Source organism: Macrobrachium nipponense, chromosome 2 (genome assembly GCF_015104395.2).
Source record: "Macrobrachium nipponense isolate FS-2020 chromosome 2, ASM1510439v2, whole genome shotgun sequence".
Classification (NCBI taxonomy): Eukaryota; Metazoa; Arthropoda; class Malacostraca; order Decapoda; family Palaemonidae; genus Macrobrachium; species Macrobrachium nipponense.
Window position 1 is genome coordinate 57,556,330 of NC_087201.1, and position 72,089 is coordinate 57,628,418.

The 72,089-nt window shown below is 38.7% G+C and overlaps 3 protein-coding genes across 8 annotated transcripts in view; 2 read left to right on the forward strand and 1 right to left on the reverse strand.

Annotated features, from left to right (window-relative positions):
• LOC135221428 (crustacean calcium-binding protein 23-like) overlaps window positions 1-4,747 on the forward strand; it is a 23,628-nt gene extending 18,881 nt beyond the window's left edge. For both annotated transcript variants that reach the window (XM_064259199.1, XM_064259200.1), the window contains exons 4-5: window positions 2,553-2,762; window positions 4,420-4,747. In XM_064259199.1, the coding sequence (XP_064115269.1) occupies window positions 2,553-2,762; window positions 4,420-4,521 (312 nt within the window). In that variant the 3' untranslated portion in view covers window positions 4,522-4,747. The remainder of the gene's footprint in view (window positions 1-2,552; window positions 2,763-4,419) is intronic.
• Window positions 4,748-21,099: 16,352 nt separating this feature from the next.
• Window positions 21,100-45,078, forward strand: LOC135220606 (crustacean calcium-binding protein 23-like). Of its 2 annotated transcripts, none has more exons than XM_064257898.1 (5): window positions 21,100-21,257; window positions 38,342-38,467; window positions 41,070-41,247; window positions 42,314-42,523; window positions 43,203-45,078. In XM_064257898.1, exons 2-5 carry the CDS (start codon window positions 38,343-38,345, stop codon window positions 43,302-43,304), a joined length of 615 nt encoding a protein of 204 aa, XP_064113968.1. In that variant the 5' UTR covers window positions 21,100-21,257; window position 38,342; the 3' UTR covers window positions 43,305-45,078. The 2 variants fall into 2 exon arrangements, with proteins under 2 accessions (XP_064113968.1, XP_064113967.1); XM_064257897.1 differs by lacking the exon at window positions 21,100-21,257 and adding an exon at window positions 30,784-30,842.
• A 26,782-nt stretch (window positions 45,079-71,860) lies between these two features.
• LOC135220607 (putative ankyrin repeat protein RF_0381) overlaps window positions 71,861-72,089 on the reverse strand; it is a 37,631-nt gene continuing 37,402 nt past the window's right edge. For all 4 annotated transcript variants that reach the window (XM_064257903.1, XM_064257902.1, XM_064257900.1 and 1 more), the window contains one exon: window positions 71,861-72,089. This exon is cut by the window's right edge and continues 2,126 nt beyond it. The gene's annotated coding sequence lies outside the window, so the exon portion shown is untranslated.

Below are 72,089 nucleotides of genomic sequence, written 5' to 3' on the forward strand. Positions count from 1 at the left end.
CTGATGATTTACTAGAACGGTACCTGGCAATGTATTTTTTCCTTCCTCTTCAGGGCTAGTCCCTAGTTGAGTTTCTTCTGGGTATCATGATTATATAAAAAAATATATCTTAGTTTTACCAGACCTAGGGCTGGCCCGAAGGATTAGATATTCTTAATTGGCTAGGAACCAATTGGTCACCTAGTAACGAGTCCTGCAGCTTATTGTGGGATCCGAACCACTTTATATCGAGAAATGAATTTCTATCAGCAGAAATAAATTCCTCAGATTCTGCATTGGCCGAACTTCGGACTACCAGATTGGTAACCGAGCGCGAAAACCACTCGTCCAACGAGGAACTCGTGATGTTATAAAACCAGACCTCCTCGAGTAGGGTGCTACTGAGAAATTCTCAACTATTTGATCTTTGCAATATTGCAGTTAGCATTGCATCCCAGAAGTGAACATAGATTTGCGAAGATACATTGCCTTTGTTATAATAAGCTTCACTATTTGAAATCAACAGTGTTTAATGGAGCTGACCCCTGATTTACGAAAGTGATAGTTGATCCTCTTAGGCTGACCTCTTCTCGGTTCGACAACTTTTCTTATCACCAAATTTAATGTAGTTTAATACAGAATAATATAGAAAATGTATCATAAATACAAGCATTGAATCAATATCACACAGTAGAAATTAAAGGCACGAAGACTTGAAAAATATTGATGAGATCATTTAAAAGAAACGACGTTCTTTGAAGATATAGAAAACGAAGCCAGTTCAAAACGCCACCGTATGATAGGAATATAAGACAATATTTGTAATTCTTTACTAGAAGTGATTATTTCCCCGCTACAGCCACTTGCGTAGCATGAAAATGAGAGGTGTGCTTTACGGCAGTGAAACACCGTGGAAGGCAAGATATGTTTAAAAAACATGGGATTGGAACATCATTTCAAACCAATATGTGTTATTTCAAATGCTGTATTCGTTGGCGATCCTATTGAACCCTCAGTGGGGCGATCCTCCTTCTTAGGCAGATAATCCGGGCGGAATGACACCCAATACAAGAAAGATTTCCGAGAACGTGGCCTTGGTATTATACACATTTCTTTTTCCCTTTTTCGGTTGCGACAAGGATGACTTTTCTTATGGTGGTCTGTCACGCTCGACCTTCGATCCATCACGTAGTCTGTCTGTCTGTTGCCGAATGTAAACAGTCTTCATTTTGACAGATGTCACCTTGATGACAGTCCTTGACTACACTCGGGGGAACTTCGACCATTCACGATCTTTAAGAAGCTCGAACCGCCAATAAAGTGCTACATTCCTAACCTCTCAGAAACTGGTACCTTCTCAGGAATGAGGTGATATATCCTTTATATTTATGATGTTAGGCCTCGACTAAGAATATTGTATTCTTGGTATTCTATAATACTGAGACCCCCATGAGAGCAGTCTTGTTTTCAGAGAAAAAGAATATCTATCGCTATCGCATGATTTTTTCATATCTTAGAATCTGGAACATACCGTTACATATTTTCCAATCCCGTAGGCGGGTAGTGTCGTCAGTGCACTTCACGGGGTGCACTGTAGGCATTACTAAATGTCCTTTGCACCGTTCCTTCGGCCCCTAATTTCAACCTCTTTCATTCTTTTGATATTATCTCTGTTCATTCATATTCTCTTTCTTCCATCTTACTTTCCACCCTCTCCCAACAATATGACCTCATAGGTCCCAGCGCTTGGCTTTTGGCCTAAACTCTATATTCCATTCCATATTTTCCAATCAGTAAGAAACTGTATCGCACGAGGATTTATTACTCTTGCTTTTAAAGAAGCCGACATTAAAAATGAAATATTCTTGATTTCATAAAGTACCAGAGCCTTCCTATTGACATTACTCTTTCTGTCCTTTAAGAAATAAAAGTTTAAAGTCCCCTCAAGAATATTACAGAATGTCCTTTAAAAGGATTATAATAACAAATGTTATCATAATCCTTTTAAAGCGTATTTTGTAATATTCTTGAGGGGACTTTGATTTCATAAAGGACAGAAAGAGTAATGTTTATAGGGCGGTTCTGGTACTTTTATGAAATCAAGAATATTTCATTTTTAAAGAAGGTTTTGGCTTCTTAAAAAGGAAGAGTAATAAATTCTCGTGTGACTGTCATGAACCGTGAGCCTCTTCAAGACTCTAATATTAGTGGTCGTGTAGAAAATTATTAATTCACCTTGGAATACCACATTATCTATGTTATAAAATTCAGTTCTAAACCTTTGGTAGCTTAAAAATGAGAACACATATACATGTTGCGGTTTACATCTTTATGGTCTTAACATTCTTTAAGAGTCATACCTATTGAAGGTGAACATCTTTGTAGATGTGGTTTGTGATAAAGTGAAGCCATGACTTGGATACAAATGAATATTCCTTTACGCAGTATCTCAAACTTTTTAATGTAAAACTGCATTAAGATAAAAGCCGTTCATGCACTATATATAACTTTTTATTTTAAGTCTAAAACAATTCCAAGACCGCAATTGTTTGAAAATTTCGTCTTCCAAACAGCCAGAAATGTCTGATGCCAGGAAACACGTCGTGGAAGAGGCCTTCAGTAAGCTGGCTGATTCTGAAGATGGTGTCATTAGTGTCGAAGACATGAAGAACAAATTCGACGCATCTCGTCACCCCAAGGTCCTGTCGAAAGAGGCAACGGAACACGATACTCTGATGAATTTCATCACAAACTTTGAGGGAGGCGTTCATGATGATGGCAAGGTTTGTGCCTTTCTTTGAGTAGATCTTGTACAGTGTAGTCATGTTCTCAGTATTTTGTTTATTTTTTATTTTTTTTAGAGCAATGTGGTTAATCCCAATCATTTCTTTAAACTGGTTGTTACCTATCAGGATCAAATGTTGGTCTCGTTGGTGAAGCAAGACGCTAATCACTAAACTACGAGACCAAGACCAAGCGTATAATATCTATATATATATATATTTATATGTACTATAGTATGTATGTATGTATGTATAAAGATATATGCCACGAAGGAAAAATAAACAAAGGAGGATCTGCGAGACCTTTCGACGTTAAACGTCCTTTACTAAGCAGAAACTGCTTAGTAAAGGACGTTTAACGTCGAAAGGTCTCGCAGATCCTCCTTCGTTTATTTTTCCTTCGTGGTATATATCTTTATTTATGGATTTATCACGTTCCTAACTTCGTGATTCAGTTATACGTAGTATGTATATGTATGTATATGTATGTATGTATGTATACATATATATATATATATATATTATATATATATATATATAAATATATATATATATATATATATATATATATACATACACACACACACAAACACACACACACAGGTATTCCCTGGCTTATGCTGGTCTCGGTTTATGACGTTTCGACTTTATGGAGCTTGGCTCACGGCGTCATTAACCTGATTTTACAGAGCTGTAAATGGTTTTTATGGCACTGTAAGCTCTATTTACTCCCATTATTATTATAATGTTCCAGTTTACAGTGGTTTTTGGGTTTTATCTTGCGTCATCAGTAACAGAACCCCCCCCCCCCCCCCCCCCCCATAAACCAGAGACTGCCTGTGCACACAAATATCAATGTATCTCCAAATGACACGAGGTTATTTTAGAAAACATTGTTTTGATATTATCAGAACTGAGGCCATCAACATCATTTGCCTGGGTGTAAGTGAGATTTAGTGTTTTATATCGACGTTTACATGTGCATGTTAACCAGTCCATGTAGTTATAGCTTGGGAATCTCGTAAACATCAATAGAAGAACAAAGAGATACAACATAAGGTACACATAAGGCCAAAGAGAAATATACTGCAATAGACCAACCATGAGACAGAAGAGTGTGGGTATGGCCAAGAAAGCATTGTACTTGGGCCTATATTTTGTGAAAACTTGTGCATTGGCATTTGGCATAGAGAAGTGCCACGTCTATTTAAGCATCATATAATGAGCCAAGAGCATACAATAATTCCCTTTTATATTGCATAAGTTTGATGAGCACGAACACATAAATCAATGAAGATAGCATGGGTGAGGCTTTTGACAGAGTCTTAGATTATTCACTTCCTTTGAAAATAGAGCAAGGAGTGCCTTGGGGCGACGTGGAGAAGAGAAGGAGAAAGAAATGTAGAGGGCGGGGCTTTCACCTTCCCTATAATGAGCTTTCATCATTTCCTTTCAATTGATGAGTTTTGTTCTGCAAGCTTGAATTTAGATTAGACCTAGACAGTGTCTGAATGTGCAATTCCACTAGTAAATGTTTCTAAGAAACCAAGATATAAATGGAGGGTTATACATGACTTTCTAAAGAACGGTACGTATATTTCACTCACAGATAATAATGTAAACCATGCATCCTAGTAATCTTACCGTCCGTTGCCAGGTGTCAAAGGAGGAGTTCATGGAGTACTACTCGGGAGTGAGCAAGTCCATTGGCGATGACGATTACTTCACAACAGTCGTCCAGAACAAATGGATTCTCTAAATGAAGAACAGCGAAGAATCGGAAGTGGAAGAAGGGCTTTTAAGAAACTCCATTTCACAGAAGAGAAATCAAGCACAACAACTCATTCGTATCTTCATTGGCCACTTTTGTGGTTGCTAAATTACTCATAAGTAATGATTTCCAAAATTGCCCGGCAAATCTGTACAAATAAAATTACGATTAGGTTTAGGTGTAAATAAAGCAAATAAATTAGCAATTGGCAAAATTTGTGTATGTATTAATCATTGCTTTCAATATGAACTGTTCTCCCAGAAAATGTTCTTAACAGATGAAATTTTAATAGTGACTGATTTCTATGTAGTTTTGGTCGAATTCATTGATTCCTTAAGAGAAATGTACTTTTTTGTTCACAGCGTACGTCAAAAGTAAGTTCATATTTCACCATCTAATAAAGTTCCTTACGGAAAAAACAAGGAAATCTTTCGTTAAAAAATTACATTATAGTAGAATAGTGTTAAGTTTGTTTGAGCTACAAATGTACAGACTTATACAGTATACAACACAAAGCACAGATAATTATTATTCTTAATCGCGTGGCTGTTTTGCGGTGTTTTCATTTTGACCTCTCGATAAGGTCAATGAGGCTTTTTACTGGTCTAACTTTTCCACTAATCTTTGAGGAATGTGGTCAACTCATATCTACCATCTAAATCGAATATCCCTAGTTCCTGTTCAATAGTATAACGAAATTGTGAGTCACCATCTACCTATCCATGCTTTTTAAATGGCTTCATTGCACTCACACATATAGCAACTCATAGCACATTTAAATTTGTTTAAAATGATGACCCAATAAATGTGAGTTGTAAGGGTAGTCTCCGGGTTACAGCTGCTCCAACTTACAGCATAAATCAGGTAACTGATTTATGGATCTGCAGCCACCGGGAGGATTCACTGCACTGTACTATAAGGTGGTAAGAAAAGGTACTACACCGTTTCCCGACTTTCGTTAAGCTGCTCGAATGGAACCCCCGCCGTAATCCAGGCTGTAACTCAGGAATGCCTGTGTTGGCATTGTTGTCATTCAGCTGCCTCGTTTTATGAACTGGATTAGGAAAAGCAAGAGGCATACAATTCTGTTACTTAGGAAAACAGAGTATTCTGATTTCGAAACATTTGTTCTTTCGATATTTCGGTTGTTTGTCTCTGAGTGCGAAAACTAGCAGCTGTTAACTCCAGGAACAGAATTGACCATATTTCATTTCTTAGAAGCACATTCAGAAAATGCATTGGCAGATTGCTTTGAAGACTTCCCAAAAGTGTGAGCAGAACTGAAATTTTAGGAGGCAGCATTGACGTTGGCCCTGTTTTGAATCTTTTAAAGACTTTTGGTTTTTATAATAATATTTTATTATTTTATATAGAAGGCTTTTTATTTAATTTTATTCATGGCATTTATAATTCCATTAGAAATTAAACCTCTTCGTTTTTGCTTCTTTAACATGGACCTTTAGAATGTCTATTATAAACTCCTTATTTCTATCATTTCCATTTTCATTCATTCTCATCATAGTGCTGGATAACCCTATGGGTCCCATTGCTTGGCTTTATGCCTAAATCACATATTCCCAGACCTTGTTACATTCAAAATTGTAGAAGACAATTCGTTTAGAATTTACCACCGGTCCCTAATGACTAGTTACTCCCTGTGTACAGTAAATACAACAACGACCACTGTAATTATTAATAGTAATAATAGTTGGGAAGTAGACTTTCTTTTAAACAACTTCTGCTGAAAATAATGTCTGATTCAGCTGCGTTTATTTTATACGAGACTTGAGAATGTCCTTATAAAATTAACGCAGCTGAATCGGCCATTATTTTCAGCAGAGATGATAATAATAATAATAATAATAATAATAATAATAATAATAATAATAAAATAATACAATAATAATAATCATAATATACTAATATACATAATAATATAATAATAATAATAATAATAATAATAATAATAATAATAATAATAATAAAAGGGTCAGGAGATTGTATTGCCATTGCTCTGTATTAATAGTCATCCAATTTGATGGTCCTAAGAAGCATTTTATTATTGAATAAGATTTAATAAGTCTAAACAGTTGGAGCGAGGTTCCAAATTGGTTCTCTGTGTCTTTCAAATGCCAGGATTATCCTAAATTTAGCATGTTTCGTCCTTCTTTTTGTCTTGACATTTTTCCAGACGAATGGAAATTGTTATACAAGCACTTGTTGCAAATGACTGAACGTATGCTGCTTGCAATAATTACGGGCCAAACTTCCATTACTCCAGTGCTTTATGTGGCGGCTTAAAATGAATTCAATCATAATACGAATACACTAAACCTAGAAGCTGGTTTCCTGTCACTTAGTTTGCATAAAGAAAACAGTGAAGTACTTTTGATTTCCTTTCAGACCTAACGATTTGCACCTAGGACAACGAATGAGTATGCACTCGATGAAACTGATTCTAGGGCTGATTTTGACTTGGTTAACAATGAATGGCCGTGTTCTTGAGCTCATTCACAGCTTTTCAAGAGGCTATTAATAAAGAATTATTGCTAACTCATATTTGATCTGGAGTTCCACAGGTTAGTGAAATTGGAATTTTTTCACAATAAAGTTTCTGATATCGTCAAGAAATGCAGTTAGACTGTGAAGACTACGTTAATTAGGTGACCTCGTGCTGTGCTTTCTATACTTGGCTTCAACGCTGTACTCAGTAATTCTGTATACATTCGACTATATGTGTAATTACCTTCTACTTAGAACTGTCTTTTTCCTCAGAGCACCTATGGGATATGCTATTTTAAAGGTCCTTGAGGCTTTTCCATATGCACAGCATGGATATAATTAAAATAAATGATGAAATTCACCATAATTTTCTTGTCTAGACACAGAGCTTTCCAGAGATTAGGATCGGGAAGGCTCTGTATAAAATTCAGTTTTTTATTTTTTATTTTTTTCATTTTAACGTATGCGTGTGGCCTTGAGAACCCAAATACGTAAAGGAAAACATTAGAAGGGAAAATGCAGAATATCTTGATTCTAACTTACCTTGAAAGGATTGATTTGGTTATGTTTACTCTATAATAGGTCGCCAGGAAACTCTGCTAATTAATTTACATTATTTATTTACATGAGGCCGTTGAATGGCCTGGGAAAAGTAACTGCAGCTTGTCCACACGTGCACCAATCCTATTTCTCACAATAAGGGGAAGCTGGCCCTAAACAGATTAACGTCAATGCTGGTTTCCAAAATTACTCATAGTTCTTGCGTTAAGGAAGCACTTGCGAGCGCGGAGACATGGACATGTGACTCGGCACAGATCTGGAATAGTTCCCAGATTAGACACACAATAAAATAGACTTCTTGCTCAAGTTACAGTTATTCAGTTTTATCTAACACACTGGGGGAGGAACTCTAGTGGTTAAATGAAATATTCAATGAAGACTTAAGCTTTAACAGGTCACAGGGAGAGCACATGCCCCGATGAGGACAAAGGTATTTCAATATAGAAGTGATACAAGGGAGATTTGAAAATTAAATTGGCAAGAGTCGTCTTGGAGAAACAGAGCTGGTTGGATTTTGCACTTTCTAGACGTACCTTAACTCCTTTGAGGCTTGAACATGTGTCGTGATGTATGAGGGTGGTCCAACCAGCGTGGGACGACAAAGGGCTGACTTCCAGTCAGAGGAGGAGGCACTTCTGAACTCCTATAGTTACTAGCGTGGACTGAGACAGAAGCTGGATGTTTTTGAATCGCCTGGATTTCACTCACAGCCTCCGGCATTGTCTGAAAGATGCGAAAAACACAACCAGCGAATTTGGAAGGAAAAGAGGTCTTATGTTAGGAATCCCTAACGCCCACATCGAGGCCTAGCTAATCCTGTGGCCTGCCTTTCTTACTCTAAGCTCGAGCCTAAACGGAAATTCCTTTCTGCCTGCGTTTCTCCCTCCTAAAATCAGCTGATGTTAGGGGAAAATGGCTGCTCTTCTAGAACTGACTAAAATTAATAAATGCTGGGTAGACGAGATGGGCAATAAACGTAATATAATCTATAGTGATTTTATTCTTCTGCTCAATGGTCAGGGAATTTGAGAGTTTGGAATCATCCTCACCATCAATGGGAATGATGATAATTATCATAAAAATTCTGCAGTCTTTAGTATCTGGCAGTCAAATGCTCTAGTCATGAAAAGGACGAATTTTAAGCTTCCAAACTATTTTCTTTTAGGGAACGTATCTAGTACAGACTTCAACCCTGAAGGAGAAATGCCTCTAGAGAGATTTTGACGGTTGGGTAAATCCAGGAAAAGAGAAACTCGGGAAGAGAGCTTTGAGTAATGAATTTTCTCTCTCTTAACTACTAAGTAGATTCACATAACCCGTGCATCTAATGTCTAGGCCCATCCCTTACGAGGCTCCTGATTGGCTGTTGATAAGCCAGTCACAGGGCTGGAAACTCTCAGTCTCTCTCGAAAGTTTACATAGGCAAGATGTATGTTCCACTGCTCCTGAGGGATACGTCTTTCAAAGGTATCCCTCAGGAGAGGTGGAATATACATCCTGCCTATGTGAACTCTCGAGAGACTGAGAGTTTCCAGCCCTGTGATTGGCTTATCAACAGCCAATCAGGAGCGTCGTAAGGGACAGGCTTAGACATCAAATGCATGGTTTATGTGAATCTACTATAGTATGAAATCATTGACGATATATTAACATTTGTTTATAAACTAACTAAGACACCAACTGTCCTCGAAAAAAGTGTGATGCATATACTCCCAATTTACATTGTGCACTGTAGGCATTACATAAGGTTCATTGCCGTGTCCCTTCGGTTTCTAATCGCTACTTCTCGTTGCTGGATAACCACTGGTTCCATACAACGTAAAAACACCATACAAGCAAGCAAACCTAACTGCTAATCCCTTTCATTCCTTTTACTGCACCTCCATTCATATTCTCTTTCTTCCTTTCTTGCTAACCAACCTCTCTTAACATTTGTTTCATAATGCATCTGCGACCTTTTCCTCCTTTTACACCTTTCAAACCTTTCTATTCCCAACTTCCGTTTCAGCGCTGAATAACCTTATACGTCCCAGCGCTTGGCCTTTGGCTGATTTTATATTCTATTCCCAATTTACCTAAATTCAAAATTCACCTTTATGATTCCGCCATAAAGTCCTTCAGTCTTGCAACGTCTAAATTAGAACTGGCATGACTGTTTCTGGGAGTGGTGACCACATGAACACGAACAGTGGGAGCAAATGGTGCACCTGGATATCTAGAAAGCTCTTTCTCAGGAGCAGATACTCACCGAATTGATATATGAAAGAGGGGAATAATTTTCGTTTTCTGCTAAAGAAAACTATTGAGAAGGCTATTTGTCTACAAGTCCGCTCGCACATTTTTTTTTAAGAAACTGGTATGTTGATCATGCACCCTCCCAACATGTAACATACCAAATTGCAGCCCTCTAGCCTCAGTAGTTTTAATTTTATTTAAGGTTAAAATTAGCCATAATCGAGCGTCTAGCACCGCTATAGGTGCCAAAAATACAGGCCACCACCAGGCCGCGCTCCGTAGTTTAACGTTTCATGGGCAGTGGCTTAGTTTCATACAGCATTATACGCTGTATAGAAAACTCGATTGCGCGAAGAAACTTCCTCGCATTTTTTACATTTTTTATTTACATCATCTTTGCTACCTGAAATAATTGTAATGCCAATGGCGGTTTTTTTTTAATTTAAAATCACGACTAATTATCAGTAAGATCAGTTTTCATGTGATAGACATTTTGACTAACAGTGTCAGTATCTGCAATAACTGAATATTTCAGAGCGTCTCTGTCCCATATATTGGGCAAATCGTCTCTCCAGGAGTATGACGCCTCTTGTAATCACTTTTCTATCTGTAAGATGCCAATAATATCATTCAGTCCAGTGCGTCTGTGCTCAACACCTGTCATCCTTTATCGGTCTCGATTCTTCCTCGCATTTTGGAAGAATGTCCGAATGAGCCCATGATTTATATAGTCAGGTCCAGTACCTTCAAGGTACAATTTCCTGTGTGTTATACGTTTTCTAATTATTGTATTCTGTAGCTAATATTATGGATATATGTATAGTACCGCCGATTATAATTGGTATTGATTAGAGTATGGATCGTGACCCAACATTTTACATGTATGTAAAGGAAAAAAAACCCTGCAAACAGTGAGAACAAACGTAAATCACGTACAGTATCTGGATAAAATTTCTGACCGCATCCTTGTATCTAAAAGAGGAAATGTAATAACAGTGTATTGGAGTAACTAATTTCATTGTACTATAGTAGACTCACACCAGTTGTGCATTTGTTGTCTAGGTCAGTCCCTTATGCCGCTCTTGGTTGGCCGTTGATAAGCCAATCACAGGGCTGGAAACTCTCAGTCTCTCTCGAGAGTTCACATAGGTAGGATGTATGTTCCATCGCTTCTGAGGCATACGTCTTTCAAATGTATACCTCAGGAGAGGTGGAACATATATCCCGACCATGTGAACTCTCTCGAGAGACTGAGAGTTTCCAGCCCTGTTATTGGGTTATCAACAGCCAATCAGGAGCGTCGTAAGGGACAGGCCTAGACATCAAATGCACGGTTGATGTGAATCTACTATGGCAGAGGTCTTTCCAGTTGCCGGTTAGTCGTTCTAGGAACTGGCCGTTTCATTATCATGGAGACTTCCGTCTCAACAGAGGAGTCCGACAACTTCAAACAACAAGGGTCGAGGATACGTGATCTGGTGAGAGATCGATGTCTGTATGAAAGAAAGGAAAGCTTTTACACGGGAAAACTCACGATACACAGGATTTCAAAACTGGTAGAAAGAAAAACATTAAATAGACAATCAGAATCTGAAGTGAATAAACTTGAACCTAGACAAACGGGTGGAAAATGCGTCGAAGCTTCTTGGGCACATAATAATTTTCGGTTAAACATATATTAATGCTTTATGATACTCAAAGCCCCGACCCATGAAACTCAGTCGCGACACGTGAAACTTGCAGCCACAGCCCAGTGGTGGCATGTATTGTTGGCAGACGCATGATCAGGGCTAACTTTAACATTAAATAAAATAAAAACTACTGAGGCTAGAGAGCTGCAATTTGGTATGCTTGATGATTGGAGGGGGGGTGATCAACATACCAATTTGCAGCCTTCTAGCCTCAGTAGTTCTCAAGATCTTAGGACGGACAGAAATAATCTGGCCGGACATACCAATAGCCATCTCAATAGTTTTCTGTTACAGAAAACTAATAACCAGCAGAACTCTTATTATTAGAAATAAAAAATTCGAATTGTACAACGTGCATAAGTTCATCAGTGCTGAGCGAAATCTGAAGGAACAGGCTGCTTGGAAACAGGTAAACATAATAAAATTAACATGTTCACAAAGCAAAACTACGTCTGGATTGTTCCCTCCTGCCTGCAACAATAAAAAAATAAATAAATGCGTAATTAGGAAAGCAAATGGGAAGGAATGCTTTAAGCTTTAGTTTATAACGTTCTCTTAGCATAAGCCAAGCTGACATTCCACTGAAAAGCGTGAGAGTAAACCAAGTTCCCGAACAAGAATGTGCCTTCCACGACAGTAATTATCGTCACGCGAATGGAATGTGGCAGGTAAAAGGCCTCGCTGCTTCAAGCGTTGAGAGCAGTTACTGTTTTTATGTTAAAATAAAATGTTCAAGGACTACCTTACACGCCACAATCACCTTTACTCCGTACGGGGTTTGTGCCGTCGGTACACCTCATACGGTATACTGTAGGTATTATTGAAGGTTCTATGCAGTGTCCCCTCGGCCCAAGCTTCAACTTCTTTCATTACTTTTACTGCACCTTCACTCATATTCTTTCTTCCATCTTACTTTCCACCCTTTCCTAACAGTTGATTCAGAGAGCAACTAGGAGGTTTTCCTCCTGTTACACCTTTCAAACCATTTTACTCCCAATTTCATTCTCAACGCTGAATGCCCTCATAGGTACCAGCGCTTGGCCATTGGTGTCAACTCCATATATTCAGTAATCAGCTTTATATGAAAATTCTGGGAAAGAAAGAAAACTCCTTTTCTTTTAGCAAGAGCAACAACAACAGCAACAGCAATGATGCTGCCATTGTGAATCACCCAATAAATCACCTTTATCTGATTCCACCTCAGGTCAAATAACATTGACCATTCAAGCCTTTAATCACCTAACAAATGGAGCCATTCATACTCATCATTTTACCGAATAGCTTTCATGTCCTTCGTGGTCAATGTGCACACTATAAAACCTACACTTTGGCGTCATAAATTTTGCGATGGCCGAAAAATATCACTTTTAAAAAATGTTAAAAACACTTTCCTTCTATCCTTTGCCGCCACAGAATGAAAAAAATATTAGAGCGTGCGGAAGTGGTCAGCGAGTTGATGAAACTGTCGAAATAATAATCTTTGAATATATTTTTATTGCAATAGATTTCTATAACTATGAGGGCAAAACACATAAATTTAATTATCTGTCATCAGTAAAGCAATTCGACTCTTTCGGTCTGTGTTGTTGTTGTTGTTATTATTATTATTATTATTATTATTATTATTATTATTATTATTATTATTATTATTATTATTATTATTATAGCAAACTTCTATGAAGTAGAATACCCATGAATAGGAAACGAGACACATGGTAAATACAGGAAAATAACCATAAAATAGGAAAAGTAAGCATACACATATTCACATGAATACAAGAAGTTACACAAGTTCAAGAGAAAACAACCAACTAATAAACAGCTTCCCTTCGCCAAGACCCCCAACAGGAATTCAAAACAGTGGAAGACCTCGTGACCCAGAGCTTTGAACTGAAGGTCAGACTCATTGAACGTGAGGTCAAACTTTAATTTAAATATTTTGTAGTTATTGTAATCATTTTTTAATATAGAAATGACAACAGAAATAATTTAAGCTGCCAAAAATCTGACCATGACTTTGACGTTTTAGGGTTAGACTCAGGAAGCTAAACTATTGGGATATTACATGATGATTATCAGTATGGAAGGAATACCACAAGTGTGACTGACCTTTTAGTTTTCTGTAAAAGAAAATTATTGAGATGGTTATGTCTGTCCGTCCGCACTCTTCCTGTCCACCCTTAGATCTTATAAACAACTGAGGCTAGAGGGCTGCAAAATGGTATGTTGATCATCCGCCCTCCAATCATGAACCATACCAAATTACAGCCCTCTAGCCCCAGTCATTTTTTTTTCATTTATGGTTAAAGTTAGCCATGATCGTGCCTCTTTATGTGCCAACAGCACAGGCCACCACCGTGTTTACAAGTTTTATGGACCGCTGCTGAGAGTTTCATGGGTCATGTTGATAGTTAAATATAGCATTATACGCTGTATAGAAAACTCGATTGCATTGAAGAAACTTAGACGCATGTTTTTACATGTTTATTTTTATGAATTTTGAAAGGACAGCTCGAACATGCAACTGCATTTGGGATATTTAAATGTCCAAAGCCCCTCCCTCACCTTGAACTTTGATCTTTAAGGATTAAACTGGGTTACGTCAATATTAGGGAATTGCTGTTGTAATTTTTTCTTTGTTAGTAGCAGTTATGAAGTATTCAAACCAATGCTAAAATTGAAATTAATCAATCTAGAAGTACCAGAAATATACCCCGAAAAAGTAGCGTTTGTACCTTCCAGAAAGCTGTGATCTGGACTGTTAACCGTGAAGGATCAAACATGGCTATAATTACTATGGAATTACCATAATGGCATGAAGAAAGAAGTCAACAAATATGCAGGTGGCTAGAACGCATATAAAGCAGTTGAAGTGTTGGCTTTCGACCTTTGACATATAAGAGTCTAACTTGGAAGTTACTTTTATGAATTTCAACTTGGTATATATATATATATATATATATATATATATATATATATATCTATATATATACAAACACGGGAGAAATCTTGATACTAATCTGTTGCCTGTCATTTTCCTATAGTATTCGCTTATAGAATGAAGTTACGTGTATTTACTGCTATTTTTAACCATGTATATATATATATGTACACACACACACACACACACATATATATATATATATACATATATATATATATATATATATATATATATATATAAATGAATTCTCTAGACTTATATGACGTTTACTGATAAAGACTCATGAAGCTATCTGACAAGTGAGGATAAGTGGGGATACTTATATCCAATATGATTACGTAGAAGAGCAACGGTGTTTTACTGATTTTTTTTGGATTTATTAGATTGATTTTATTACATTTTCATGTTAGTTATATTGAGGAAATAAAGATTATATTTTTGTATAGCGAGAGTTTGAATTCGCCTAAGATTTAATGACTGATTTTCAGTTAGCTACAGGGATGGCAGGCGATGTGAACAAAAGAAGGTAGGTCACGTTAACATAGCCAGGATTCCTCTCCTTTTAGTTAAATGGGTAATTTTGACACCCATAACACACACATATATATACATATAAAAATATGATATATATATATATATATATATATATATATATATATATATATATAATATATATTGTATGTATATATATGTATATTTATATATATATATATATATATATATATATATATATATATATATATATATATATATATTGCTAACGAAGCAGGGTAAGGAAGAGAAGAAGATGGATTGACGAGGTAAGAAAATTTGCGAGTATAGAATGGCATAGAAAGACCATAAACAGAAGGGGGTGGAAGGACATGTCCGAGGCCTTTGTCCTGCAGTGGACTAGAGACTGCTGATGATTATGATAATATATATGTATATATATATATATATATATATATGTATATATATATATGTATGTATATATATGTATATATCTATATATATATGAATGTATGTATACATACATATACTATATACACATATGTATATATATACATATATATATCTGACTAAAAAGCACATATTTTTTCAGAAAAAGTTAATCATCTGAAGATTTAGAATAAATAAATTTACAATATTGCTAACGTTAATGCAAGCTGATTGGGGGACAGCTAATGAAATAGATAGACTGAATAACGGAACCAGGAACATTATCCTTTTAGCAAAATGATGGATATCCTACAAGACATTGATACCCCGCTGAGTCTGTTGTTAGTATGACCAGTTTTTTTTTTTATTTCTTTATTAAAGAAGTAAAAATGCGCCGAAGTTTCTTCTGCGCAATAGAGTTTTCTGTATAAAACTATCAGCTAGCACTTCTTTGATCTGTTTCCCAGATGTGGTAGAGTGAGGTTGTGTCCCACGCCTCCGGAGAGCGCTGCCTGATGAACGATCCATGGCTAATTTCAAACTTAGATAAAATCAAACCTACTGAGTCTAGAGAGTTGTAATTTGGTATGTTTGATGATTGAAGGATGGATGATCAACATTCCAATTTGGAGCTCCCTAGCCGTTGTAGTTTTTAAAATCTGATGGCGGACAAAGCCAGCATGATAGCTTTCTTTTACGAAAACCAAAAGATTAAAATGTGTTTTTATAGCCTCATTTTAACTGATATTGCTATTTTGAATAATGACATTCCCCTGGAAAAAGGAAGATACCTTACCATCGTTAAAGGCATCGCAGTACGAAATTAAAGTACCGATTAAAGAATAATAAAGTATTCAGGATGCCTAATGTTATCGGAGAAGAAAGAGAATAATTCACTTGTTACACCGGGAAATTGATAATGCAAGTATCAGCAGACCTCTTTTTTGGTGTCTTTATTCGCTGCCTTTTACGTTCTTCTCTGTCATTATGTGGAAAATATTCATTGGCGTGTGGCAGTAATGATTTTCACGCTCACGAAAACTTGCCTAGACCCTAAAACCGAACACTGAATTGGATATCTGAAGAGTGAGCGTATTTAAGCGCTAATATGAATTTTGGCAACAAGAATGCTTCATGACCGCCTATAGTAGAGTCACATCAACCGTGCATTGACGCTCTATGGTGATTACCAAAACAATCGTAAGCAGAACAGCCGTTTACCATCTCAGGTCTAGCAAAGTCAAAAGGCTACGTTAATGACTTCGAACAACTGGTTTCGTATCCATTCCAAAGGTAATATCGGATGGAATGAAGCTAAAGGTATCACAATGGCATTACTGTCTCCTGGAAGCTAGCTGATGGCCATGGACTGAAACGACCTTGACTTCCAGCTCAGAAAACCTGGAATATTGCTAAGGAACAGTCTTAGCTATTGTTTTCTAGAATGGCAACGCACACCACTGTTGTACTACTGTAGTAGATTCACACCAACCGTGCATTTGATGTCTAGGCCAGTCCATTACGACGCTCCTGATTGGCTGTTGATAAGCCAATCACAGGGCTGGAAACTCTCAGTCTCTCGAGAGAATTCACATAGGCAGGATGTACGTTCCACCATTCCTGAGGGATACTTTTGAAAGACGTATCCCTCAGGAGAGGTGGAACATAGATCCTGCCCAAGTGAACTCTCGAGAGAGACTGAGAGTTTCCAGCCCGGTGATTGGCTTATCAACAGCCAATCAGGAGCGTCGTAATGGACTGGCCTAGACATCAAATGCACGGTTGGTGTGAATCTACTACAGTAGTACAACAGTGGTGTGCGTTGCCATTCTAGAAAACAATAGCTAAGACTGTTCCTTAGCAATATTCCAGGTTTTCTGAGCTGGAAGTCAAGGTCGTTTCAGTCCATGGCCATCAGCTAGCTTCCAGGAGACAGTAATGCCATTGTGATACCTTTAGCTTCATTCCATCCGAAATTACCTTTGGAATGGATACGAGACCAGTTGTTAAAAGTCATTAACGTAGCCTTTTGACTTTGCTAGACCTGAGATGGTAAACGGCTGTTCTGCTTACGATTTTTTTGGTAATCACCATAGAGCGTCAATCACTGGAGTGGCGATCTCCCTGCCGAGAGTGTGACTTCGGGCGGCCATATTGAAAGGTCTCGGTCCAGCTGATAGCACCATACTTTATTACTATTATTATTATTATTTTTACTATATTTTGATCGCTTTTACTATTATTATTATTATTATTATTAGTGTGCAGATATTATTATTACTGCTGGACCCAATTTCACAGAGAAAAAATACCTTACCTTACAAAAACAGGTTGGCCTAAGCCCTCCAACCATTGTGTTAAGCATCTGCTCTTGGATCTAAGCACTGTCAAGCATAATTGGTTCCTGTAAATTACAAGATTTTCTTTGCATACAGTCACTAAGAACTAACTAACATTCACAATGCACTTACATTCACTAAACACTCACACTTACACTCACTAAATACACATACTTAACATTCACTCACACTCAATAACACTAAGCACTCACTGAATACCCATTACTCACTAGGCACTCACTATACACTAAACGCTCACTAAACACTCATAAAACACTAAACTCACCAAATACTCACTGTACCTCAAACACCCGGTAAACATTCACCAAACACTCACTTAATCCTATACATTAATTAAATAACTAAACATTCACTAAGTATTCTCTGTACACTTAATACTCACTAAGCATTCACTAAGCACTCACTGTACACTTAACACTCATAAACACTAAATACTCACTAAACTCTAAATCCTCATTAAACCCCTAAACACTCATTAAGCACTAAACAGTAAATGACCATCTACTCATTAAACACTCAATTAACACTGACACACTAAACATTCACTAAACAATAACATTTTCAAGACATTCATTAAATGCTCAATAAACACACACTAAACATTCATTAAACACTAACTTTCACAAAACATTCACTAAACACACACTACACACAAACATTCACAAAACATTAACAAAACCTAAACACTCACTGAATACTTACGCACGAAATATTAACAGAATACTCACATACTAAACGTTTACTAAATATTAACATTCACTTACCCTTAAACACTCACTAAACATTCACTAAATGCTCACTAAACATTAAATGAATGCATATGCACTAAACATTTGCTAAACTAACCCTAAACCTTGACTAAACATTCACTGAGTACTTACACAGTAAAAATTCACTTAATACTTACACACTAAACATTCACTAAACACTAACATGCACTAAACCCAAATCACTCACACACACTAAACATTCACTAAACCCTAAACGCTCACTGAATGCTTACACACTAAGCATTCACTAAACACCAACATTCACAAGACATTCACTAAACACTCACTGAGTTTTCACACACTATACATTCACTAACATTCACAAAACATTTACTAAAACCCTGAACACTCACTAAACATTCACTGAATACTTACACAATTAACATTCAATAGCATTCACAAAACCCTAAACACTGTAAACATTCACTGAATACTTGCACACTAAACATTCACTAAACCCTAAACTTAGTCATAAACATTAAACTCTTACCCACCAAACCCTGAAAATTCACTAAACGCTTACTCATTAAACATTAACGATAAAAAAAATCTCATTCGCACCAATCCCCTGTTCTATTTGAGGGTTACCAGACCTTTAAAAATGACCAAAAGGCTTTGCAGCGCCGCCCTGGTGGAGGACCACCAAATTACATAGTACTGGTATAGAGATCGCAACTCCAGTAGGTATATACCCTCTATGGTAATCACAGTAGACAGAAAAAGTAAGAGGTGACAAAGTTGGATGAACCTCATCAGTTGGGTTTGTAGCTGTTGCCTTCATTAATTACTTCTGTTCAACAGGTGATTTTCGAGGTTGTAGTTGTAAACTTAAGGTGCTAATTAATTAGCTTTGGAAGTGAGGCGACCTGAGACTGAGAGCTGCTTGCGGTGTGGTCCAGTGTCCGTCTTTTGCCTCAGACATTCCATTGAGGTTGTACTTAACGCGTAGATTGTAAATTGATTGAAATTAATTGAAAGAAATGAATACACAAGTCATAAAATCTCAAGGAATGCACGAGTCATAAAATCTTGCAGAGCGGAACTTCTTCAGTTATATAACATTTGAGGATTGAATCATTACGTGGGTACTACTCACGAAGCTTGCTGTGCACTGGCAGTATTACTTGAGGTGAAATGTTTATAGCATCTGCAAATTTTCTCTTAGGTAAGGTTATTGCTATCATATTTTCAGTGCAACAAATCCCGTCAAAAGGAAAAGTAAATACAAAAAATCCATAGTACCTATGGATTACTGAACATAATAGGTCTAGGCTCAAAATTCACCAGTGACCCCACCCCAACTCTTTATTGCTGGTGGCTTGGGAAGCTAAGGAGGGCACTGAGTACATAAACTTCAGCACCCTAGATACGAATGTTATGCACAAGAACCTTACATGCAACCAAGTCTGAAGGCAGCGTCAATTCATTAGAACGCCTGGTCACGTATTCATTTGAGAGGGTTATGGGGATGGAATGATATGCGAAAGCAAGGCATCGCAATGACGTCACTGACTCATAAATGCCCGCTGACAGCCATGTAACTGAAGTGACTAGATTGCCATTTCAGAAAACTAGAATATTAGTAAAGAATGGCCTCAGCCTATTTCCTCCAAGCGCTTGGACATCCGCGATTGTTCTTACGTGTTTATGAAGCACGCATGTGCTCACAATTCGGATTAGCGCTTACATAATTGGGTTCTCTTCACTGTCTTCCCATTCAGTGTTCGGTTTTATTGTTGAGGCAAGTTTTCGTGACGGTGAAAATCATTATCGTCACAAGACACTGAATATCTTCCGCATTATGAGAGTAAGAACGCAAGGTGTTGAGGAAAAAAAAATGTCCAAGAAGACGTATACTGATACTAGCAATATCAGTTTCCCAGTATATCAAAGGATTAATCTCCTAAATTCCCGATAACATTACGCCTGAATAAAGGCTAAAAATAATGTTTCAAATCATAGCTCTGTATCACTGGTGATGAGTTTAATTACCAGATTAAGTTGAGTTACAAAAGAGCTATTATTACACCCAACCGTTCCCCGAATCATAACATTTAACAGAGCTTTTAATCGGTAATTCCGTTTCGTAAGTGGAATGAAATTCATTTTTTAAAGGAAATATGACAAAACAAAATTGAAATGTCAGTTATTAAAGCCTTCATACTAACCAAACACTCGGCGAAATATCGATATTCTTAAAAGGTATTAATCATTATAGGTGCTTTCAAAGGATTCACAATATACAGGCGCTTTTTCAAGAGCCACCATTTGCAAACAGGATTGAACGGTTCTGTGTTAGGGCATTCTGAAATGGTTTTCAAGTGTTACCTTAGAAATTAGGTTTCAATAACTTCCCGAAATTCACGTAGGTAAAGTACAAAAAAGGTGAAAAGATGTAAAAATTGTCTATTTTTCACGTCATTTTTAAACACATGGGCATTAACACTGTCAACTCAAGCAAGGCCTAACGTTCCCGTTTGGCCTCTACGTATTTATTTTTCTTTTCCTGCCAACGCTGTCAAGGAATAGTCATTAAAGAAATACCTGACCCCACCAGCGCCCCCTTCAGGGCTTCACCCATTATTCTCGCCTTAACCCCTCCCCTAAAAGCTGCACGAAAGTGAATCAATCCATCGACGTGGTCACTCTCAGTGAGTGTCAGAGCTTATCCGGCAGCCTTCCAGGTAGTGTCTCGTCGCCTTTCCTCCTCCGTTCACCTCATTCAACCGTAACAAGCAATGTAAGTATACCCTCGTTTGTGCTCTTCCTTGTTTTGGGGATTCCCGGTCATGATTGAAGCGTTTTCTGGCTGAGCATTAGTATAAGCTTTAGATGAGATTTTGCTTCTGAAAGCGGTGTGTTCATTGAGCTGTGAAAGTTTCGGTATGTGTGGCTGTGCCTTAGAGAATTCACCTCGTGGCAGTTTGTTTACATTCAGCTGAGGCTTTTGTTGCCAGTGTGTTGTCCTGCCGCTGGACAATTTCGTTAGGTTATGACGTTGTTGACATGACGACAGACGGTGGCTCTTGTTTATCCACCTGGTCTGGGTTAAAACCTTTTAAATTTTTTGTTTCATATATATATATATATATATATATATATATATATATCTATATATATATTATATATATATATATAATTATATATATGTATATGTGTATATATATATATATATATATAGATATATTATATATATATATATATTATATATATATATATATATAAGCTTCTTGTAAGTAAAATTGTTCAAGATGCAGAGTTGAATCAAATAAATCAAGAAGACCAGAGTTATAAACTGTAGCACATAATCAGAGATTAAATACCAAAATGTAGTCTTAACATATCCACTACTTTTGCATTTGCAATTTCTACGAATTTGAACATCCAGTATGTTTGCCATATCACAGCAATGCAGGAAACAATATAATTTAATTCATCTCAATGTCTAGGTTACTTTTTCTCTCACTTAAGGAAATTTTGCGAAGAAGTACTGGTAATTCTTCTTAGAATGAAGAATTACGCAGTTTTAATCAATGCGTTGTGATGGAAATCGTAGTAGGCTCCTCAAGACTATAAAAGTTCCTGCATCGTTGCACCCGACAACGTTTTTCGACTAAAACGAGAATATAACAGCTTAAACGAGCTGCCACTATTATTAACCGTTTTTCGAAAGTAGATTTCAGTTGATTCAGCTGTTTTGAGCGGAGTATTTTGACAGGCAGGAAGGTGGTATAAACTTAGTCAAAGTTAAAAATGACCAGAGAGAGAGAGAGAGAGAGAGACGCATATCTGTTGTTTGGTATTTCGAATTTTTAAGGCCTGTCCACACCAAGAAACAAAGTTTGCAAACTGTTTGCAAACAATGTTTCCTCCCCAGACCTCAGTTGTCGTCAGGATGCTTGGTGCTGTGGCCTCTGTATTTTACTTGGCAGTTTTAATGCACTCGAGGAGGAAAAAAATAAATAAATAAAAATTAAATAAGATGTTTGAGAAAGGCTTTAGAAAAAAGAGCGTGTCACACACATAATATGCATGCATATCTACATATGAAAATATGAATATGTACATATACTCGTACATATGTTTAAGTACTTATGTAAGCATATTTATGTATGTATATGTATTTATATATACATACATATATACACTACATATATGTAATACATTCTACATGTGTATATATACATATACACACAGACACACTCAATTGTTTTCAATTCTGGATAGGAAACAATTATACAGTAAGCGTTTGCAAACAGTTTGCAAACTTTGTTTCCAAACAATGTTTCCAATGGGCTGAAAAGGTGATCAGCGAAGAGAAGAAACAGAAAGAAGCATCGGATCTTTCCAAGAGAGTTTTAGGGGTCGTTATGTAGGACTAATATTTCTTGGGGGTCATTATTTTTATGATATTTGCAGCCTTTTGTTTATGTTTTTACGGTCATCCCCAACGGGCTCGTACTCAAGACGCCGCGAAATTGGTGGATACATATCGGGTTGAAGCGCCTCAGTGGCGTAGTTGGTATGGTATTTGCTTCCACCTCGGTGGTCGCGGGTTCGATTCTCGGCCATTCCATTGAGGAGTGAGAGATGTGTATTTCTGGTGATAGAAGTTCACTCTCGACGTGGTTCGGAAGTCACGTAAAGCCGTTGGTCCCGTTGCTGAATAACCACTGGTTCCATGCAACATAAAAACACCATACAAACAAACAAACAAACATATCGGGTTGAAACCCTTTGGGGTCGCTATCTAGGAAAGATACGAAGCATCAGCTGATGTCAAGGGCGATAGGGTTCACCACCTGCTCACTGGGGTTCCAGTTTCGGAATTTAGGTTTCTCGATCTGGTAATCAATTGTTGATATGAGCAGTTTTCTTCCGGAAAAATTCTCATGAAATAAACGGTTTCATGGGTTCTTTCATGACAATGCAATCAATGAATAACGATGGAAAAATCAATCCCAAAATCATAAGACAATGTACGCCTGAGTGGCGTGCCACCTCGGTAGCCGCGAGTTCGATTCTCGGGCATTCCACTGAGGTGTTAGAGATGTGTATTTCTGGTGATAGAAATTCACTCTCGACGTGGTTCGGAAGTCACGAAAGCCGTTGGTCTTGTTGCTGAATAACCACTGGTTCCATGCAACGTAAAAACACCATACAAACAAACAAACTCTTTCCCAGGATTCCATCCATTGCACTCTTTCCCAGGATTCCTTTACACTGCATTTACCTGAAACGCGGTCTTTGAGAGGATCTTGTCTCCTGGTAATTTCCATAAAATTTCCTCTAGAGCATCTTCTTACATCCATAAAACATACTATATTGCACTCTTTCCCAGGATTCCTTTACCCTGCATCTACCTAAAACGCAGTTTTTGACAGGATTGTGCCTCCTGTTATTATTAATTTCCATAACATTTCGTCTAGAGAATCTTCTTACATCCATAAAACATACCAAAGCCTCTTTTCTCATTACATGTTCCCTATTTATTCCTTGTTTTAGATGTTCAGAACGGACTGTCATATCCAATTGTTGATTAGCTGCTGTGTCTGATTGTAGTCCCATTACTTCTAGCTTCCTGAAACACCATCACTTCCGTTTTGGTTTTATTCTCTTCAAGGTCACTGAAGGTTTAGACAGAAAGTGATTTTTTCTTTACTTTCTTGTCATACTTGAAATCTCCCATGTACTTCTCCCTCTGGCTTTGCTGTTATGGCCAAAATATATACTCAAGAAAGCTCCCATAACCCTTTCACTCTGACACTCACTAAGAACTTGACCTGTCCTGTCAATGAGGAAAGGTCTCGGTGATGTTCAGATCCACCCACGTCAGACCACTCAATATTCGATTCTTGTATATTCCCATTTAGAATCTAACCGACCCGGGGGTACTGCCGGCCCCCCCCCCCCCCTCTCTCTCTCTCTCTCTCTCTCTCCTCGATATACGACTTCCTTTGAAACTGCCAGATTCCTTCAAGTACACGAATCCTTACCTTTTGTGAAAGCAAACTTTAAATTTCCACCCAAATTATCTCTCTCTCTCTCTCTCTCTCTCTCTCTCTCTCTCGCTTGGGATCCTCTCTCAAACTTTCATCAATTGCTGAGTTATCTTGAAGCCGCTCTGCTTCAAACATTTCGAAAATATATCACTGTTCCCCCCTCTTCCTATAAGACTAGTCTGTCCGTATTTTAAGTCGTATTCTCAAGACAGCGTAATAGATCTACCATGCAATGGTACCTCATTGCCAAAAGATCTCAAGAAATTGAAAGAAATTACCATCTGCCTTTTCCCCTAAGATCGTTCCTCATTGCCAGTCGAAGTTCACATTTATGCCTACCTGGTAAAAGCTCCTCAAACTCCTCCGCCCCGTCTTGACATTCCGTAGTCCTTAATTTACGTGATTTTTACGCCTGCCGCAGTGAATTTTGTAAATCCTACAAAATTCTCTCCTTCCTCTAGTTAATTTTTTGTTTTGTTTCTTACCACAAATCTTCCCTGCTCACATTCCTACACCCCTACCCCCTCTTTTTATATTTTTTTATTTTTTGCTCTAGTTACCACCTACGAGGCCGGAGGTAGCCTTTCTATTATTGTGCCTTCGCTCCTTGTGTGAGACTAAATCTGCAACCAATAATCTATAAGGTGTATTACAGACCACTAGAGAGTGCGTCAGCCTTGGTTTCTCTGTTCTTGTTAAACAGTGCTTTTTTATGGCTAATAGTTCTGCTAATTTTGTATTGTTCTCTTTTCCTAATTTAGATGTCGACGTTTACTAACCCATTAGCCAGTGCCACTTTCATTTTTATTACCGGCTCCCTCCCTACTTACCTGGACTTTTACCAGCTCACTGGTTAGTTACACATTCTTCCATCCAGGCCAGCACCGATTATCACACTTCCGACCTTTACATACTACCAACAGTAGTATAGTTTTTAGCATCGCCAACTCCCCGGCTGTTACTGCTTTCATTCCTCATGATCTGTCTCTTGCCCTTCGTGCATTTAAGTATCCTCGTTATTTTCCTCTATTATTCGAAATTTATTTTCCCCCTGCTCCTGCTCTCCAGACAAATCTATATTTTTCAGTTAATTAAAACTCATGAAATGTTTCCGATCCATTTGTTTCTTGCAAATTTAACATATCTCTTGACCTCATTACTTCTGCGACTTATCTCTCTGCAGCTATTATTGACCTTACATTGCAGAAACACTCTGAAGGTTTCTACTAACTTCTTTACTGACACTATCAGACATAACATAACAAACGCCCATTATAGTAAGATTGTCCGTTTTAACGCCAGGAGTCACTTTCACGGTTGCTGTGTAGTTTGTGTTTTGCATGAATTTTCGGTTACGGTTTCCCACCTGTCCCTTGAAAGGGACGGAGACATATCGCCCATTAGGGGATGGGGTTTTGGGTGGAGGTAGAATGAAACACCATTATAAACCACCTTAGGGGTCTCCACTATAACCCTGTCAAGTTTCATGCCCATTAGACCAGCCGTTTGGCAGTGATTGAATGACAGACATAGCGCCCATTATGGTATGAAGATATATTTCTTGCGTATTCGTTTTTCGTTCCACGCTCGAGTATTGACCTAGCAAGCCTACTACGACACAGGCAACTCATAACAATCCATAGGGGTAAATATGAACGCGCTCTTACCGGCCACATTCCTTCGATCCAGCCAAAGTTTGCGGCGGCGGTGGGCGTTGCCCTTTCTTTGAGTAGATTTCTTCCGCGTCACCGTTTATCAAACGGGCGCAACCGCAGGACAGTTGAGACTGGTACTGTTGCTTACTTCCCCGAGTCATTTATGGACGCGAACGCATACCAGAATTTTTCTATTTTTTGCATGACATTGGGTATCAATGGGCTTTCGCGTGTCATAAATTTTTCTTTGCGCTCCACTACAATACAATTGTCCTTAACTGCAACAAGTGAGTAACAAATGGGAATTCACGACAGAGTTTTATGTTCAAGGCACAGTCTGTTGACGAACCGTGTCATGAACAGCGTCGCATTTGTTTAATTCACAGATCCAGTCCAGTTATGGAGAGTAAATCAATATGACAGGTAGACTTCAACGGTGGATTTTTGTCCATTATTGACGTAGCCTGCTTACGAGGTCACTGTGCTGTTCTGTAACAGTTTGTGTTGAGAACTAGGGTAGTAACTGTCTACCTTGGTGCCCGCTGTACAGATCACAGTATGTTATTATGTACTATATCGTATTTAGCAGAATGTTTAATCGTCTTTGGCCCTCTTCGCGAAAAAGCTTTATTCCCCTCGCACGCGTCAAAAGCGCTAAAACAGAGAGAAACAGATAATCTTCATTTTTCTCAAGTCCTGACTGCCTCGTCGCTGTCAGTGACTACTCCTGAATACTTACTTGGTTCAAGTTTCCGTCTAAACTTCGCATCTGATTTTTTCCCAATACTTTATATTAATAGTTTCTTTATCCAGATTTTATTGCAACTTTGTAGAAATTTAGTTGCATTTTTATTGCATTTTTTTTGCAGTGTTGCAAATTTTTTGCAATGTTTTTGCAATTTTGTCACAATTCTAACAATTGCAGCTTTATTACAATTTTATTCCAAGTAATATCCTCTTTTAGTTTATGTGGTGTTTTCTGGAACATTATTAAGGTGTTTGAAGACCCACAGATATGAACGCCAATATCCTGCTAACCAAAGCAACAATAACAACAATATTTTATGAGAGCAGCACTAAAGATCGTGCTGCTTCGAAATACTGCAGCGATTAAATGACGCACAACCCAGGAGCCATAGTCAAATGGAATCATATTACCAAAAACAATTAGAGAAGCAGATGAATACTTCTCAGTGAAGACAAAGTATTTATCATAATTATTGTTTTCATGATTGTGAGGAAAGGTGCGATTTTAGCTTCCTGGGAAAAAGATTAAATTTTATTTTTGAGTTAATATTCTAACGTCCAATAATATTTTAACATTCATTTGACATGGCAGATCGTATGAACTTCTTCGGTAATTGATGAGTTCATTTAGTTCTTGTTATTGAAATTCCGCAATGCACACACAAGCACGCATATATAATATATATATATATATATATATATATATATATATGCGTGCTTGTGTGTGCATTGCGGAATTTCAATAACAAGAACTAAATGAACTCATCAATTACCGAAGAAGTTCATATATATATATATATATATATATATATATATATATATATATATATATATATATTATATATATATATATACATCGAGCTACAAATGTCCTTTATTATCTAATTCGCTCTACATCGGAATTAATATATTTTTCATATATGTTAACCGAAGGGAAATTTTCAAGTCGATAAATCTCTTATCGACTAAAAAATTCCACTTCGGTTAACATATATGAAAAATATATTAATTCCGAGATAGAACGAATTAGATATTAAAGGACATTTGTAGCTCGATGTATGTATATGAATCACGGTAATGTGATATGATATATATATATATATATATATATATCTATGTATACCATATATATGCATATATATATGTATATATATATAGACATATACTATGTATATATATATATGATATATATATTATATATCATATATATATATATATATATATATATATATATATATATCTATATATATATATATATATCATATATATATATATATATATATAATCTCAAGTACTTGTGTGTATGTATATGAATGTGTATTACATTATGTATTTGTAAACGCTCATACCTACTCATATAATTTATATATATGTGTGTATGTATAGTAGTCCTATATATGTGTGTATATACATAAGTACATACATTTATAATATATGCGTGTATACTTACACACGAGGGTTTAATACCATAGCATGCTTCAAGTGATATCTTCCACACTGTTTATAGCTCTTGGCACCAATAACATTGATAAATCAAGAGTCTCCCTCATAAATTGTTGAAGAAAATAATGCCAAGACGAGCTGTGCATAGCAAGCAAGGAACGTTGCTTGATGCATGCAAACGACGCCTCCACTTTTGATTCCGTTGCTGTAATTCACGACAGAGCCCCGTAGGGAGGTAGCACAGTCATTTAACCTCACGCGGCGCACCGTAAGCGTTACTTAAGATTATTGCTTTTATTATTGCTTATTATTCCTTATTGCTATTATTCCTTTTTCTTCCGTCTTACTAGTCCAACCTCTCTTAACATTTGTTTCATAGCGCAAGTGCGAGGCTTTTCACCTGTTACACCTTTCAAACTTGTCTACTCTCAATTCCCATTCCAACGCCGAATGACCTCATAGGTCCTAGCGCTTGGCCTTTGGCCCAAATCCTATATTCCATTCACGACAGACGAAGCTGTTGTTGAAGGTGAATCGTCGTCGTGTGAGTATTGGGGTTTCTCTCATTTCTTGGTAAAGAGGCAGAGCGAAAGAAAATGCCTTTGGAAATGGAATGAAAAATTTGATTTCATATTATTGCCAAGAGACAGTAGGATAATACAGCACATAAGAAAGAACGACTGACTATGCATTTTATTTTCTTCAAAGCATTTGGTTGAATCCAAGTTAAGTCTATCTCAGTTTAACCAGACCACCAAGCTGATAACAGCTCTCCTAGGGCTGGCCCGAAGGATTAAAGTTTTTTACGTGGCTAGGAACCAATTGGTCACCCAGGATAGCGCCTCAGTGGCGTGGCTGGTTTGGTGTTTGCTTCTCCCCTCGGTGGTCACGGGTTCGATTCTCGGCCATTCCATTGAGGAGTGAGAGGTGTGTATTTCTGGTGATAGAAGTTCACTCTCGACGTGGTTTGGAAGTCACGTAAAGCCGTTGGTCCCGTTGCTGAATAACCACTGGTTCCATGCAACGTAAAAACACCATACAAACAAACAAACAAACAAACCCAGCTGCGGGACATACGGCTTATTGTGGGATCCGAACCATATTATATCGAGAAATGAATTTCTATCACCAGGAATACATTCCTCTGATTCCGCGTTGGCCGAGCGCGAAAACCAGTCGTCCAACGAGGAACTTGTTTGAATCCAGACCTTCATGTACGAGTGTAGTCGAAGTGATTGCATTCCAGGAAATACATTCGATGAGTTTCGTCTTTTATATTGTTCTTTTGAACATGAAACTAAGCGATCAATTAATTCATTCCGGCTGATTCAGACTCCGTGTACAGTAAGTCACTTGATATCGCTACAACAAGAGATTTTTCCAGTAAATCTTCGAGGTTTATCTTCATTTCTCTCCTTGACAGAAATCTGGCTGCACTAGAGTGGGGAGAGCGTGATACTTGGTTAAGAAGAACATTGATAACAATGGAAACAAGACACCAATGACTGGTAATAAATAATGGTGGTTAAGTCACCAACAGTTCAGTCTTAGCCCTCATTCAAAAATAGATGATTTGCCGGAGACAACCCGAAGAAAGTAAATTTGCTGGTAGTTCAGTATTTGAGTTCAAAATGAAACAAGTAAAAAAGTTTTCTGTACAGCTTATAATGCGCTATGAAATTCTCAGCCAACTCCATTAAACTCTCAGCCGCGGCCCTGGAAACTTTCAGCCACTGCCCAGCTGTGGCCTGTGTTGTTGGCACCTACAGACGCACGCTCATGGCTAAATTTAACTGCAAATCAAATAAGAACTACTGAGGCTAGAGGGCTGCAATGTGGTTTGTTTGATGATTGGAGGGTGGATGATCAACGTACCAATTTGCAACTCTCTAAGCTCAGTAGTTTTTTAGATTTTAGGGCGGACAGACAAATAGCCATCTCAATACTTTTACAGTAAACTAAAAGCATTAAAACTCCCGTGTCAATGGAGGGCAGTATGTGAGTCGTATTTGGATGACTGCAAAAGATAGGTATGAATGAACACTTTTCGGTTTTGCAGGTTTGAATGCTGCTGTAAGAGTCTAATTGCAATCTCTTTCTGGGTTCGTCGTGACATTTAGGATTTCAATGTGCCAACATCATCTCAGTGAAGAATTTTAACCGGAGGTCAGAACTTCAAATGCCAAAAGGAATCACACACAGACCAGTTTATTAAATTAAAAAGCTCGGATAGATCGAGGAGAGCAAAAGGGATATGTTTGTATTTGCGCCATTTCTGAGAGTAAGTTAGAATGAGTCATGTTAAGGTATATAATTATCGAAAAGCAGCATAAGATTGTCCAGTGGAAATTGGTTTTCTTTAAAAGGGGCAAAAGAATAATAAAATCCGTCTTTTTTCTTTTTTCAGCTAAGAAGAAAATACTTCAGTTACAAGATGTCCGACCCCTTCACGTCCTCATCGCTCTATCGGATCCAAAGGTCTTGTTTCTAAAGCTGACCTTCATCGTTTTTGGACGAGGTCCTCCATTACCAATGAAATTTCGTATCGTTTTCCCGTGGTTGTTATTGGAACGTTTTTATATCGTCCTCTCTCTCTCTCTCTCTCTCTCTCTCTCTCTCTCTCTCTCTCTCTCTCTCTCTCTCTCTCTCTCAGATTTAGATTTCCACTTTTGTTCTATTGCATTTATAGTGTGATAAGCAGTGATTATTCTCTTGACATCATGATTGGATTTTTCTTCGTCCTATATCACTGGAATTAGACGTCTGTAGACTGCGGTATTTTAAAGCCATTAAATACTTTTTTTTCACTCGCGTTATAAAACTATCAGTTATACGTGCAAATTTCTCTCTCTCTCTCTCTCATATAATATATATTATATAGATATAATATATATATATATATATAATATATATATATATAAATTATATATATATTGTGTGTGTGTGTGTGCGTGTGTGGGCAGGTTTGAAATGTGGAAGCTATTAAACCATTGTCCAAGCTTCCTGGAAGGTCTCAGGAGGGCGAGGAATAAATATTGATTGTGCTCAGTTGCAGTTGTGTTCGACCTTGGAAGAAAACAAGTCGCAACTTTTCATCCTTCTCCGCCATTCCTTCCTCCCTGACGTATTAGTTCTTTTATTTTATTCCACAATTCATCATCTCTCCTGACGCATTCTTGCTTATCATACCCACTGGGCGCCTTTGCTGAGAAACCACACCTCCTTAAAGTTATCTGTGCCGTAGGCATTCCTTATAAGGGTCTTTGCAGTGTCCCTTCGGCCCCTAGCTGCAACCTATTCCATTCCTTTTACTGTACCTCCGTTCATATTCTCTTTCTTCCATCTGTCTTTCCACCTTCTCCCAACAATTTTTTGATAGTGTAACTGCGAGGTTTTCCTCCTGTTACACCAATCAAGCTTTCTTGCTGTTAGTTTCCGTTTCAGATCTGAGTGACCTCATAGGTCCCAGCGCCTGGCCTTTGGCTTAAATCCTACGTTCTATCTATCTTAAACAGTTATCATTTATGATGTTAAAGTTGAATTTTCCACGGAAATATCACGAGCCACTCAGGATGGAAAACATCAATTTTCCCTTCATCAAATTCTTTTTTTAACCACCATGTTGCTCTGTGCAACACAGGTTCTGGTACATCTTTTGTTAAAACAGCAATAATCACAATCTCAAAGTCATTATTATTATTATTATTATTATTATTATTATTATTATTATTATTATTATTATTATTGGAAGTTTGAGGGGCTCAGCATAATCCTGCTCTATACATTGCATTTTGTAGGAAATAAGTGTATCGCCACTTCGTGGTACGTGTTTGAGTTTTAGGAAATAATTTAGATTCCTTCCACGGGTAACTGACCTCATGATGACCACGCTGCGGCCTTTGTAGCGGGCAAATATATTTCCACAGCACCCAAGTACACTTCCCTCTCACTTAATCTATATTTTTTAGTGCTTCGTCCTTCCAACTGCTAAAGGTGCGTTCACACGGTCGAACAATGTCCGACTGACAAACATTGTTACCATATCATAGGCGAAGCAGGATGACGTTATAAGCGTTGAAACGATGGAAGTAGATCTGGCAACAAACTGTGGTACCAGTTGAGGTTGTATACCACTGTTTTTACTCTGCTCACTAGGCAAAGACCGGCAGACAATTGTTAATTGGTAATAATGTTTGTCCGTCGGACATTGTTCGACCGTGTGAACGCACCTTAAGTATTCCGTTAGTCACCTCTGTATTTAATCATATTCTTGGCTCGTTTCCTACAATTATCCTAGTAAATGGCCCGTTTGCGTGTTCCAGTAATAAGAGTTAAAAATGAGCGCCATTACTAGTGCCTAGTGATTGTCGTTATAAATGTGATAATCAGGTGTTTGTGCTTTGATTGACAGTGCTAGTGCCAATCAAAAAGACAGTCGAGCGATCTATCTTGGAAGCGAATAAAAAATCAGCCCTATTCAAGATATTTTTATGTGGATCATTGCCGTCTTCAAGCCTCATGATTTTCTGTACCTAACTGTTCACATGAACGCAACTCGACAATGGTTTTATGGATTTTAAAGCAAGTTTGGGCTTCAGGACGGCTCTAAGATGGTACGTTAGCAGCTATATGACTGAAGAATCGGATTGAAAGGTATAGCAATAGATGGGTACGCCTAGGGAGTAGTGTGTTTATTGTTTCCGAGATGGTATCGGATGATCAGTACGTGAACGATGGAATTCTGAAAAAAAAAGGAAGACGACGACAGTCCTTGATGGCAAGGGACGGGAGGCGCGCAGTTTATACATCTTCCAATCTATCTAACGGAGTTAGATCGAGAAAGTCTGCCATGAAATGGAAAATGTCTCCCTAGTAAAAGACGCTCAAAACGCACGCACGCACATATGTCTGTGATGGTTGATGACTCTTCTGTACACGCATACAAAGCAGCTGGTAGTACATATTGCGAAGTTTTCCGTTCAAGAAGTTCATTCTTGATTCATCATCTAGAGTGACGGTAGTAATAAACGGAATATGGTATTTAGTAGCATACACACACAGATATATATATATATATATATATATATTATATATATATATATAGATATATATATATATATACATATATATATTATATAATAATATATATATATTATATATCATTAATATATAATATATATTATATATATATATAATATATAATATTACATACATATATCTCAAACGCAGGCATCTGTGAACACCGTAATATTTGAGCAAGCCTTTTAAAATGCATTTGTAATGGTAATAGTAATTGATGCAATAATGCAAAATATGACATAGTTCTATCTGGAAACAAGTCACTTATGAACCAGAAAATTAAGCCACTGAATATAACATTCTCTTTCGAGCAAGAAGGTATCATTTCTAGGCCAATGTTTTAGCTGAAGGGATAGATGACTACCAAAGTTTGTGTTTCAGAATCGAAAAATGAGTTCATTAGTGCACATTTTCAGGGCAAAAAAATAAGTAGCGTCTCGCTTTGTTTTGGCACCTAATTATACCTCGTTTTTAAATGGCACAAAAAGAAACAGCAAAAAAAAATAAATAAATAAATAAAAACGTCTTCTCTTTTAATGTTTGGAGCCAGGATTAAATCTGAATGACCTCACTTAAAAGAACAAAACAAAGCCGTTAGAAGATGCGTGACCCGATTATCTCCGTAACCCCAGGTGTGATGTCATACTGCGGCAAATAAGAGAGAGAAAGAGAGAATGGGGGAAGGCGGTGAAAATAGCTATTAGTCTATAACTATAGCAGAACTTCCGGTACAATTTCCTGATGATCAATAGTTTGGTGTTTGCAAAGTGTAAACATATCCAACGATTTCTTATCTCTGAGCTGGTCTAGTTGCTTGAAGAATTATAGACGATCAGGTTCACCGGCAAAGTCAACTCAGGCTCACGTTCAATATTTAATTGAATTCGGAATGATCCTGCACCTAATGGGAATAATTTTAGGGCTCAAAGTGTTGGCCTTTTCATGGTTAGGACAACAATCAGTGTTTCCGGCTGACGAAAGAGAAATGAGAGTCGTCTTCTTATCGGAAAGGCCCAGAAATGTTTCGAATGATAAGCTTAACAGAAACTAGTTTAGATCGATTTACATACCAATCAAATGCCTCGCATTTCACAGAACTGCAGCCTAATGGAACGCTTAGATTTACCGACCATCCGGAGACATTCTTTGAAATGGGACGAATCTATATTTCGTCTCGTGTTCCCAGGTACTTTAGGGATGGCTGAAGTTGTCACTGCGATAAATTGATGAAACAAAATGGTCTGAGACTCTCTCAGATTGCATTGCTCGTGAAGACGTTGGTAAATCGAAGCAATGATCGATGACGGGGCGGGGTGGGGAGGTGGGGGGAAGAACGTAATCATTTCAATCGAGGGCAACACGCAACTTGGACATACGTGGCACTCGTGTACCTTCGTCTAAGCTTCTGCTTTTTCGACGACATTTATACATTGTTAAGCGAAACAATAGAATGACAATAATTGAATTGCCTTCACGAAAACTAATAGCCGAGAAAACTGCTGAATAACTAATACAAATATATATGAACATTCCGAAGTCTTAATAACAAGAATCACGTCAGACACGTGAGTATTATCACCGCATGCCATACGATGTCACGGGATCTCTCACTGGTCATGACACTGAAGACACGAAAAGTTGAATGGTGTCAATTGGTGGATATAGTAGGACACACACACGCACACACACACTCTCTCTCTCTCTCTCTCTCTCTCTCTCTCTTCTCTCTCTCTGACGTCCTATCTCCGCGAGTCAACAGAATACGTGACGCGAGGCTCAATATAAACACGCAAACAGGATCCTGCAATGAGGTTCCTTCGATAAGAAAAGGCGATTAGGTGGAGGGGAAGGCGCGAGGTGACCCCGATTTCTTTTTTCTGAGTATTGCTGCCTGAATAAAAGGGCCTCGCGACGGGACAGGTGCCTTCGTTTACCCCTGGTGATAAAATTGGTCGATGTTAAATTATTCCTCGCTTTTTAGCGCTCAGAAACAACGTTGTACATTAATGGGTTTTAATAATTAAGGAGGAAGTTTCATTCCCCATTAAATGAGTTCATGAGTTCGTAAACGAACTCATGCTCAGACACACTCGCACGCACACACACACGCTATATATTATATATATATATATATATATATATAGATATATATATATATATATATATATATATAGAACCTATCTAGCTATCTATATATGCATACATATACACGTAAATATATATATATATATATATATATATTATATATATATCTAATTATAATATATATATATTTATAACATTTAATTTTAAAAAAGTAACTTAACTCATTAGAGATAGTCATGAAACCAAGCTGCAGAAGAATGTTACCCGAGTGCAGGTGGTGGGTTATAACTTGTTTACGACGGAGGAAAGGGTCCTTTTGTTTTGGTCGAATTACGATAATTTCTGGATTGTCTGCAATGCTCAAGGTGTAGTTCACTTCAGCCTTTTGAATTTTCATCACTACATTGTAGAACTGTACGACCCTTCAGTTTTGGAACAATTTTTGGTCTTTTGGCTGATATTAAATCTTTTGTATCATTAGGTCAAGTTTGTTGCATGAACGTCTACTTCAGTAATTGATCAGTGGAAAATTTACAATCTGTGGAGAATAATGCTGCATCTAGTTCTCTTATTTGAATGGCGTGTACATTAAGGAGTGAATTGTATTCATGACAAGAATTAACAGGCCGAAGAACAAACTGACGAAAAGAAATGTGCTCAAGAGATATCATAGTCTTACTTTTATCTGAATTATATATTGATTTTTCCCGAAACTGGATGTAGTTTATAAACAGAACAAGAGTATCGTATATTTATTTTCTCCAATCTGTTTCTGCTTTCTATCTGGCCTTTAAGTTAAGTATATCTTAGTTTTACCAGACCACTGAGCTGATCAACATCTCTCCTAGGGCTGGCCCGAAGGATTAGATATTTTTACATGGCTAGGAACCAACTAGTCACCTAGCAACGGGACCTACAGCTTATTGTGGGATCCGAACCACATTTTATTGAGAAATTAATTTCTATCACCAGAAATACATTACTCTGATTCCATGTTGGCTGCGCTGAATCTGGCCTTTAAAAGCTTCCAAGAAATGGGGAAATATTTCCGATCACATTTGCTAACAGAGCACTCATTCATCCTTGTTCGACTTTCTAAGGTGGTTGGAATACCGCATTTGTGACAACACTTCCTACTGGAGACTGTGCGTCTTACTTTGATGCGCGTTTGCCCAAAATATCAAAGGTGACTCATTCCTTTTGCACGACATTCTGTGCTGTCCTGTGAAATGGTTACTTCTTTTGAAAGCTGGGTTAACTAATAACAGAGGAATGCGATTTGCAAAAAGATGAACTCTATAAATCAGGCGATTTTTAAGAAGAAAAATTAAAATACTATACTCGTCCAGCTTACTTTTCTTGATTCATTTTATTACAGGTGGCAGTGATAAACATCCCAGTTCATTGCCTTCTTACATAACAGAGAGAGTGGGGCACGATTTTCTGCAGCCGAGGTTTCTAGGAATTCAAAGTTCGGGCAATTTATGTAATTACATACTGTGAAGAGATGCATTCCTTCACGTCAAGCAGAGGGAATCATTCCCTTAGGTCCAAAGGAACAGTCTTCTCTTACACTGTAGCAGTCTTTCCGTGCGAACGCAAGCTCACATTCCAGTGTTGCTCATTGGTTGCATATTTGACCAACCGCTGAGTAGAGAGAGGTCGATGTTCGTGTTGACTAGGAAAATTTAAGTGTAGCTTGAGCCTCTCTCTCTCTCTCTCTCTCTCTCTCTCTCTCTCTCTCTCTCTCTCTCTCTCTCTCTCTCTCTATTGGTTGTTTTCGCCCTCTGCAGAAAACTTTCAGTACAATAAATTTAGATGTCTTAATTGACGATTTATCTAAGTAATTCTCTAACTCGTTTGATCAAAAGGTTCTTTTTAGTTAGCGCCGGCGCGAAAATTTTAATATTTTTTATCTAAACAGTTATAGACGTTTTCTTATCATCATCATTTCCCTAAGGTTCGTCCGTAAATACATAAAGAGCAACGCGTAAGCTACAGAACTTTACATTGGGTTGTCAAATGAGAGTAATTAGGCACAAGCCTTTCCGCTGTTCAGTCGGGTGGGCGTTATCGACGCGGTGTCAGGCGAGAACACCTAATGACCCCATTTCCCTTCCAAGTTCCATTATGCACACTGCCCCCGATATTTTTCGTCGTTATGATATATTCTACTTCTCAGACACTCTACCCAATCGATGGGTCGACAATCGCCTCTTCATTACGTCTGAAATGTTGGTTATTGCCTTCGCGGTTTCTCAATCTGGTCGTTTCGTGACACTTTCTCGTTTGAAATGGAGCCTTCTTGATTGACATAGTTCCTCCGTTAGGGTTATAAATTCTCTCTCTCTTTCATATTCACCCCCGTAAGGGGGGAGGGTGTTTAGTACCGCCAGTGCACCTCATGCGGTGCAATGTAGGCATTACTTGAGGTTATTTGCAATGTGATTTTGGGCCCCTTTCGTTCCTTTTACAGTACCTCCTTTTATATTCTCTTTCTTACATTTTTTTTCAGCCTCTCCTAAGAATGGATTCATAGTGCAACTGCGAGGCTTTCCTCCTGTTACACCTTTCAATCCTTTTACTGTCAATTTCCTTTTCAGCGCAGAATGACCTCATAGACAAGAGCAATTGGCCTCTGGTCTAAAATCTATATTTTATGCGATTTATTTCACAGGTTCCCATTTCCCCGTGTTAGGTTCAACTGAATGGTGTCATTTTTTCCGCATGATATGCTCATTTCAATGCCTCATTTGTTCTTTAAATAAGATTTAGATAATGATTGCTGAGTTTGTCTTTCACTCTCTTTGCAGCATGACTCGCGAGGATGCCATGAAAGAGGCCTGCGCCCATGAGGCTGAACACGCCCATGATCCCCTGGAGAAGTTGAGGTGTCTGGTTTTGACCCGAGGATACGACAGCATCCTTCAGTTTGGAAAGTAGGTGGTTTGCTCTCGAGAAATGTTGTTGTTGGGGATTTAATCTTCTTCTTTCCCACTTTTATCCCTACATTAATGGGTCGGTTGCCTCATGCGCCCTCTCCATTTCCTATCAAAGGCATCAATTCTCCAAACCTTCTCTTCATGTTATCCTTCACTTTATCTCGCCATCTCATTCTCGGTCTCCCTCTCGATCTCTTTCCTCTAACAGGTTCCTCCTAAGCCCTCTTCAGTCCCTCCTCGTTATCCATCCTCAACACATGCCCATACCATCTCAATCGTGCCTCTCTTATCACCTCTGTTAATCTTTACTAAGCCTGCCCTTCTTCTTATTCCATCATTATCCAATCTCTCAAGCAGCGATATTCCCATAATCCACCTCAGCATTCTCATCTCTGTTCTCCCAAGCTTTACTTCCTCTTCTCTTCTTAGAGCCTATGTTTCTGCTTCATACATTAACACTGGTCTTGTCACTGTGTTATAGATCTTGACTTTTTGCTAGATTGGCATTTTCTTACTTGCACGATTTACAAAGTGAAAACTGGCAGTAGGTTTCCGTAGAGTTCTGGACATTCTTCAGACCTGTCACAGTAAGATTGTGAAACCAGGGATTTCACGCAATACCTGTCAATTTTAGGGAATTCGTGAGATAACTGATTCACTTAGGAACATTTGATCCCTAAGGTGAGGGCGGGGGCGGTTGTTAGTACTAAACACAACGAAACATTGTACTACTACATGAAAATGGGCGCTCTCACGTCAGGCCCCTCACTGAATTCCTGGAATATTATATATATATATATATATATATATATATATATATATTATTATATATATATATATATATATATATATATATATATATATATATATAGTGCTTCACATAAATTGTTGGCATCGCAATTCCACTGCACATACTGTATATTATATATATAGTAATAAAAGTATATGTATATATATATATATAATATATATACTATACTGATATATATATATATATATAATGTATATATAAATATATTATATATAATATAGATTATATATATAAATATATATATATATATATATATGTATATATATATATAATGTATATATATATATATATATATATATATATATATTATATAATTCATTAAAGAAATGCAGGCGCTTATACTATTTTTGGAATTAGCCTGCTAGTTCGAAAGTGTTTGTTTGTTTGATATCGGAGACTATCCATCTATGTATAAAGATTTGTGCCCCCCACCCTTGGAAAATATGCTGCCGGCGTCCATGTTACCATGAACCAAGATTTCACGAATTCCATGAAAATTTCAGGGATTTTATGAAGTCCCTGGTTTCGCAGTCTTACTGTATACAGTTTTTAGGCAATGGATGGACCATATTCGCATGCCATGAATAATCATTAGAGGTCTTTCTTGTTCATGAAATAATTCACTATTTGGATTAAAGTAATAAAACACTGAGTGTTTGAACTGCGTCTTCTATGACGTTTGAATAATGCCTGCCTGTAGAAGACAAGGAATCGTTCATTCAAAGAAATCGAATAACCTTCAGTTTGCAACCTGTCATGGATTAATTCCATTGTGACAACATCGGAGAAACAGGTGGACTTCTTTTCTATTATAAGAAGAATGACTTAGGGGGCGCAATTTGCTCGAAAATTGATCCGTACAAATTAAATTGGTCTCTGAATTTAAGGATTGCATCGACACCCCAAATACCGTGAAAATTATGAATTTTACCTTTGCAGAAGCTAATTAGGTCGAATTTACTTTGCACTTTTCCTTAAATTGGACGTTATTTAATGCGTATATTGTATTATATGACAACTGCTCTTCATCACAAATTAAGTTCCTTTATACAGACTACGAGAACACATTCTCGGTATGATTGTTCGGACCTTTTCGAACTAAGTGCGTTGTACAGTTGTTCCATTCTGTTTCATCTATTTATTTCATGAAAGGATATTTTGTTTTCATTCTGATTTTGAGAGCAATTTTTAATTTACAGTAAGTCTTGGCAATGAATAAGAGTCCATGTACGTATATCCATACTGATGTTAATACTTCCTATGAGTTAACTCTCGTGTTGCTGGCAGTACAAGTAATCTTCTTGACACTATTTTAGTTTAGTAACTGACAGAATGAAGTGGTTTATTGATTGATCAATAGATTTATTATATATTTAACTGTTCCATTAGTCGAACAACCTGCTCACTGCTTTACCTCTCTTCTCTGTAAACAAATGTCTATATTTTTGTTGATCGCATGAGAAATAATGTCTCTTGGGTTCTGTTCTCTACCACGTCTATTCCTCATCTTTATCCGAGGCTTGTGTTTCTTGGCCTATTTCGGTTTCCCTCCTGTGATAGAACTTTGTAAATAAGTTTTGTAATGTCTCATTTCTTGTGGAAAGAGTAAACTTTCAAAATAAAAGTCTTGGTGCCTTGAAAGATATCTTTCGAGTCCTTTACATATGTGTGTTCTCCCGTTTCTCCTTTATACAAGACAGTGTTTCAAAGCCACACAGGTAATATAAAGTTTGTCGTCATAGTTTCCAGGTTTTGATAGTCTGCATAAACATCGAAATGGTTTTCCAGAATGTTCAGAAGACTGGACGAAGATAAGAACCTTACTCTCTCCAAAGAGGAATTCTTGGACGTCCTGAATCAGTTTGGCTTGGACATGAGCTCAGACGAATTTGCCGAAGTTTACGCAGCTTTCGACGAGGATGGAACCGGCTCCATCAACTATAATGAGTTTCTAGATAAACTCAGGGTAAGAAGACGGACAGAGAGAGAGAGAGAGAGAGAGAGAGAGAGAGAGAGAGAGAGAGAGAGAGAGAGAGAGAGAGAGAGAGAGAGAGAGAGTTCTTTTTTGCACCAAGTTGTGTCCGTTTGATTATTTTGGTTTGAGGATACTAAATCGATTGTTCTTCATAATATTTCTAATAATAATTATATCTGGTTAGACGGATTAGCATTCTAAACAAAGCGATGTAGTGTACAGGCCCATATTTATAGAAAAGGACATTCCATAGGAACGTTGTCGTAAAAGATCTCGATTAAATTTTAAGTGAATGCTTGATGAAAGCGAGTAACTTCCACGGCTACGCCCTCTTAATCAAGTCTGCCTAATTGAATTTCTCTAACGCATGATATTTTTGTCTGAGACACGACAGCAATATTCAAAACCGTGCGTGGCACAAAGTTTTTTTGTCCTAAGATTAATGATTTAGAAGACTCGTTTTTGGCCTGAGTATAGACCCACTTCTGAAAGCACGCACCCAATTTTGCGTGTAGGCTAATGGTAGCATGTGTGAGTGAAAGTGCCTGACCTCGAACGTTTGTTTTTAACTACGGTTTTGTTGTCGCATTTCTGTCGCAACAACATATGCTACGGAACTCAAAGCATTCAGAATAGCAAAAACTTCATTCACTAAAACATTCATAGTTCCTTGTTGGACGAGTGGTTTTCGCGCTCGGCTACCAATCCGGTGGTCCTAAGTTCGATTCTCGGCTCTGCCAACGCGGAATCAGAGGGATTTATTTCTGGTGATTGAAATTCATTTCTCGATATGATGTGGTTCGGATCCCACAATAAGCTGTAGGTCCCGTTGCTAGGTGACTAATTGGTTCCTAGCCACGTAAAAATATCTAATCCTTTGAGCCAGCTCAGTGGTCTGGTAAAACTAAGATAGACTAACTTTTAACTAAAACTTTCATGGCTCGGCACCAGAAGACTGACAGACTTATAATTTATGTGAAGATTTGCTGATGAACTCAAAATCCCGCAGAAGTTATAAAAAAAAATTAATTCCCAGACAACCGCAATTCTTTCGCAGCCTGAAATGAACGAGGCGAGGATAGAGATCGTGGAGGAGGCCTTCGCCAAGCTGGACGAGAGCGGCGACGGGGTCGTCACGCTGGATGACGTCCGCGACAAGTACGACGCCTCTCACCACCCAAAGGTCCTCTCCGAAGAGGCCACGGAGGACGAGGTCCTGCTCAAGTTCATCGGGAGGTTCGAGGCAGGAGTCAGCGAAGACGGGAAGGTCGGTTTCCAATTGCTTCTTCTTCTTCTTCTTCTCTCTCTCTCCTCTCTCTCCTCTCCGGCCTTCTTCTCTCGTCTCTCTCTCTCTCTCTCTCTCTCTCTCTCTCTCTCTCTCTCTCTTAACACCCCCCCCCCACACACATTTAGGTATGTATATATATACATATACATATATATATACGTAGTGTATGTATGTATATATATACATACATACATACACTATGTATGTATGTAATACACTAATGCATAGTTTTCCCCTGGGACAATTTGATTGAAAGCAGTTGATTTAGTGGCATCAGCTAAAAATTCAGATTGCAATACGATGTTCATAGTATTTTCATAAACTTAAGTTTATAATTCTCTAAAATATATATGTCCCAATTTGCAAATAACTTACAAAGAGGTGATATTGTATGAAAAGGGTGTAGTTGCAACATGCATGCACTATTTGTGCATGTATGGCTATGAAAGTGGTAGTATACGTTTGTATGAAATATCAGCAGTGAAAGCAAATAAATATGCAGTTGTCAGCCTCTATAAGGAATTGTACTTGTGCTTCACTGCGGGCTCCATTATCCATAAACGAACCACCCACTTTTATTCCTCAGCTTTTCTTAATCATGTAAGGACTCATTAGTAATAAAAGAACTCACGTAAACGAGGTTCTTCCTTTTTTTCAGGTAACAAAAGACGAGTTCCTCGACTACTATTCTGGCCTCAGCAAATCCATCGATGATGACGAGTATTTCATCACCGTCATCAAGAACAGCTGGAAACTTTAAGCAGGGAAGGAGATCTCGGATGGACAAGTGTTCGTTCAAGCATAGCTGTACCCTACGATTCTTTTTTAGTCAGTCACTTTCCTGATTGTTACTCTCTTATTTTATTCGTTTATTTAGCCATCTATTTACTTCTTGGCTTCGAGTGCAGATAAGTTAGTTATGGGTGCCTCGTGACTGAAGGATAATTCTTATTTTCCACCGACAGGGGTTGGTGGACTAACTGGGAAATGATTGTATTTTTTTGTCGGCTGATGAGATGGGCTGCCAAGGAAATTATTTCGCGATCAATCCTATTTGTTGTTTAGATTTTTGAGGTATTCATTATGAACCACAAGAACGCAAATCTGAAGAATAACCTGCTTTTCATTCTGTCCACTGTGCTTGTCAATAAACACCGAGAGGGTAACACCCAAAACCTCCTTTCTGTGAGTGACTTGATTTTCCTTTCATGGGGTAATCAGCTGTTTTTTTTTATATGCTAACTGTTGCCACATAGATTGGAAGAATTGCTCGTTAACTGATAAACGTTTCGAGCAACGTTCCGTTTATCTCTCTAAAATTGTTTAACTTTTGCTTGATATTATGAAGCCTCTTTGTTATTTAGCTGAAGAAGCTGGCAAATCTTTCCAGATGACCGCAGGAGTTCGGAACTGGATTTAATGGCTAAGTTTCAGAACCGCCGTTGACCTGAAAGTAAGAAATGTCAACATAAATAACTTCTTATAGCTTTTACCAGAAAGAGCAGCAGTGATGACTGACATAGGTATAAAAGAAAAGCGTTCGCATTGCGAGGAACAAGTCCTCATGAATATCATAGTCGTATCTGAGATCTGTTTATTGCTTGCAATTTCTTCAATTAAAAATGGAGGAGGTGGCCAATCAGCTTCAGTGACCGTGGTTGCAATATCTACATCGAGTCTGGAAAGTGAAAAGAGGTGAGAGAGAGAGAGAGATGAGAAGATGGAGGGAAAATGCTGCCGAGAAAATCTGCTGAAACAAATGATGTTATTTATGTGACAGCTTATCGGAAGGATATGTCGGTGAATGCTCTCAATGAAGTATTATTTTCGTCATGGCTCTAGTTAAGATATACAGTACACCTTACTAGAGCGCTTTTGTCATTTCCAGACAATAAAGCAAATCAACATTAACGATAAACCTTTGCCGGTCTTAGTCAACCAATTCGCTCGTAACATGTTGACTGGTCGAGCTTTTCGTGTCTTTTTAAATCTTGCTGATCGTGGTTCTAAGTTGACAAATCCCTCTGCAGATGTCATTTCCCGTTCGCTCTGTTGCTTCCCGGTTATTGATTAACGTACGTTTAATTCCAGCATCACGCCATTAATGGTCATCGATGTCATTATTGGCAGTGTTGGTGTCTCCTTGGACCTCCCTGATTCTCGTCCTTAATTTGACTACTACTACTACTACTACTGCTTCTACTGTTGACCTCTTGTTGTGCGACTGACCAAAAACTCTTGTTGCTTCGGATAGAAGGAAATCATCAATTTCCCTTTGTTTATTATTATTATTATTATTATTATTATTATTATTATTATTATTATTATTATTATTATTATTATTATTATTATTATTATTATTATTATATTGAACGGTTTTAAAATGCATCATGAAATCCATCCAGAGGGAATGATACTTAGCTTATACTTCATCTGCAATGCGATATGTATTCAGACTTCAGTGTACTGTTATTTTAAAATTCGACACCAATCTCACTGATCAGTGTTAATCGGTCAATAAAGTTAAGGATAAATGGTTTTTATTAATCCTATTTGTTAAAGCTGTTATATACTTTGATTCTGACCAGGCGTGGACCGGGTAGGGGTACTATGCCGTATTTTGCAGTTACCAAACTGTAATTAAAGACACTACTCTGTGTGTTTGTGAAAAACTAAACAGTACATCTGTTATAACTTCTTCAAAGTGTTTAAAATGTTTTTGGAAAGCAGGACTTCTGTTAAAATCATCTAGAACATAACAACCTAAATGCGAGCAGAGAACAAATACATCAATAAAATAACGAGAGAACTACAAAATTTGAAAGGTATTTTCAGCAACGAAATTGCTTCAACAGGTGAACCGTTTTGCACACGGAAACTTAATTTCGATCATTGGAAGGTGGCTCTTGTTTTAATCTTACCATTTGTCTGACCATAATAGATAAATTCAAGTCAAAAGCTAGCGGCGTTTCCTCATCTGAAAATCGTGCATGCCTGTTTGGCACTTCCAGCTGTTGATATTTTCTCTCGCTTCTGAAGCAGTGTTACCGGACAATCGCATCGTTCTGGCTGCATACTCGGTCGGTCACGTTAGTGGAAAGGGTTATGGGAACAGTGTTTGCCCGTCGTGCAATGCCCGCTAGTGTGGACAGCTAGGGCTTCAGAGCAAGGCCAAAACTTGACTGGTCGGATTCAAGTGTTAAAACTGCGAGGCATTCGCAACAAGTGATAAATCATTTATATAAGGCCCGTCGTGAAAGTAAGCTTATTAACGATGCCATATACAATTTATGTGAAATTTCGTATGAACTAGATAACTAAAACAAATAAATGGGCTCTCTTTCATCATTATGTACCTTTGGCATGGATGAGATATTGACAAAGTTTAATGATTTTTAGCTTATGATCCAGGATGCCCTGTGAAAATTTATTATGATACAACTTTAAAGAGAATGTTTCTCAAACACGATATGATCATATACCGTTGATGCGGAACTATTCAATAACTTGTGTAAACAATAAATCATCGCCGTTTCCTATACATACATAGTAGAAGAAACGTCATGCATGCCAACAGCATAGACGAAAAATAATAGTTAAAGTTTATTGCACCTGCAGATTAATGACATAATTAAGGAAATGATAAAATATGAAAACGTATGTGAAATAAAATGGGTTCATAAAAATTTACGTAAATGTACAGGAATCTACTATATGTAAACGGTTGTGTAATGTTTGTACTTGGTAAAAAAAAAAAAAAAAAAAAAAAAAAAAAAAAAAAAAAAAAAAGCAATCTGTGGCACATCAATCAGTTTAAAAAACCATTTTTGGTCTTGTTATTCCGTCACTGACCCATGCAGCACAACTTGTTTAAAATCATTTTGTACTTGTGTGTTATTGATTTTCATGCGTGCCTACTGCTTCTTTCTTCGTCCACACACTAATTGTCATTGCTTCTTTTATAAGTATTTACAGTAAAACCCCCCTTACACCACTTCGATATACAAACCACCTCAAAATTAAGCCCACATTTCAACAGGCTCATTTAAACCTCTACGGGCTGCTCTAGGAGCAAGAGCCCGTGTTGGCAGAAGGCCAGCTTAATCTCAAACAACAACATTTAAACGAAATAATGGTTTCGTGAGTTCCGGGTTTTCAGAAAATAGCCACAAGTGAAATTTGTTTTCGTGAATACAAACCCATTTCATGCCCAAACTGACATATAAAAACACCAGATTAAAGTGGTAATCTACACCATTCCAACTGTCAAAATACTGAAAATAGTTTTTCAAATACGAAAGTTATTGATGGTTCTTCTTGTTCCGGGTTTTCTGCTAAGCAACTGGTAACTGGATCTACAATAAGCGTGATTTTACCCGTGCTCTTTGAAATGTTTATGCAGGAAACCCTTACAAATAATATATCAAATTAATTCTAGCAACTCTAGATTTAATTTGACATAATAACGAGACATGCGCTAATTATTATTGGGGCTTTAAACGCCATATAAATAGAAAAACCGACAAATTATACACCAAATTAAAGCTGAGAACTTGAACTTTACAACGATGCTTTAATATAAAAATATATATTTACAAATGAGAATGTTATTGAGGGTTCCGTGAGTTTCGGGTTTTCTCAAATGTCATTAGATTGGCCGCGTCGAGTGGAGTCGCTGCACATATTGGTGGCCGTGGCAGTTCATACCCATCATAAACATATCATGGCTGATACTGGGTAACGCGGCTCATGATATAGGCTCTGATACAAAAGCCTTGTCGACTATTAGAGTGGAGGTTATTCAAAACTGCACCGAATATTCCATTAAACAGTTTTCAGTTAAACTAATTCCATCGTGTATTGGTCTACAGTTACCTATGATCAATCCCATACGGTTGACAACTAATTTAGAGGTAAGTTATGAATTGAATAATCGACACCAAAGCCTACCGTTCCTTTCACCACTTAGTTTCGCAACTGGGGCATTACGTGATTGTGTATTGAGTTTCTGTCTTATCTTGCCAAGGAATTCCATGCAGATGCAACTTGTGTAGTAATAGGCTGATTAGGAATACTGAAGCAATCATGCTGGTTTCATAGTACAAACGCTTTTATATTTCTAGGAGATTGTCGGCTTTATATTATCGGCTTGTGGGAGTTCACAACTTATAATTTGGCATTTGTTAGCTGTTGATGGGATATTGGTGGATAATGTATTACTTTTAAAGATTATTCATGCATATATTTGTTACTTAACCTGGTGGGCAAGCACCTAAAAGGTACAGCCTGGACAAAGACGCCACTCGTCTCCAGTGGTTGGTGACAAAGCGTAGGCTATAGGTTACGTCGCCATGAAATGTAGGTAAAGTATTCTTAGGCATTTCTGGCTTTATTTCATTTTAAAATATCCCATCCTGTTTTGTAGGTGGAGATGAGATTTGTCTGGAATGTATGCTTATTAACGTAACAAGGGTTTGAGTTTGTGTATGTAGCCTAGTGGAATTTGGAAACAAGACGTGCAATCTTAGGGCTTTTTTTGAAATTTCACAGATCTACTTTAGGCAGTCAGGTTTGAACTTTCATGAAAATAATGTACTCTTAATTACAGTTATTTAATCTTTTCTGTTCTCGTCCCGTGTAGTAATTCTCAAAGAATTTAAAGTTTGTGTAGTTTTTCCCGATATAATATCTAGCCATGCCAGTGATCAAAATCATGAGTGGAGCTTGGATTTCTGATTGATTACCAATGTTACCTCTTTTGGAATGATAAACTGTAGTACTGATAATACGTAATCTTTGGACAACAAACTGACAAACTTCGCATATATCAGCAGATAAATAACCAGTCTGTTTCTGTTGTTAACGATACTACATCATACCCTTTCCTTGTCTTTAGTAGTGGCCCCTGGCCCCTATGGTACTTTTCCTTCCGATCAGTTTTCAATGTTAAAATAGAGCATTATTAGTCTGACTAATAATGCTCTGTTTTTACATCTAGGCTAAGAAAAAAGTCTCACATAATAAATTGGACGCAAAGCAATGTAATGTTACGATGTAATGAAACTATTTCCAGGGACTTGTTGGGATCCGTTACGATAAGTTGACGTGGCAGAACCAAAAAATAAGTCAATGATGATTATTTTCTTTTGACCCTGCTATAAAACATAGTATGTTCTAGAAGGAAGACGATATAAAGAGGATTATCAACAGATTAATAAGCAGATTTCGATGTTAATCCGTTGGCAGTTGTGTGACTCCCAACCCATTTGTATTCCCTTAGGACTTACAACCACCATATATCCATCTAGGCCCTTATCTCTGACTTACAACCACCATATATCCATCTAGGCCCTTGTTTCTGACTTACAGCCACCATATATCCATCTAGGCCCTTGTCTCTGACTTACAGCCACCATATATCCATCTAGGCCCTTGTTTCTGACTTACAGCCACCATATATCCATCTAGGCCCTTGTCTCTGACTTACAACCACCATATATCCATCTAGGCCCTTGTCTCTGACTTACAGCCACCATATATCCATCTAGGCCCTTGTCTCCGACTTACAAGCACCATATATCCATCTAGGCCCTTGTCTCTGTATACCTTTAGTTGCTCTGATCGTGTATTGGCAATAAGACGAAAATACTTAACATCTCCGTTTCACATTTCTTTCGTAGCTGGAACTTTGTTCGTATATTCATTACGGTTTTACCTTTTTCGTGGTTTAAAATCAATATATATATATATATATATATATATATATATATATATATATATATATACATATAATATATATATATATATATATATATATATATATATATATATATCTTCCGGAGATATGTGATTATACTAGTAATGTGAACGCTTGCTATAAACAGTGACCTTGTACGCGTCCTAAATGGTTACACACCGTTTAATCAGCACTATGCAAGCGCAGTCCTACAGTTCCGGTGAGGATTCAGCGTTTAACCTACGTCTAGTTATAAATGAGTGACGTGGGAGCGGAAATCGGCTCAACGTGTCCAAGAACGGAATTTTCCGTGGAATCTTTGAGTCTGGTTGAACTCAAATGTCTATGTTAACCCAGGGGTTGCGTCGCTAAAATGCGACAACTCGAAAGAGGGCTTTTTCTTCCGGGTGTGAAGAACGATAGCGCTAGGTGGAACGCTAGGACATTTTGGGAATTGAAAATCCTCGCCTGAGGAAATAAGTGTTGAAGTTTGAAACTTATTGTCTGTTACCAATTATACCAGTTTAGAGAGTTTGTTCTCTTCCGGATGCTTTTGTTTAACCGTATTCTCTACGTTTTTGAAATGTGATATTGTTACCATTTTCATTCCATTAATGTTGTGGTATTTCCTTCTCAACAGAATGTTACTGTGGACCCCATAAGGGAGAATCTTATGCTGCGGTGTAACGAGCATTTAAAAATTGCGATTATGGAAGTGGTCATGTAAATGGATCAGACAAAAATGACTGAGAATTATGAGTAAGACCTGCTGAGTTTCAGATGGAATAATAAGTGACGATGAAGGAAAGGGACTTTGGTTTCTATTTCATTTTATTCGAAGGGGGGGTATAAATTCCCGGTTATTGCTTATTTCCATTTAACTAGTATTATGATAGGTTTGATTTAAACAACGTATCTAGAATGGAGGTATGAAAGAGAGAGAGAGAGAGACTGGGAAGGATTTAAGGGTTTTTCCACTGCTGAACTATGAGATGCCAACTGGGATTTCAGAGAGTTATATATATATATAACTTCTAGAGAGAGTTATATATACTCTCTATATAGAATTAAAATAATAATCTATATATATATATATATATATATATATATATATATTATATATATATATATATATATATAGATATAATGTGTGTCGAGCGCGCGGTTTCTGTGGGTCCAAGGTTTAGGATTTGCAATTGATTTTACTAGATCAATGACTTGGTTCAGTTTGGATGCCTTTGCAACAGGACAACTTAATCAGTGTCTACAAACGACCAACAAAAGGATGCAGCGAACAGAAAAGTCAAAGTAATGCTGTGAAGAGTATACTAAGCTACCAAATTGGTTAAACAAAATTCGTCCACTAAAATAAAGTATAATTTACTTAAATTACAAAAATAGTACAGGGGCTTTTATAGATCTCCATGACACTGTATACTATGTTAAAAGAGTTACAAACACTAACTAGTGCTACACCAGGTAAGAAATGATGTAACTAAAACTAACGGTAACACGTAAAGTAAGTAGGATTTCCTCTGACGGATCTGACATAGAACAGAAGGGAGAAATGCACCACTATACAGTGTCTGTGATCACTTGGAAAATATGATGCACTTTGGCAATTGTTCATGATAACACCGTTGCTTGACACAGGTAGGCATAGCAGCACTGCTGGTAAATCTGAGTTGCTGGACTGGACTTTTGTTGTAGAATGAGCCAGTAGAAATGGTCATCGAGGAAACGTATATCTTCTTGCTACTGATGAAATTAGTGGGCAGGGCGTGACGGGAATGGGTGGTCGCACAAGGGCCGTGGTGAATGGTATGTTGTGAGGCTTAGTGAGGAACTTTGTCTGGAGTATGAGTCCAAAATGAAGGGATCGTAGGCTTGTTGCTCAGGCCAAGGCGCTAGGACTTCATTATTGACATCTGGGTCCAGATACCTACAGACGTAGGGTATCATGACGGAGCCTCCCACTTTACTGAGTACTGAGTTCTGCGCTACTAATGACCTCCTGTGTTACTTACAACCTCCAGCATTACTGGATTCTGAGGGCAATCCGAGGTGCTTATCCCCATCTGCGGCCACCATCTTGGATGTTTTCCGATTGGCAGCATCTGTTGTCTTATCTTCAAAGGAGGACCCTCGTAAGTGCTGGAAGAGAACAGTATTTCGACAGAAATGTGTCTCATTGTCTACAACAAAGAAGGGCATCTGAAGGAAGAGGAAGGTTGGAATGGACAGAGTTACTAGGTGAAAAAGGCAAGGTTTAGGTCAAACCTTGAATGATCCGCAGCTGGGTCGAAAGAGGTCGGCCACAGGAGCGGACGTTATTGAGGGTATCGTGGCCCTAAGGGAACTGACAATAGAATGAGGAGAAGTGTGAAAATTCAATCTGTCTCCCTTTCCCATGTGTTGAGACCAAACGCAGGTGGCCTGCTACCCTGGTGGCGTGAGGCGCTATTGATAACTAGAGATTGCTATAGGTGATTAGACGGAAATGGACAAGGAATTTAATAATAGGCTTAAGGGACGCCATCGAAATCGTTATGGGTGATGCAGGTGTTCTTGAAGACTCTGCGATCCGTGCCAGTACTAGTTCTAATCTCGCGCTATTATATTAGCTATGACTTGAGAAAGGATTTTTGTATATATATATATATATATATATATATATATCTATATATATATATATATATATGTGTGTGTGGGTGGTGGTGTGTGTGTGTGTGTATGTATGTATGTATATATATATATATATATATATATATATATATATAGTAGTGTGTGTGTGTGTGTGGTGTATATAATATATATATATATATATATATATATATATATATATATATATATATATCTATATATATATGTATATATATGAAAGATTTTTAGATCCGCCACTGCCATACCATCTCAATTGTGACTTTCTTATCACTTCTGTAATTTTACTAAGCCTTCCCTAAAACGGATTTATTGTGACACTAAGCTGCTTTATGGTGACATCAAGTTATCGTTCCCATCACTGGGTGAGACTCTTGGAGTGCTTATGATTTATTTGACAGCAAGACGAATTTGAGCTAATTTCCCCGACACCATTTGTGCCGCTCCTATCTGAAGAAAAAAAAATAGCCCGGGGCAAAATACCTGAATTTGAACTGCAAAACAACCCTATGCTTCCAGTTTTTTACTCTAGTCGTACTTTTATTGGAGAAATTGAAAATTTGTCGAAAATGGAAGTGCCATGAAGTGACGCATGCAACAACTCTGCAAAATAAGGCGTTTAACACCCTTATGGGTGTGACTGTCTTGAAGAGACTCATTTTCATTTTGAAGCCAAAAGTACAAAAACACTTTCTCACAATGCGTAAGCCCCAAAAATAAGTGTAAATATAATGGTAAAACAAAACTTAAAATTTAAACTAAATAAACAGGTATATAAAAAATTTTTTTAACCAAACTTAATTAAAAGGAACAAAATGTTAATTCCTTGTTTAGATGAAAAAATATAAAGTAAAAAAAGACTTTCAATGTTTTTATACATTCTTACATACAAACATGAGTAGTCTATTATACTTACTGTTTCCTCCTCTTCAGTGACCTCGGTCACTATTGTTGCGAGTGCCATAAGTGGCACTAAGTGAGCCTGGTGAAGTGTGAGATGCTCAACTAACTTTTGTAAAGTTCGTTAAGAAGAAAAAGGTTATATGAAGTGTAGTTGAAGTCTATAAGCTCAAAACAAGGGAGTAATAGGGAGTACTTGACCTCCTCTGGAATTAAAGGTGCAAGTACTCGAAAAAGCAGAAAGGAAATTAATATTTCCTGGAGATAGACTAATGTCTGGATAAGACACCAGCTATGATGTTATCTGTATCTTTCATGCATCTATCTTCCAATTATAATCCTGCAGAAAACAGGATGAGAGGAAGAGAATGCCTTAAGCAAAGATTCTGGATTTACAGAGCTAGGGCACTCAAAATGAGTGGCACAGGCTCTATTATGGCACCAGTGCCAGGCTGGAACTTTTTATCCGGGGTCCATTTTGATCCACCCTTCATGTGCTGTCTGTCTCTTTATGTATGGAGTACCCAAAGGGACTAGAGAACGGATCAGACTGGGATGAGGCAGACAGGACTGGCAAGAGCACAGTCTGGCACTTGCACTAGTTGTAGGTATTTGATTAGTTGTTATTCCCTGCCCTCCAAATGGGAGAGTCTGGTATGATTCCTGTGGCATGGGTCTTAGACCGGGTATTCACGCACAGGTTTACCTGTCAGTCTCCCTGTCAGCTCATCGAAACTGACGTTAAAACGTACATGGGGACGACAGTTTGAGGGCGGAGTCAGTCCATTCGCCAGAACTGATGGAATTACCTAAAATTCTTTCAACCGACGGACAGGTGATCGCACGTGTGGACGGGTAACCAACGATTTTATGACAGTTCGTATGGGAAGGATCTCATCCGCTCGGACTAGAATATGAATAAACTATGCTAATTCATTTCATTGTTAGACCATGCAGTGCTATTTGTAGGCAAGTGCCAGTCCAAATGTCCAAATGTTATGATAATTATAAGAAAAAAAATTTCCATGCGACAGACAATTTGGTATAGGCCTAGACAGTGTCCTGCCTTTTTATGAAAGTTATTACTAGTGAAAAGTAGGCTTCAAGGTCTATTTCATAAATAACAGAACCAGCCCCCAGGTCTAATTTAGCCTGATTTATTAATATTGTATGAGAATAGATATCTTTCTTCAATAGACAAGACTTAGACCATACTCTGTTATGCCTTTTTGCTTCTTTCCTATATTGAAGTGAATTGCCTCAGCCGCTAGTCTTTGTAGCTCTACATCCTTATCAGCCAGCGGAGTTTCCATCGCTGCCATATAGTTGTTACCACGACGAAGATTGGGCGAGAAATGAGGGCAATGACCTCGAGTTGACTGTCCAACTGACAGTTCTACCCTGTACGTGTGGATGCTCATCCGTCGAACGGTCGTGAACTTGTTTATCGTCCGTTCTATTTTAGCCTTTCTAGGGGGGCCGTTGTAGTTTCAAAGTTGTTGTTGCTAGTATTATTTTAATGATTATGATTATTATTTTAATTCAGTAGATGACCCTATCCATATGGAAGAAACCCACCACAGGGGAGATTGACTGGAAATTCAAGCTTCCAAAGCATATTGTGCCATTCATTGGAAAGAAGTAATAACAGAAGGTAATGGGACATACAGAATGAAAAGATCGCTAATCAGAGAGAGAGAACAGAAAAAAAAAAAGATACGTACTGCAAAAAATCCCTAATGCTTTTACAAAGTTGAGAAAAAAGATCCCGTACAAAAAAGAGAGAGAGAGAGAGAGATTTCAGCAATTTATAACACCAAGAGACAAGACATGATTCAAAATCTTTCAGAATCTTTCCTGCTATATTTTGATAAATCAAAATATCTTTCGTGTAATACCTCAGATATGGATTCAGTTTGAAGAAAATGTGGCCTTACCTGCCCTTGACAGCAGCTGTTGTTGGGACGTTGTTGTCCAGATGTTCGAAATACAGAGGAATAGTCATCTTGTTTGCTGTGACTGCCTATTCGCTGGTGAGGTTTCTCGTGACTGATGGTGGAGCTGAACAGCCTAAGGAAAAGGAACTGAACAAGAGAATTGCAACCTTGCGAGACACCATCCAGTGCCAGAGAGAGCAGCGTGTGAACTTGGACAGATCAATTCTTCAGCTGCAACAGAGGCACGACTACCATGAAGAGATTCAGAAGGTGGGCGGAAGGGAAGAACCCACTCATGTAATCTAGATCACTCAGGAGGTGTTGCAACAGCAGGCCTGGCAAGACAGGGCTCACTCGCTCGAAGCTGAGACTTTGTCTCTGAAAAGGGAGAGCGATCACGAGAATAGGGAGAAACGGCAGCTGGAAGACAAGATCCTCAAGATGGCAGAAGAAAATCAGCAGCTGAAGGAAAACACGAAGGAAATTGGGCAGAGAAACGATGCTTTATGTGGGAGGCTAAGGGAACTGACAGTGCAGTTGGCAGAGGGTGACTGCGAGCTTGAGAGGCTCGAGAAACTCCCATAACAGAAGGAGAAAGACCTGCAGCTAAAGACTGAAGAAGCAGCGCGGATGGCGATGCTTATCCAGGAACAAAAAGACGCGACTGAAAAGCAGGAATCCGACAGGAAAGACTTCGAGCTGAGGTTCCAGCGCCTGCATAAGGAAGTCGAAGACCTCTCGAAGGAAAACTGTGGACTCCAGTGTGAAGTTGAGGCGGCGAAACTCAAGAGGAACGAGCTGGCATCCCTTCTATATGAACGAGATCGTCGCTTGGAGTTGGTGGAGAGGAAGGCCGCTGTCCAGGGCGAATGGAACGACCAGCTGGGAGATGAGGTTCGACAGCTGCGAGGAGCGAAGGAGAAAAATACAGACGGCCGGAGAAGGACAACTGGAAACTCCAGAAGCTGCTGTGGATCTTCAAGGAATGGCGCAATCAAGTCTGCACTGGCCTCGTTCAGACGGATCAGATGTGAAAAATTTGAGGAGAATGTTGTACGGAAAGTTTGATGCTTATTTTGTAATAAGGTTGCTTTGTTAACCTTGAAGGAAATTGAACTTGAATGGAAATGAATATGTTAAAATGTTTTCCTAGAGTTTTATTGATTTCTGGAAGGGAAAGGAAAATGAAAATGGGAGGATTGTAGAAACCGTGAGGAAAATGAAAGGATTCATGGAGGTGCCTGGAGAAGAAGCAGAGGATTCAGAGAAGCCCCTGGAGAATTGAAAGGATTAAGTGGCATATTCTGGTTCTAAGGTTAAGCATAGGCGTTGCTCTCTCTTGGGACTGGTGGGCGAGGCCCGCCATGGGTCCTGCAATGGGCAGGTGAGGTCCGCCACATGTCCCTGGACGGGTGGGCGAGGCCTGCCAGGGGTACTGGGACGGGTGGGCAATGTCTGCCACTTGTCCAGGGATGGGCGGGTAAGGTCCGCCACGTGTCCCCAGGATGGGCAGGCTAGGCCCACCACAGGTCCTGGGATGGGCGGGTATGGCCCACCACATGTCCCAGGATGGGCGGATGAGGTAAGCCACGTGCCCTGGGACGGCCGGGCGAGGCCCACCAAGGGTCCCGGGACTGGTGGGCGATGCCCGCCACAGGTCTTGGGACGGGCGGGGCACCCAGCAGGGAGGCGACTGGGTCAGGGTGCCGCAGGTGAGACCCTGGCGGGGAGGCACTTAGGATTTATATATATTATATATATATATATATATATGATTATTATATATATATATGAAAGATTTTTAGATCCGCCATTGCCATACCATCTCAATTGTGACTTTCTTATCACTTGTTATCACTCCAGCTACCTTTCTCCACTTCCCCCATACAGCTTTTATCCTACTGTCAACTTCAGCCTCAAATTCTCCCTCTTGGCATAAAGTATATCCTAAGTATTTAAACTGTTCTGCCTGTTTTACAGTCGATCCTCTTCTTTCTTGTATTACTATTCTGTCTCTATCTTCCCTACTGCTCAGCAACACCTCTGTTTTATTCACATCCACCTTTAAAAACCACAGACAATAATTTTCATACTTCAGCCTTGTAGGGTAATAATCCTAGTCGTAGTCATTGTACGTTTAACCATCTAGTTTTCCTCCATGCAGTCTATTCACCCTCGTATCTACCTTTAACAGAGATCTGGAAGTCAACGTAAGATTTCTGCCTAATGAACACTTGGTTTTCAACTTGATTTCGTTGATTCGGTATGAGTTGACAGCGTTGCTATTTTCTGTGGTATTCTGAAAATGACATTCACGTTACAAAGAAAGATGGTAGAATGGTATAATGATTCGCTTGTGTGTGTGTATGCTTGCGTGTGTTTGTATTTGTGTGTGCATACTTGTTTCAAATGAACCCGTCTGCAGGCATTCAATTGAAGAATGATTTGAGTTGGGGGACATTTGTTATTAATTGTAAATTGCATGTGAAAATTATTTTGAAAAATTAACCATCACAAACACAAGACGCTAATGAAACTATCTCTCTCTCTCTCTCTCTCTCTCTCTCTCTCTGATTAGCGATCTTTTCACTCTGTATTTCCCATTGCCTTCTGTTATTACTTCTTTCCAATGAATGGCACAATATGCTTTGGAAGATTGAATTTCCAGTCAATCTCCCCTGTGGTGGGCTTGTTCCATATGGATAGGGTCATCTTCTGAATTGAAATAATGATAATCATAATAATAATACTAGCAACAACAACTTTGAGGCTACAACGGCCCCCCTAGAAAGGCTAAAAAGGCTAAAATAGACGGACGATAAACAAGTTCACGACCGTTCGACGGATGAGCATCCACACGTACAGAGTAGAACTGTCAGTCGGACAGTCAACTCCAGGTCATTGCCCTCATTTCTCGTCCAGCCTTCGTCGTGGCAACAACAATATGGCAGCGATGGAAATTCCGTTGGCTGATAAGGATGTGGAGCTACAAAGACTAGCTGCTGCGGCAATTCACTTCAAAATAAGAAAGAAGCAAAAAGACATAACAGAGTATGGTCTAAACCTTACCTATTAAAAAGAGATATCTATTCTCATACAATATTAATAAATCAGGCTAAATTAGACCTTGGGGCTGGTTCAGTTATTTATGAAATAGACTTTGAAGCCTACTTTTCACTAGTAACAACTTTCATAAAAAGGCAGGACACTGGTCTAGGCCTATACTAAATTGTCTATCGCATGGAAGTTTTTTTTCTCATATTTATCATAAGATTTGGACTGGCAACGGTCTACAAATAGCACCGTATGGTCTAACAATGAAATGAATTTGAGATCCTTTCCAGACGAAATCCGGCGACGAACTGTCATAAAATCGTTGGTTACCAATCCACACGTGCGATCACTTGTCTGTCAGTTGAAAGAACTTTAGGTAATTCAATCAGTTCATCAGTTTTGGTGAGTGGAGTAACTCCGCCCATGAACTACCGTCGACACGTACATTTTAATGTCAGTTTAGATGAACTGACAGGTAAATCTGTGCGTGAATACCCAGTCTTAGATGGGAATCTTGGATAGAAGAGCTGTAGGCTAGGGAGCCAGCATCTACCACCGTGCTGAAGTTCTGTTTGGCTCCTGGGGGGGAGAACTGGGCTGTGTGTTCAGGCACCCCTCGAGTAGGTTCCTTCACGTGGTGAGGGGGTAAGGGATTCTGCCTTCAAGCTTGCGAAGGCCAGATCCTGACAGATCGCCTACAAAACTTTTGGCATTAACTGGCGTGGACATTTCCACTTTCGCAAAATTTTACTGCTTGGGTGAGTCTGGGAGGGGTTTGTGGTTTGGAGGGGGTTTGGATTCGAAGCTAATTGTGGGGGTGAGTCGCCACCCAATATGGTTTGTACCTAAGAGATGGTGATGGGATTTTCCCATTGATATCTTGAGGGCGGAACCATCTCCAGGGATCAGCCCATGGGAATCCAGGGGGGCTGGTTTTTGGGATGGGACTCCTGACTTTTGTCCGGAAGCTCACCAATATGTTTGTAGTGGGGAGTCGGTACCCATTAGTGTGGGCAGAACTCCCAGCAGGCAGATTGGCCTATACCTGGGCCACTGCAAGCATATTAGTCCTATCCTAAAAGGGTAAGGTATGGGGCAGACCGTGGGGAAGCAACTTCTACGTGTGCCATTGGTGGAGAATGTCGAACCCTGTCTAGTCCGCGATACCTTGTTAGTCTTCCCAAGCAGTAGTTGTGTGTGTATGTATGTTTTACCCATTTTTTTTTTTAGATTTCCATGAATAATCTCTTTAGTACACTGTCCTCGTGACCCCCTGACTCTTTAGCACCGTTGACAAGCTTAGGCTTGGATAAGGACCTCCCTTTGCCATCCCCAACGTCCTGCAATGAAAACAACAATGATTCTTTGATTGTTACAACGAGCCCTTATGTAGTTCAGAACAAAGGAAAGAATAGCAGATTTAATAATAGAAATAGGAATGCTAATCTTGATATTGGAATTTTACTTGGATCTCAAGAACCTGAGACTTATAACAAATATCTCTCTCTTGAACTCGACAAAAACATAAAAGAAATTAATATACTTGATGTCCATAGAGATATTGTGAAATGCATTGGCAGAGAACCAAAGATCGCTTCTCAAGGCGAAGGAAGCTTGCTTGTAGAAGTTTCATCATCAGATGAAAGTAGAAAATTACTATCCATTAATGCTGTAGAAGGAAGCACAGCAAAATGCACTCACAAAACAATGAATCAGTTTAAAGGAGTGGTGTATAGTACTGAACTCTTACATTATTCTGAAGACACTCTCCGAAAAGAATTTGCTGATCAAAAGGTGGTTGATGTGAGACGAATCAAGAAAAAAGTATTGGGAATATTACATCCAACACCTACTTTGATACTCACCTTTGATCGTTTGAGACTCCCTAAATTTCTGAAAGCTGCATGGCTTCGCCTGCCAGTTAAACAGTATATTCCCGCTCCCAGAGGATGTTTCCATTACCAAATGTTTGGCCATCTGATTACAACATGCGGGGAAAAAGAAGGAATGAAGCAGCTATATGCTTTAACTGTGGAAGAAAAGAGCATGGGAATTGTGAGCTTACTCCATGCTGCCCTAATTGTGGGGGAGACCATAATGAAGCAGCACATAAATCATGTATCAAGTATGTCATTGAAAAAGAAACACTTTGTATCAAGAATCAAGAGCGCATTACCTTTAAAGAGGCAAGACAAAAGACTTTGCAGAAATTCAACACTCAGCAGGCATTTGTAGATGAAGTAAAAGGAAATGGGGAAAGACAAAAGAAATTGAATCTCAAAAAGTTTAAGAAGATAAAGAAGAAAAAGTGGATGCTGGGACAATTGTCAACAAGAGGACTTTAAGTGGAGAGTCTGTAACAATGCCTGAATCAAAAGTCAAGTACCTTGAGAAATGAGATACATTCACAGAAAAAGTTAACGAGTCAAAAAAAATGAGTGAACCTTCATCATCTTATGTTTCAGCTGACCCTCATAGAACATCTGAATTAATGGAAAATAATGAGTCATATCCAACTATCTTATCTTACAACACAGCAGCAACAAATGTAGAACCTAAGGCAAACAAAATGTTACATTCAGATCAGCTTGGTTTAGACAATAAAACTAGACTAGTTGAAAATGATAAACCAGATATTACAAGGGTCGAAGATACTACTAAAGATACCGCTGTTTCAAATACCATCATGTGAACACTTGGTACATTTAAAAGACCCTCTAAGTACTCCTTCGACATCTGGAACTGTACCAAAAGTCCGTCACAAAACTCAGATGTCATCTACAAAGAAAAAGCATAACAGAATGATCTTGGACAGAGGATCATCCTCTAGAAAATAGGTATTTCCTTTGCTATATTACAATGGAACTGCCAGGGACTTTGCGCTAAATATGAAGAGCTATTATGTTTGATTAATACCTAAAACTCTCGGTATGCTTAGCGCTGCAGGAGACTATGCTAAGCACAACAAAATGCTTACTCCTAATGAGTTTTTTGCATTCCACTTCCACTTCCCTTTACAGGGATATTCGGATGGAAGTGCTCTTCTTGTAAGACGAGATAATGCTCACTCAAAATTACAGTTGCAAACTCAATTACAAGCTTCAGCTGTTAAAATTCACTTAAAAAAGATATACACAATTTGTTTATTGTATCTCCCTCCTAATAACCCAATACTTGAACGACAATTAACACATGTATGAACAGCTACCTCGACCATTTCTTATATTCGGAGACTTTAATGGTCGACATAAACTTTGGAATGATATTTTAACGAATCAAAGAGGCAACCTTATCTTATCATCAATAGAAAATTCAGATATGACCCTTTTGAATACTGAAAAACTCACCCATTTTCACATTCAGACTGGAACATTTTCATGCATTGACTTATCTATCACCAGTTCTGATACATTCATAGACTGCAACTGGGAGGTGTTGGATGATCTATGCGGTAGTGATCATTTCCCAATTGTCATAAGAACTGAGAAATATGAGCCAGTATACAGAATGCCTAGGTGGTGTACCACCTTTTCCAGGAACTTAGTTATATTGAACTAGATGCAAAAGATATACCAACAATAGGAGAAGCAGTGTTCTATTTAACAATGATTTTTATGTTTGCAGCAGAAAAGGCAATCCCAAAATCCAGTGGAAAATTACATCGAAAACCTATTCCATGGTGGAGTGTTCAATGCAAAATAAGACATAAAGCCATCGATGTGAGTGCTACTTGATCTCCTTTAAAAAGGCTCGAGCCAAATTCAGACGGCAAAAAAAACATGCGAGACGAGAATCATGGGTACTTTTTATATCAACAATTACCTGGAAACACCTATGACCAAGATATGGACAGTTATTAAGAAAATAGCAGGAAAGTATAGTCTCCTAGCAGGAAAGTATAATCTCCCCTGTACCCAAAGGGCTTAGGATATGAAGCGCGTCTTTCATGAATACAAAAAATTGCCTTTAAAAACAGTATTGTAGGCTAAGGGCTCAGGAGTTCTCTGTATGGGGTACCAATATTTCAACAGGGTAAATTTTCTTATGAAATCTAGGGGCAGTTTACCCACATCCACTAATAAACTAGATATTGGGGAGGATCTATTCTAATTTCCCCATGGTGAACTGCATTCAAAGTATCTAATCTTCTTGTAGTTGCTGATGAGTAGATTTCTGACCCATATGCCAATTTTGAGGCAACCATTGCCTTATAAACATGTAACAAGTGCTTTCTATCAGATCAGCCCCCCAATTTGTATGACTTGAGACTTTCAAAAGAAGTAATGCCTTCATGCATTTGACTTTGAGGCTCCTGAGATGAGCTTCCCATGTTAACCTGCTATCAAAGATGAGGCCTAAAAACTTTGTGAAATATTGTAAATGGTTTTTTGTTTGCAAGGCAGATTGTTCAGATGATATTCTTAAACAGAAATTCCCTTGCCATGCTGAAAAGCTTGATAACTCGAGGCAAATATTTATAGATGGCTCCAAATCCAGTGCAGGCGTTGTTTGGAGTGGTATACCCTGACATTAGTATTTGTGATGCACTACCAAGTTCTGCTTCTAGTTTTACTGCTGAACTTTTAGCATTTTAACAGCACTAGAGAAAATTGTTACTTTAGGAGGAGGTAATTTTACAATTTTTAGTGATTCTAAGAGTGCCTTGGAAGCTTTGACATCTTTTAATCCAACACACCCTGTGGTACTGGAAATAACAGAGTGGCTGTTTTTATTAAAACAGAAACAGAAGGCAGTCAACTTCTGCTGGGTTCCTTCACATGTTGGCATTGTTGGAAATGAACAAGTTGTTGAACTGGCTAAGTCAGGTACATAAAAAAATCCAAGAAGTATAGCAATTCCTTGCTCAGACTACATTCCTGAAATTAAAAAGGCAGTAAAATCTGTTTGGCAATTTTATCGGACAATAGAGAGCAATAATAAAATGAGAGAACTTACTGTTGTAATCAACCTCTGGCTTTGTATGTTAGAAGACCGTTGGAAAGAGACTGCATTATGTAGGTTACAGATCGGCCACTCACGGATTACTCATAGTTTTTTTAATGAACAATGACCCTGAACCATTTTGTGAGGATTGTCTTGTTCCCTTCACAGTAAAACATATAATAGTAGAATGTCCCAGCTTAATGTCAGTAAGGAACTGTCATTTTAACGCAGTTGGAAGAACGGATTTTAAACTGGATGCCGTTATAGGAAGAGATTTTAATGAGGATAGCATTTTTAGTTACCTACAAGAAGCAGATCTTGAAAAAATTTAGGTTAATTTGGTCATGATGTTTGAGTTTGTGTATATGTGTTAGTATGTGTTAGTATATATCATTTGCTTTTAAGTCTTTTACTTCGTTAAATTTTTATGTACATAAAGTTTACCTCCAATTGATATAATATTTATTACCATATTTAAAGTTTTAGTACTTTTAATATCTATTTCACAGAATTGTGTAGAATTTGGAAGTGTGCAGGGTGCCTGCGTTGCTTGTACTTTTGTTTACAATTAATTTGTAATAGGTGTGTAGGTGGGATGGGTATTTTGTGTGTTTTTGGGTTCTCTATAGTTCTCTGACAGATTTTTATAGAAATATATTCATAGCTTATTAATTGACTTTTTCCTTTGTATTTCCTTTTAATGATACGGCATCAATAACCTAGTCATTGCGACGCCAGTAAGAACTGACAAATCAAATGTGTGTTCAGGCAAGACTGGTTGTAGCAACGCCCAATTCAGAGGTAAGTTCCCAAAGGGCTTGCAGGCTCTCCTACAAGTTCTCCAGCGAAAGAGTCTGACTCCTCATACCGTTTCTTAGGGTCATAGAAGGAGTCATAGAACGCCAGGGTGGCCTCATCAGTTTCATATTCCAGAGATGAAGGAGGAGATGACCCTGTTGAGGTTGCTAATTGGTCTAGGAAATCCAGATTAGATTGGTTGTCCTCTGTCTTAATGGGGTATGTTACCCCTGCCTTTACGAAAATCCCACACACCTGCTGGAGGGTAGTGTCTGTCTCAACCTGGGGTGTCATCTGGGGTATCTTCAGTATAGGGCAAGTCCATGACCATGTCAGCTGGACTTATCTAATCCCAGCACAAAGGTATTGTTGTCTCTAGGCTCATTACATCAGCTGTTAGGGAGCCTTCCCTCTGACCTTCTCGTAATTCACTAAGATGGCAAGTGAAATCTTCCTCTTGTGGAATAATGGGGCTTTGCACCAAACCATCTGGGGTAACCAACTCCCGTGCCCCTTGAGCATTCCCCACACTTTCACTAGGTGAAGTTCTTCAGTGGATGTGTCCTGTGTGGAGATATGAGATTCTGTTAGGGTAAAGTTTGGGCTGACATCACTCAATTGCGTTACGTCCATGAGGTCCGTCAGGACCATGCCTCCCTGGGGGGTTCCAGTTTGGAGGGTCTGGCTTCTGGTCCAGGTTTTCTCTGATCTGGTTTTCTTCAGGAAACAATCTGAGAGGTAAAGCTCCCTCCTCCTTATACACTGTGGAGTCAACCCAAAGGATCTCGTGCCTTTCCATGGAAAAATAGGGCGCGGCGTTCCAGATGCTAAACCTGGCAATGTGTTCTGTTGGATGCTAGGAAAGAGCTCTATCCTAGCATAATTGTGGGTGCCTGGGCAGGCCCTAGGCAGTGTTCTGGAGAGTTTCTTATCTCATTCAAAAAGCACTCCCACATAGATTAGTAGTCGTGTTCGAAATTGAAATCCATCTGGGCTAGCAAATCTAGCCCTAACAGGAATGCGTGATTGTCAGGCAGGTGGTGGACGATGCCAAAAGTCCATAATTTAGATTGCCTGTGAGTGACAGTTCTTAGCCTAACCAGTTGGACACTTTTGTGCAACGCCCATTTTCATTTACATATTTCATTCTTCGTGTGCCATTTATGTAGGCTTCGGTGGGAATAGCGTCCTCCCTGATCAGAGATGCTCTGACCTGAATATTGGCTAGTGCATTCACCAGATAGGTATGAAGTGTACTTTTGTGCTGTGCCATGTAAAGGATGTTGGCTATGGGTGGTCCTGGGACATATGGCCGCCCACTAGTGGGGTGCCATGGTCGTTGTTGAAGCCAAAGATTAAAGCACTGGTCCACTGCCCCCAAATCATAGCCTCACAGGTGCCAATTAGGTGTGCATACTGTGTGTATGGTGCATGACGTATCTTATAGTACGGGCATGACGTATCTTATAGGCTTGAGTAGTAACCTCTAGAACACGCGATGGGTATCTGTAGAGGGTTGGTACCAGTGATGGTGCCACCCTGGATCTGGAGGGAATGTTCCACACTTGTGTGGTTGCTCAAGTTTGCACTCATGTGGTGCGTAAGTTTTGTACTTGTGTGGTGCGTGGAAGCCATGTTACACTCATGTAGTGTGGAGTAAGTGCAGGAGTTTGGTTAGTAGAGTTGATCTCCCTGATATATCAACAGAAAAATCCTAGTCATGATGCTGAGGATCTGCTACCCAAGACACTTCTCCATGTGCTTAGGCAGTTATTCACTGCGGAACAAATTCTCAAGCTGCTTTCTATGGAAACAGCCAAATAGTCCTACTCAACACCTTAGATATCCTTGAGTCATGAATGGTAGGCTCGAAGGAGTCGGTTCCAGAAAAACTTTCATGTGTTCCTGCCACCAGAGCTTCTGCAACGACTCTGAAGGAACATAGTTTCAATGAGTTCCCTTAGTAGTCCCAACTGGACATGTGTCAAACAGACACAAGCCAAAAGTCAAAATTAAAAGTGCAACAAAAGATGAAGTGAGTTGTAAAAGACCCAGGCCTTGAACAGATCTTAATCCAAAGATGGTCAAGTGCCAAAAGCAAAATACTACTGATAATTACTTGGTATGGTTATTGCTGCACCAGGAGTTTTTAATAGTCCTTTATGAATTGTATGGAACAATTATTTTTTCCTCCTTAAAGTATTTAACAAATTCCAATGAGAAATATGAATTAGATTTCATTTTTTATCTTCTAGTAAGAGTGTTCTTCGTGCATGAGAAACAGCAAAATTAGAAACGAGCAAAAGTAAAAAGACTGTACTTTAAACTGACAACACAACTGCCAAAGTCAAGGTCACTGTGATGTAAGGTTTGTTATGATTTTTGAGTAGGTAAACAAACAGAGAAGATACGCCTGGGGCTGCCAATTTTACTATGATCCTACTCTATCGTTGTTGACAGATTTACTATGCAAGCAAATTTACATTATTTATGTTCAACCTTAAGTGAACTCAATTTTCATCGTCTTATCTTCAAAGGAGAACCTTCTTAATCCTCAGGTAGTGCTGTAAGAGAACAGTATTTCAACAGAAATGTGTCTCATTATTTACGACAAAGAAGGGCATTGTAAGAGAGGAAAATTAGAGGGGGTGGAGTTACTAGGTGTGAAAGGTAAGGGTCAGATCAAATCTTTAATGAACTGCAGCTAGGTTAATAGGGGTCTCCCTTTCCCATTTATTGTGACCAAATGCAGATGGCCGGCTACATGGGTGGCGTGAGACGCTAAAGACAGCTAGATGGTGTTAAAGGTGATTATGCGGAATTGTACAGGGAATGTAACAATAGGCTTAAGGAACGGTCAGCTTCTTGGTCTTGTCTGAAGGACATTGTTAAGGGTGACACTGGTGTTCTCTAAGGTGCCACTGTCTGTCTAATGCTAGTTCAAGAATCCTGAGGGAATTTTGAGGAGTGTCCTAACGTCGCGGTGTTGTATTTGCTATGACTTGAGAAAGGACTTTTGAATCCTGGGAAAGTTGTGACCTGTATGACAAGCGAGACAAAGCTAAACTGATTTTTTGTGAAATACTTTGGTCTCGAGTGTGAACTTCATTTGATTTGTACTTTACTAGTACTTTACTAGAATGTATTTTTATGTTATGGTGTTTTGCCTCAAATTTAGGTTGAACATTGACTGATTGTGTTGAAGTAGAAACTAATTAATAATAAATAGCAAAACTCAGCAATGATGGAAAGAAATGAAGGAATAAATGACAACGACGTAAATGGAACCTCTGGCAACAGAGGAACTTCGTCCGGCAGCCAGGTATTCAATCCAATTGAAGGGGAAGACGGTCAGGTACTTGGAGGTCGTCATCCAGCAACTGACCACCACAACGACAGTAACCAACAGCCTGAGATTGGAGCTACAGAAGCAAACCAAAGGAAGAAATGTACAAGAGAAGAAAATAAGGAAATATGGAGATGCTACATCAGAAGCAACCCGACAGAGAGAGGATATAGAAGAAGGTTGGTCAACAATTGGAATGAGAGGAATAACACCCCCCAAACAGAGCATGGGCTGGCAGACCAAGTAAGGAACATAAAGAAAAAGAACTGGCTCTCCACAACAGAAAGAGAAGAACTGGAAAGGGAAATGTCACATGACAACGAATTACACGAAGACGAACTGAGAGACAATGCCACAGAAGACGACAGAGACGAAGTAACAGAGAGGACGGAATGGGTAGAAAAGATTAGACAATGGATGGAGCCAGGTACAGAGAGAACAAAGATCCCCTCCATGAAAGCCTACAACACCAAGAAATTAAAGGAGAAAACAAGTGAGGTTAATGAAATAATGGGCATAATACACTCCACCAGTATCACAGAAACAAATAACTTGGCATATGCAGGAGCAAGATTGGTAGCAGAACTGATGGAGATACGAACACCGACACCACCAGCACAACCAACCCAACAGAAACCAAAACAGCAACCTCCTTGGAAAAGGCGCCTGAAAAAGCAAATCATGGTGATGAGATCTGACTTGAGTAAACTGAAATAGATGGCAGAAAAAAGGCTAAGAAGCAAGAAAACAAGGGAGGAACTTGACAAGAAATACAAAGTACAAGAAAGGAGACTAAACAACACAATTGAAGATGTAAAAAAGAGGCTTAAGGCCAAAGCACATAAGATCCAATGGTACATGAACAGGAATAAGGGTACCAACAGAACAAACTATTCGGAACCAACCAGAAAAGACTATAAGCCAACTAAGAGGGGAAGACAACCACCAAGAAATTCCTGAAGCTGAACCAAGTAAGAGACTCTGGGAAAACATATGGAACAATCCAGTATCACACAAAAACATGCAACATGGCTCCAGGAAGTCAAGGAAGAAGAAAAAGGGAGAATAAAACAAAGATTCACAGAGATCACGACAGACACAGTCAGACACCAACTAAAGAAAATGCCAAACTGGAGAGCCCCAGGTCGCGATGAAGTCCATGGATACTGGCTCAAAAACTTCAAGGCCCTACACCCACGAATAGCAGAACAACTCCAGCATTGTATCTCAAATCACCATGCACCCAAATGGATGACCACAGGAAGAACATCCTTAGTACAAAAAGACAAGAGTAAGGGAAATATAGCCAGTAACTACAGGCCTATCACCTGCCTACCAATAATGAGGAAGCTACTAACAGGTATCATCAGTGAAAGGCTATACAACTACCTAGAGGAGACAAACACCTTCCCCTACCAACAGAAAGGCTGCAGAAGGAAGTGTAGGGGCACAAAAGACCAGCTCCTGATAGACAAAATGGTAATGAAGAACAGTAGGAGAAGGAAAACCAACCTAAGCATGGCATGGATAGACTATAAGAAAGCCTTCGACATGATACCACACACATGGCTAATAGAATGTCTGAAAATATATGGGCCAGAGGAAAACACCATCAGCTTCCTTAAAAGTACAATGCGCAACTTGAATACAATACTTACAAGCTCTGGAATAAGACTAGCAGAGGTTAATATCAGGAGAGGGATCTTCCAGGGCGACTCACTGTCCCCACTACTCTATGTAGTAGCCATGATTCCCATGACAAAAGTACTACAGAAGATGGATGCCGGGTACCAACTCAAGAAAAGAGGCAACAGAATTAACCATCTGATGTTCATGGATGGCATCAAGCTGTATGGTAAGAGCATCAAGGAAATAGATACCCTAATCCAGACTGTAAGGATTGTATCTGGGGACATCAGGATGGAGTTTGGAATAGAAAAATAGGCCTTAGTCAACATACAAAAGGGCAAAGTAACAAGAACTAAATGGATAAAGCTACCAGATGGGAGCAACGTCAGACACATAGATGAGACTGCATACAAATACCTGGGAATAATGGAAGGAGGAGATATAAAACACCAAGAGATGAAGGACAGGATCAGGAAAGAATTTATGCAGAGACTATAGGCGATGCTCAAGTCAAAACTCAACGCCGGAAATATGATAAAAGCCATAAACACATGGGCAGTGCCAGTAATCAGATATAGCTCAGGAATAGTGGAATGGACGAAGGCAGAACTCCGCAGCATAGATCAGAAAACCAGGAAACATATGACAATACACAAAGCACTACACCCTAGAGCAAATACAGACAGACTATACATAACACGAAAGGAAGGAGGGAGACGACCATTAAGTATAGAGGACTGCGTCAACATCGAGAACAGAGCACTGGGGCAATATCTGAAAACCAGTGAAGACGAGTAGCTAAAGAGTGCATGGGAAGAAGGACTAATAAAAGTAGATGAAGACCCAGAAATATACAGACAGGAGAATGACGAACAGAACAGAGGACTGGCACAACAAACCAATGCACGGACAATACATGAGACAGACTAAAGAACTAGCCAGCGATGACGCATGGCAATGGCTAAAGAGGGGAGAGCTCAAGAAGGAAACTGAAGGAATGATAACAGCGGCACAAGATCAGGCCCTAAGAACCAGATATGTTCAAAGAACGATAGACAGAAATAACATCTCTCCCATATGTAGGAAGTGCAATACGAAAAATGAGACCATAAACCACATAGCAAGCGAATGTCCGGCTCTTGCACAGAACCAGTACAAAAAGAGTCATGATTCAGTGGCAAAAGCCCTCCACTGGAGCCTGTGCAAGAAACATCAGCTAGCTTGCAGTAATAAGTGGTACGAACACCAACCTGAGGGACTGATAGAAAACGATCAGGCAAAGATCCTCTGGGACTATGGTATCAGAACAGATAGGGTGATACGTGCAAATAGACCAGACGTGACGTTGATTGACAAAATCAAGAAGAAAGTATCACTCATTGATGTCGCAATACCATGGGACACCAAAGTTGAAGAGAAAGAGAGGGAAAAAATGGATAAGTATCAAGATCTGAAAAAAGAAATGAGAAGGATATGGGATATGCCAGTGGAAATTGTACCCATAATCATAGGAACACTAGACACGATCCCAAGATCGCTGAAAAGGAATCTAGAAAAACTAGAGGCTGAAGTAGCTCGAGGACTCATGCAGAAGAGTGTGATCCTAGAAACGGCGCACATAGTAAGAAAAGTGATGGACTCCTAAGGAGGCAGGATGCAACCCGGAACCCCACACTATAAATACCACCCAGTCAAATTAGAGGACTGTGATGAGCGAAAAAAAAAATAAATAATTTTCATTCAGAGCATATCCAGCTGTCATCCCAAATGATTGTAGGGTTACCCATCTCTCTCTCTCTCTCTCTCTCTCTCTCTCTCTCTCTCTCTCTCTCTCTCTCTCTCTCTCAAGAAGTGGCATTGGGTGTTTTCAGATGGACTCAGCCAGTCCAGTTTGACCTGAGTTATTTATTTATTTTTTATTGATTTAAAGTGATTCACGAGGTACTCACTTAGGCCAAGAATTACAGTTTTTTGTTTCATCAATAATTAATTAACTATATTATAAAAAAGCTAGTTTATGTAGGTTTATTTAGAAATATAGAATTTAGGCCAAAGGCCAAGCGTAGGGACCTATGAGGTCAATCAGCACTGAAAGAGAAACTGGCAGTAAGAAGGTTTGAAAGGTGTAACAGGAGGAAAACCTTGTAGTTGCACTATAAAACAAATTCTTGAGAGGGTGGATAGTAAAACAGGGCTTTTCTAAAAAGAACAGTTTCACGATATGTTAAATTCTAAGTAAAGGGGAGAGAGTGCAATAGAACTCGAGAGATTCAGACAAGAATTTACCTCATAAGAGCTTGTTGGCGTGCTATGCGTGCTGGAAACTGGCGCTGCTGTCTCCCCTTCCCTCCTATCAACCTACCTACCCCACCCCCACCTGTTGAGGACAAACAGGTTTGCATGAGGAGGATGGATGTCTCCCCTACCTACCCTGCTCTCACCTGGGATGGGAAAACCAGTTTGCAGTAGGAGGATGGGTGTCTCCTCTACCCTCCCGTTCCCCTACCTGCCCCGCCCCCAAAACGGGCGGACAAACAGTCTTGCAGGGGGAGAGTTGGTGTCTCCCATACCTATCCCGCCCCACTCCAGGGCAGAAAAACTTTTTCAGGAGGGGGTTGGATGTCTCCCCTACCTACCTTACCCGACCTTGGGCGGACGAACAGGTTTGCAGGGGTTGGGTGGCAGTGTCATGTCTCCGATACTGTCACCAGGGGGAGAACGAAGAAAGATCCACTCGGATATATTTATTATTATTATAGATTTCTGCCTGATCATAGTTTGATATTTTTCCAGATTACCTCCGTTTGGTTATTTGAATGCCCGCGTCCTCCACAGAAGGTTGCTAACTGATAATGGCAATGTCTTCCTCGTTAGTCATGAAGATCTAGACTTCAAGAAGTCTTCCTTTCTCTTTCAAGTTTCATCTTTTATCATAAATCATCACAAAATTTGTCAGAGTGAGAATTTTCATGATGCCATTATCTTTCGGTCAATACACATTGGCTTATTAAAATTGCATTTGTTTTATAAGCATTTCTAAGAAAATAATTTTAAATATCTTTTTATTTTATTGACATTTTATTAACAAAAGAAATGATAAATATATTATACTGAGAGAGAGAGAGAGATAAAAGTCTGGAGATACGAGAAACAGGAATTAAGGGAATGGAAACGACAGGAATTGATTGAAACATCTATCAATCACTTTAGTTATCTTTATTGTTTGGTCAAAAGATATAATGAGATGTTTTCCCTTCACTGATCCAAAAAGAAAATCGTTTTTCTGGTTTAAATAATAGAGAATATGATGATTATCATTATTTATTTTTTTTTTGGGTCCATCACAGTCATCCAATTCGACTGAGTGGTTGCGGGTTGCATCCTGTCTCCTTAGGAGTCCATCGCTTTTCTCACTGTGCGCTGTATCTAGTAGCACACTTCTGCATGAGTCCTGGAGCTACTTCAGCATCTAGTTTTTCTGGGTTCCTTTCCAGAGATCTTGGGATCATGTCTAGTGTTCCTATGACTATGAGTACAGTT

Bases quoted from the DNA above. Each gene is read 5' to 3' on its own strand.
- LOC135220606 (XM_064257897.1), top strand. From the start codon at position 30,799: ATGTCCGACCCCTTCACGTCCTCATCGCTCTATCGGATCCAAAG. The intron at 38,468-41,069 runs GTAGGTGGTTTG...ATGGTTTTCCAG, and splicing joins AGCATCCTTCAGTTTGGAAA to AATGTTCAGAAGACTGGACG. The intron at 42,524-43,202 runs GTCGGTTTCCAA...CCTTTTTTTCAG, and splicing joins GAGTCAGCGAAGACGGGAAG to GTAACAAAAGACGAGTTCCT.